We start from the raw sequence: 52,974 nt of genomic DNA on the forward strand, positions 1-52,974 counted from the left end.
AAAATCAACAAGAAGACGCCAGAATGCTATATAAATATCTATCACCATAATATTGATTTTTTTTTTGGAGTGTACATGCAGCCCATTGTTTGACTAATTCCCTTTCAAAAGACAGTGCCTCAGGCTTAAAAAAGTGCAGCAGTAAATAAACTTATAATTAAGCAGTTATTTACAGTCACTATTTGTATAAAATAATATAACTTTTTTATTAGTTATCTAAATGGAAACTGATATGAATTTCCACAATAAGTTTTTACAGGTGAAATATGAATCTTGTTAGAATAAAGTTAGAATAAAACTCACCTTCTGTGTGCTGATGTTGAGTGGAGACCTTTTTAAATCCCAGATGAGCAGCTCGTTTTGAGCCTCAGCCTGCGTTTAATGCACCTGTTGTCAACTAAAGAGAGGAATTCCTGTGTCCGGTGCTTCTTTTTCTGCTCCTCTGTGGAGGTCTTTGTACCGGGACTCAGCGGGCTGCAGGATCCGTCTGGGAGGCAGTTTAATACCTGGAGCAGGAGGTTTGTCCAGCAACCATAGAAACGGTACACCCCCTCCTTGTAAACAGCTTCAGCAGCCTCTATTGGCCTGCTGGTTTCTATAGCGCTTCATTTTTAATCACTCTCAAGTCAACTGAGGCTGCTGCCGTGCAGGTTCTCAAGCTGAGGTCCGGGGACCCAACAGAGGACCCCACAGGGGCCCTTTTTACTTGAGGATTACTCTAATTATAAGGTAATTAAACTCCAGGTATTTCATTAATTTCAGAACATAAAAGAGAGACTGACTGTATAAGTGTGCTAAATATGAAGCTACACTGTTAAAAATTTCCCAGTAAAATAACAGTAAAGAACTGGCAGCAGGGTTGCCTTTATGTTACTGTAAAATTAACATTATTATACTGTCGCTGAAATTTACAGCTTTGTACTGTTAATGAAAAATACAGTTTGACCTATTTTTTTATTAATTTCACAGTATTTTACAGTTAATTTACTGTTTAAAGATACATTATATAGCTGCTTTTCCACCTTTCTTTTACATTATCTTACTAATTTGTTTTAATGCACTATTTAGGTTGTATTTTTTACATACATTTTAATAAACATTATTTTGTGCCTAGATGAATAGACTTAGCAGGTTACAGACAGAGGAATAGTCACACTAAATACAATTAAAAACACTTGTTAGGAAAAGGCTATAATAGACTTGTTGACACTTTTCCCAAAATGTCTGTCTATATCTGGCTACAAGCACAGAATGCAAACCATAACAACATGTGAGTGAAGAACAGAGCTAATTCACTGATTTTACAATCATGTACAATGTACAATCCTCACATGTGCAGATCAGGTCCCAGAATTAAAAAAAATACTGCATAAAACTGATGCTTTAGACAGTTGATCAGCAGTAAAGGGCTGTTTTTTAAGAATGCATTATAGTTCAGTTAAAAATGTTAACAGGTTTTCTTTTGTATGAACAGTAAAGCACTGTTTTTAGCAATAACAGGTTAATACTGTTGTTCATTTCAATAACGAATGATTCATATTTCACTACAAATTCAATATTAGATAGACGTCCATAAAGTGAAAACAGATTATTGTATCAGAACTTCTTCTTCTCTCCCATTAATCATCTGACGACCCCTCAGATTGATCTGGTGATACTTTGGAGGAGCCCGACCCCTAGGTTGGGACCCACTGGACTAAACTATAACTGTATATAAAGTAGTTAAAGTTGCTCCACCTGCTCCAACATGCTGCTCTAACACTGATGCCTCACTATAGAATCAGATATCAGTCACATGTACTTTTACCACATGAGGCTGAGAATACTGCTGTACCTTTACTACATCAGGCTGAGAATTGCTGCTGTACTTTTACAAGGCTGAGAATACTGCTGTACTTTTACCATATGAGGCTGAGATGACTGTTGTACTTTTACTGCATGACGCTGAGAATATTGCTGTACTCTTACTACATGGAGCTGAGAATACTACTGTACTTTCACTGCAGGGAGCTGAGAATACTACTGTACTTTTACCACATGAGGCTGAGAATACTACTGTACTTTTACTGCATGACGCTGAGAATACTGATGTGTGTGTGTGTGTGTGTGTGTGGGTGTGTGTGCGTGTGTGTTATGTAATGTTATATATACAGTATATAATACTATACAAAATATAATCAAATGCATGACTTTTACTTGTAACGGAGTACTAATACATTGTGGTATGAGTACTTTTACTCATGTGAATACTTTTTCCACCTCTGGTCTCATTCTGCACACATGACGACAGTATAAGAAGAACATTTCTGGCTTCATCTCTGAATATATTTAATCAGTAACAAACTAAAAGTTGGACCCAGAGGTTGGACCTGGTGTGTGTGTGTGTGTGTGTGTGTGTATGTGTGTGTGTGTGTGTGCAGGAATGTACTTTTGTTCATACGACAGAAAGGGAGAGAAAGGCGAAACAAAAAGGTTTGGCCCCTTGAACGTTGTATTAGTGTGGCTGAGTGGTTTCCTGAGGCCCCTCACAAAGACAACTGTAAAGCAATAAAAAGGCTTCCTCATCTCTGGCGTCCTGACGTCTCTTCAAAGCTGGACGTGTTGAGAGCACCACGTGCTGCTTCTAACAGGTCACAGTGTCTCATCTCCACCGCTGCTCACTCATTTGAAAGAGATGAAACTGATTTAAATGTATTAAAAACACAGGTGTGTTTCATCCACTATAAGTTCTGGAGGTCTACTTCAAAATAAAGGTTCATGGACGTCCTGTCTATTCAAATTCAAACATTTGCTAAAATAAAGAGAGAAAGTGAAATTATGTTTTTTCCATTTGATATAATTTCAGTCCCTTTTGAAAGTTAAAAATAAAGAAATCTGTACACATTCACTGACATTTTCCAGTTCTCCAGTTCTTGTTTTTCAAACATCTCAAACCGGCAAACAGGAGACAGATAGTGTGCAGAGAAAATAGTGTATAAAACAACATTAATCAAGGTAAAGTGATGTGACAACACTCATGTAAAGAAGTCTTAAATATACAGTATATTTCATAAAAGGAGGGTGTTAGTTTAGATGAGAAACCAAGATCCATCATTTGCTGACAATAAATCATATTAAATAATAATATAACAGTGTTTAATTTGTAATGTAAATCAGCTTCATGAAGTCTTTATTATATTTAGTTTACATTTTGTCAGTTGTGGAAGAAGTATTCAGATTTGTTACTTTGATACAGCAACATACAAAATATTCCATTACTAGAAGTCAGAATCCTACTTCAGTAAAAAGTGTTGTCAACAAAATGTACTTAAAGTATCAAAAGTAAAAGTAGTCTTAATGCAGTAAAATAGCCTGTGAATGTTATATTATTTTCTATTATATTTTACTATATTACTGATACATCAATGATAGAGCAGCATGTTACTGTTGTAGCAGCTTGTAACTACTTTATGAGTTTATAAGATAATAGAAAATCTTTATCTGTAAAGTAACTAAAGCTGTCTAATAAATGTAGCGGAGTTGAAGTAAAAAAGTAACTACAAATGGAAATACTCAAGTATAAGTACTTCCAACTTGTACTTAAGTACAGTACTTCAGTAAATGTATTTACCTACTTTCCACCACTAAAGAAGGCAAAGATTGAAACAAGAAAGAAAGTCAAGTAAGGTCCAGATTAGAAGACTGGGGGTTCTTCATATACAGTAGTACTATACTATGCTATTCTATACTATACTATACACTATAATATACAATACACTATACCATACTCCTAATAAACTATACAATACTATAATATACAATGCTATAATATACTATATAACACTATATACTATAATATACTATATACACTATACTGACCTATACTATACCATACCATGCTATACTACAGTATACTAAATCATACTATACTGACCTATACTATACCATACCACACAATACTGTCCTATATTATAGTATTCCATACTATACCATACTACTGGCTGATAGAAAACAAAGCAACACAATCCAACCAGTAGAACCAGTCAGCTGGAGGGAGCAGGAAACAGGTCCTGGTCTTTGTTTCACCCCTGACATCATTGTTTTTGATCACAACATCCGTCTGTAGTCCCGTCTCATTGTTCAAACCCTGTAGGGTCGAGACAGTCTTCAGACGCCCTCGTCCCCCCTCAGCCCAATGATCAAATCACATTAAACTCCAGCAGAGGTCAGAGGTCAAAGGTGAGAGAGGGAGCAGCCAACCACAGTAACCTCACAGAGAGGGTCAGGGAGTCAACTCAGAGGGATTATAGAGGAACATGTAGCTGAAGTCTGATGGTGGACTTGACTCAGACAGACAGACACAGCGGAGGACACACACATACAAACACACACGGTCAGATAACCAAATGTAGATTAAAACTATACAGAAATATGACTCATTATACCCAGACACATGCATGAAATGTAAATTGCATGGGGGCTCTTGCTTTGTCCAAAGATAAATTGAATTAACAGTCAAAATGTTTCTCTTGAACCTCAAACTAGGTCTGAACTTTTATCTTGAGAGCTGGTGACCTCAGAGTAAAAGTTTATTGATTCATATTTTCCTATATTAATTTAATATGATGTACAGTCTGTTTATGGAAAAAAGAAGAATAGTGTAAATGTCCTTGTGGCTGAAAGAGATGACTGTGTTAGAAAAGAGAAGTTACACAAAAAATAAGCTTGATGATTTTTGGCTCTCTTTCTGTGATGATTTACTTAATTTATAAAGAGTAGCTGACACTGCAGAAGGAACATGAGCGTTATGCATAAAAAATCCTTCATTTAATTTATTCTAACTCTTTGAAATCTGAATGTAGTAAATGTTTTCTGCTTTGAGGGGTTTTGTGTTCAGAAGTAGTGCTAGCTGTTGGACAGATGAGGGCGTCAGACACCATTTAATGATGAACAAACCGATTTACTGTGACAGAAGCTGAGTATCAGTGGATGAATGCTTCTAATATGCAGGGTCAGGGTTTTAATCAAGTTTAGAAAGGAAATGTTAGGCTTATATAAGTATAAACTATAATATTACAATATTATTATAGATAATATAACTATTTTATTTGTGCATATAAGACATTATTTGGTATCATGACTACACCATAACCATCAATCAGTCGATTAATGGAGAAAATAATCAGCAGATTACTGTAAAAGGAGTATTTTTTACAGAGTGGCATTAGTACTTTTACTGTAACAGGGTATATTTACAGTGTAGTATTAATCCTTTAACTGTAACAGATTGTTTTTTACAGAGTGATATTAGTACTTTTACTGTAACAGGGTGTTTTTACAGTGTGGTAATAGTACTTTTACCGTAAAAGGGTATTTTTACAGTTTGCTATTAGTACTTTTACTGCAGTAAAGCCACATGCAAGTGCAGAAATCAGAAACTGTTTTATTGCCAAGTAGTTTTGCAGATAAAAGGATTTTTCTTGGTGATTTGGTGCATAACAATAAACAGTGCAGATGTCAAGAGACAAAATTGAAAATTGAAAAATTGACAATAGAAAAAATAAGAAAAATATAAGGGGATGAGCTCAACAGACCTGTACTTGTGTGTTAACTGACCCTGAATCAGTATCCAACCTCTGTCTCATGATAATAATAATAACACCTGGGTGGAGGTGGAGTCACGTTGATGGACTCCAGCATGTGTTTTAGAAAACAAACAGGACTCTCTGTGACAAAGTCCAGTTTGCTGAGACAGACTGGTGTTAATCATTCACTCCAGAGCTTTAACGTGAAGCATCTGTTTTGGTGGAGAAACATCCTTTAACCAATCAGAGAGCTGATCCACAGACAGATGCCTGAACAACAACTGTTATAGTAAAAGTACTAATACTGCACTGTAAAAAATACTATGTTACAGTAAAACTACTAATACCCACAGTAAAAAGACTCTGTTGCAGAGTATCACGCATTGTGACCAGATCTCGGCCAGGTCAGATGTAAACATTTCGACCAGTGGTTCCAGATCACATGTTAATACCAGGTGTGAATGGGGCCTTTAGCCTGTTTCCATCTGATGGAAATCTTGAATATTTCGCTCTTTGTAAACAAGCTGAATATATAGTATATGATACTGTCAGACAGACAGAGTGGAATAAGATGATTTTAATGTTAAAGATTTAAGGGGAAACTGAGGTTAAATATATACTAAAAACTGTCAGGCGTTGTTCAGGAGGTTTCTGTCGTCCAGCACCAAACACCCTTCAGGTAATAACACCCTCCAACAATACATAATAGATAGACTTCCTCTGTCACATGTGCTTTCACCTGCACCACCGCTGAATTATTCACAGACAGCCGACAGCCTGCAGGACTCACATGATAAGAAGATTAGTGTTGTTCTATCAGGAGAACCGTTCTGGTCCAGTTCTGGTCCAGTGCATCAGGATGTTCTGATCAGGAGGCAGACTGCTGCACGATGCCAACATTAAAATGATGATGGTGAAATACATCACTTGTTCTTCACAATTCTAATTAAATAAAAACGTGATGAAACAAGGCTGATCAATTACTTTTTTTATATGAATCCTGCAGCTCCCCAAGAGGTTTTCTTCATTTACTGAGGTGTAATAGAAAATATATTTTAGATAAAAAGATTTACCTTTCAAACATTTTGCAAAACAAACCTCGTGTTACCTAATTCATATTGCACATACCTATGTTAAGTAATTATGAAAGCCATACTTTCAGGTATGAACATATCAAAATAACACATCACAACAACATATATTAGAAATACATGCATAAATATTGTGTACAAAACTAGTTTGTTGCATATTAGCACCCAGTTTATATATAAACATATGTGAATATATGTGTCCATATATGTAAACATACTTACTATAGTCCATTATTTTTATACATATATATATATATATATATATATATATACACACACATACACACACACACATATACTATACATTTTCAGTAGCTCTTTTCAGTAGCTCTTTCTCATAAGATAAGATAAATAGGGAAGTAAAAATAAATAATAAGATGTATATACAAGGAGTATAAGAATAGAAGTAAAAATAAAAACTATACCCGAGAAAAGTTAGGAGGTAAAATGACAGTGGTGTGGTTAATAGCAGCGAGTCAGCAAGTCTGGTACACCAAAATATTATATAATATCATCAAGTAATGATACTCAGTGTTGTCTGTATTAATATAGCAACATAATAGAAATATAATATAGTATAATGTAGTAAGACAGTACAACAGATTAACATAATATAGTATGATATAGTACAGCAAAATATAGTATGGGATATATGATTTAGGATAATGTTCAATGTAATAATATAGTATAGCAGTATAACATAGAAAATCAAATGTAATATATGGTATAGTAAAATAGTAATGTATAATATATGATACTAATACTGCTATTTTTATGTATTAGTTTATTTGACAGGGACAATACAAAGGCATTGTTACACTTAAGTAAAGTGCAACCGATGCAAGGTATATAGGACTTCTAGCCAAAGCTAATTTGCAGACCTTGAGGCTTTTAAGAAAAAAAATATATATATATTTTTTTAAAACAGAATAGATACAATAATACAACATCGTACATTACAATCAATTAACATATGTACTGTATGTTCCCAATCAATAATCAGTGATCACAGATTTGGTTTAGTTTCAGCCAGTGTTTTCACCTTTTACTACTACTACTAATAATAATAATAATAATTCCTACCTATAGGATCTATTAAAAATAAATATATAAGAAAACATATATAAGTACATATTAAATATGTAGGGTGTTTATGTGTGTGTTTAGTTCACATACCTGCCAAAGGAAGCAGCCAATCAGCTCTGCAGATTCACCAAATAGCCAGTCAAACGCATGACGTCAGTGTAACAGGACATGAATAAAATTACGTGGACAAACCGGCAGAGTAACCACAGATGGGCGGGGTGGTTGTTATTGCCTGAGAATCTGCTCGACCTCACCCATCGGCGGTGTCTCTGTATAATAAAACAAGCGCACTGGTAAGTTTAAAAGGCTTCAGCCAATCAGCGCTCGTCTAGTACCGTAGCCGTCCAATCAGGAGCGAGCTCCTCTTTGTTGTTGGTGATGACATGAAAATATTGTTGTTGCTGCTGCTGGAGGCTGCGGAGACTCACAGTGAGAGACAGACAGGCAGAGAGAGGAGGATTGAAGGGTTTCAAGGCTTCAGAGGACTTATTTAGTGTTATTTTCGACTTTAAAGCAGCTGCGTGTTTTGGGTGAAGCGGTCATGTCGGTGAATATGGAGGAACTGAGACATCAAGTGATGATCAACCAGTTTGTTTTGACGGCTGGATGCGCCTCGGATCAGGCGAAGCAGCTCCTACAAGCGGCCCACTGGCAGTTCGAGGTGAGACCGCCCGCTCTATCTACTCTGCTCAACTGTTTCTCCGGTTATTTAACCTTCAGGCTGTACGTGAGCTCTTCACACAGTTAGATCAACTCCTCCTGGTAGTTATTCAGCGTGTTTAGTGTAATGCCTTTACCACCATGCGCTCCTGTGAGCTAACAGCAGCTACAGCTAACAGCTCTGAGGACGTGGTGGTCTGTTGTTTACATTCTGCTCAGGAATCCACGGAGTCACTGCGGAGCTAATGTTGTTAGCCGAGCTGCTAGCCGCCTCTGTAGAGAATAATACGGAGCTCAAGCTAGGTTGTTGTTCTGGGAGCTTATGTTTCCAGGGTTCTACATGTTCCCAGGGTTCTACATGTTCCCAGGGTTCTGTATGTTCCCAGGGTTCTACATGTTCCCAGGGTTCTGTATGTTCCCAGGGTTCTGTAGTTCAAGCTAGGTTACTGTTTTGGGAGCTTATGTTTCCAGGGTTCTACATGTTCCCAGGGTTCTATATGTTCCCAGGGTTCTATGTGTTCCCAGCGTTCTGTAGTTCAAGCTAGGTTACCGTTTTGGGAGCGCATGTTCCCAAGGTTCTGTAGTTCACGCTAGGTTACTGTTTTGGGAGCGTATGTCCCCAGGGTTCTGTATGTTCCCAGGGTTCTGTATGTTCCCAGGGTTCTGTATGTTCCCAGGGTTCTATATGTTCCCAGGGTTCTACAAGTTCCCAGGGTTCTGCATGTTCCCAGTGTTCTGTAGTTCAAGCTAAATTACTGTTTCGGGAGCGTATGTTCCCAGGGTTCTGCATGTTCCCAGGGTTCTGTAGTTCAAGCTAGGTTACTGTTTTGGGAGCGTATGTTCCCAGGGTTCTACATGTTCCTAGGGTTCTACAAGTTCCCAGGGTTCTGTGTGTTCCCAGTGTTCTGTAGTTCAAGCTAGGTTACTGTTTTGGGAGCGTATGTTCCCAGGGTTCTACATGTTCCTAGGGTTCTACATGTTCCCAGGGTTCTATATGTTCCCAGGGTTCTATGTGTTCCCAGCGTTCTGTAGTTCAAGCTAGGTTACCGTTTTGGGAGCGCATGTTCCCAAGGTTCTACATATTCCCAGGGTTCTGTAGTTCAAGCTAGGTTACTGTTTTGGGAGCGTATGTTCCCAGGGTTCTGTATGTTCCCAGGGTTCTGTATGTCCCCAGGGTTCTACATGTTCCCAGGGTTCTGTGTGTTCCCAGTGTTCTGTAGTTCAAGCTAGGTTTCTGTTTTGGGAGCGTATGTTACCAAGGTTCTACATATTCCCAGGGTTCTGTATGTTCCCAGGGTTCTGTAGTTCAAGCTAGGTTACTGTTTTGGGAGCGTATGTTCCCAGGGTTCTGTATGTTCCCAGGGTTCTGTATGTCCCCAGGGTTCTATATGTTCCCAGGGTTCTGTGTGTTCCCAGGGTTCTACATGTTCCCAGGGTTCTGTGTGTTCCCAGTGTTCTGTAGTTCAAGCTAGGTTTCTGTTTTGGGAGCGTATGTTCCCAGGGCTCTATATGTCCCCAGGGTTCTGTATGTTCCCAGGGTTCTGCATGTTCCCAGGGTTCTGTAGTTCAAGCTAGGTTACTGTTTTGGGAGCTTATGTTTCCATGGTTCTACATGTTCCCAGGATTCTGTATGTTCCCAGGGTTCTACATGTTACCAGGGTTCTGTAGTTCAAGCTAGGTTACTGTTTTGGGAGCTTATGTTTCCAGGGTTCTACATGTTCCCAGGGTTCTACATGTTCCCAGGGTTCTACATGTTCCCAGGGTTCTACATGTTCCCAGGGTTCTACATGTTCCCAGGGTTCTACATATTCCCAGGGTTCTGTATGTTCCCAGGGTTCTGTAGTTCAAGCTAGGTTACTGTTTTGGGAGCGTATGTTCCCAGGGTTCTGTATGTTCCCAGGGTTCTGTATGTCCCCAGGGTTCTACATGTTCCCAGGGTTCTGTGTGTTCCCAGTGTTCTGTAGTTCAAGCTAGGTTTCTGTTTTGGGAGCGTATGTTACCAAGGTTCTACATATTCCCAGGGTTCTGTATGTTCCCAGGGTTCTGTAGTTCAAGCTAGGTTACTGTTTTGGGAGCGTATGTTCCCAGGGTTCTGTATGTTCCCAGGGTTCTGTATGTCCCCAGGGTTCTATATGTTCCCAGGGTTCTGTGTGTTCCCAGGGTTCTACATGTTCCCAGGGTTCTGTGTGTTCCCAGTGTTCTGTAGTTCAAGCTAGGTTTCTGTTTTGGGAGCGTATGTTCCCAGGGTTCTATATGTCCCCAGGGTTCTGTATGTTCCCAGGGTTCTGCATGTTCCCAGGGTTCTGTAGTTCAAGCTAGGTTACTGTTTTGGGAGCTTATGTTTCCATGGTTCTACATGTTCCCAGGATTCTGTATGTTCCCAGGGTTCTACATGTTACCAGGGTTCTGTAGTTCAAGCTAGGTTACTGTTTTGGGAGCTTATGTTTCCAGGGTTCTACATGTTCCCAGGGTTCTACATGTTCCCAGGGTTCTACATGTTCCCAGGGTTCTACATATTCCCAGGGTTCTGTATGTTCCCAGGGTTCTGTAGTTCAAGCTAGGTTACTGTTTTGGGAGCGTATGTTCCCAGGGTTCTATATGTCCCCAGGGTTCTGTATGTCCCCAGGGTTCTACATGTTCCCAGGGTTCTACATGTTCCCAGTGTTCTGTAGTTCAAGCTAGGTTACTGTTTTGGGAGCGTATGTTCCCAGGGTTCTACATGTTCCCAGGGTTCTATATGTTCCCAGAAGATCCCTGGAAATAACTACTTAGTATTTCAAAATGATGACATAGTATGTTATTATTTTGAGAAAGTATATCATTATTTTGCGATACCAAGTCATTTCGAGAAACTTTGTCATAATGACATCTTTTTTTCATCATCAGTATTTTTTTTTTCTTACTTTTACTGGCAGGAATGTGGGTCACATGTTCAATGTATGTTTCCCTGGGTCAATATGATGAACTGCATTGGAAACGCCCATCTCTCTTCGTTCTGAACTGTGAAGATATCCCTCACCAAACTCTTACAATAAGAACCCTGGGAACATACTGTAGGAATGATTCTACTGTTTTATGGTTTAATGGCTGTCATTGAAAACAAACCACTTTCTGTTAACATGGAGAGCCCAAATCAGTGATATCATCTCAACAGACTGTACGGCCCGTCTGATAACATGTTCTCATCCAGTATCACTGATTATAAACTACAGGTTTGGCTTGTTCGTTTAGATCAGATCTCACAGGATGATAAACTGAACCCTCCCTACTAAACAGGTCAAAAGCAATCCCTTATTCACAATTAATATTTTATGTTATTTAACTATTAAAGTTATTAACTGTTATTAAACAACAGCAATATGTTTGTAAACCATTTTACTTTTTGGTAACTTTACAAGAGCAGATTCAGCAGACTCACTGTACTTGGAGCTAAGTGTTCTGACAGTCTTGTTCAGTTATATATAGACTGATTAAATGCATTATCCTTTCAGCTTTTCTCATATACACAAGCATTCCTGTGCTATTAACACTTACTAAAAGCTGGAATAATTATCGATTAATCTATTCTCTGCTTCCAGCTTCTCCAGTGTGAGGAGTCTGAGTGTAAACTGACTAGATTTGGGTTTTGAACTGTTGGTCAGACACCAGGGGAAACTGATGTGACATATTTCACTAGTTTTCACACCGGGCATTTTATACACAAAGTGATTGATCTATAAAATAATGACAGTAAACATTAGTTGCAGCCCTGCAGTTATTATTCTCAACACTGGCTGACTGGGGTTCATATGAAAACATCACTAGAAGTCCTCTGGCTGCTGGTGTGTGATATATTTGAGGCCTGTTGAACAGCTGACAGACACCTGACGGATGTTCTGAGCCTCCAGATGTTCTGAGCCTCCAGATGGTTCTGCTCAGACCACTCCTCCATCTGTTGGGGCTCAGTGTCGGGCTGCAGCCGGGCCAGGTGGTTCACCAGAGGGGTGGGAGGAGGAGGAGGCTCAGCTCCTCTCAGGTGTTTGTTGTGATTGACTTAACTTGCTCATGAGCTCAGTGTTAGATTTACTGCAGTGAGTTGGTTTCAGTTGTAGAGTAGAGCTGAAACAAGTCGATATCGATAATAAGTCAACAGAAAGTTAATCTGCGGCTATTTTGATAATTGATTTATCTTTTAAGTAATTTTTTCTTGCTTAACATTTGACTGTTAATGAACGGAAACAGGCGTGTCAGCTGAGAATATGTTTGGTAATTGACTAGTATTTAGAGACTATTGTTCTGTCACTGCAGTGAGTCACTAAACTGTATGTTACCTGGACAGCAAAACACTAGGGCTGGGACGATACACCCATCTCCTGATTACATACTATCACGATACTTGGGTGCAGAGTCGATAGGTGTTGCGATTTTTAAGTATTGTGATTTGATATTACAATTTATTACAGTTTTTGCTAACGTTTTTAACACTAGACCATGGGGGAAAAGATGAATCATACACTTCTAGGGACTTTTAATTTGGAAATATTTAAATTAATACGGTAAAGATGTTTGATTTTCAACATGTATGTTGTCAGAGTCACCCTTTGGTGAGAAAATTGGCCGATACCGATGCTCTCATGAGAGACTGGAGGATACCAGGTGGTATTGTGTGTCAGTGTGAGAACGTAGTAAACAGACTATTGTTTGTGTCAGTGTGACAGCAGTGGCCTGATTATTCTCTGTGTTCTGGTTCTGGCTGGGAGCCGAAGGCGTCTTCTGTCCTCAGCGCCCTCGAAGCCCGTCGCTCCACAACCACATTAATGCAGCATATCATATCAGAGAAAGAGATGAAAAACAGTTCATTACCTTTGACGTTGTTTGAGTGGACATCACCAGGAAGGATTTCACTGTAGGAAAGATTAGAGGATGATGTATTAATAATTGTACATCATATTTTTGTGATCACAGGTCCTTAAAAAGCGATGACAGGATGAATTTTGTGTTGTATAAAGAGAATAAAACAAACTGTATTGTAACTAAATGCTGGGATACAAGCCATTAAGCTGTTGCTGACACAAACGTCTGATATTGTGACAATGATTGCAGCATTATGTCCCTTTTTAAATGCCCACAATAGACTTTTATTTGATTTAGTTATTTTCAAAGTAACGCTAGAAATGCATCTTCTCTGTATTTACACAAACTGTTTTCATGTTTGTGGTGGCACGTCCTCCCTGAGAGGTTCTGCCATATTACAAATGTGGAGTTGGATAAAAGCTTACAGGCAGGTGGGTTCAGATACAGGTAGGTCCAGGTCCAGGTAAAGGTGCAGTCGACAACTTTGACAGTCTGGCAGAGAATGAATGGACGTGGGTATATGAACCTGTATATGAACTGAGAGGCTGATGAGCTAATGAGATGCAGGTGAGCTGATGAGGGAAGTGGGAACAGGTGAGCAGTCGGGTGATGGGAAGGAGGGGAAGTCAGAGGGAACCTGGTGGATGGATGGAAGATGACAATGAAGGGAGAGAGAGACAGTTAGGTCAAAGAGCATAGAAGCAAAGAGATACAACTGGGGCTTTTTTGACAACAGCGCTGCTGCCATTCTGGACACCAATGAGTCTGTGGCCATGAATGTATAAAGAAACGTCTGTAAATCAGAGGATCCGATTTTTTTTAGGTAAATCAACCTCGTGCATCAGACCCACGGGACTGCACCGCCCTGCACGCTCATATGACATATCTGGTTCTGCCAGCTTCCTGCTAGCTGTATGCGGCTGTAATAATGGACATATTGACTGTAATGCATCACTTTTATTATCTTATAATAAACCCATGGGCTGTATGCTGTAAGCCTGTACCGTGTTGGATGTATTAACGTCTCTGTTCCCAAACAACCGGCTATAGGCCAGTAGCTAGTAGTGATGGTAGCATGACATAAACAGAATTGAATGTAGTTATAGGCTATTTACTAAAACGCAAGGCAAAAGCATGGGACACCCTCTTATACATCCATAGTCTGAGGTCTATTGTACATCTATTTTGGATCCTTGACATGAAAAAGTTTGAGATTGCTTTCAAAATCTGTGTGCTGGATTTTTCTAACTTCCATTTATGTCCATCGCTCACTTTATGCTCCTCTGGGAAGCAGCCGGGCAGAATAGTTTAATACATAAATAAGTACGTGAGTAAATAGTTAAAATAGTATGCATAATATTTTCATTGTTCAACACAGGCCATTTCGGTAGAGACATTAAATATATGACAATAGAATAGAAATAATTTAGTTTTACTTTTGTACGGGACTTTGTAGGCGAACGTTTAACTGGTGTCCGGTAGTCGCTTTCAGTCCAAAATGGCAGAAACGTAGCTCTGCTGCTGGAAGCCAATGATGCAATGGAACAAATAATTGACTTTCACCTCTCAGCAACCTCTTCTTTGCCGTTAGCTACGAGCTGCCGGCTCAGCTGTAATGCAATGTTGAGAGCCGTGTGGAGCCAATAGAAATGCTCCCAATCTCTTATTTACTTAATGTTTTGTCATTGCAGTAGGCACAACGTCCACTTTTTACAAAGATACTTTTGCAGTATATTTTCTACCCTTTAATCAGTGACAACATTCAACACTTAAAGATTATTTTTGGCATTTCCAAGCCTTTATTGAGAGGACAGTAGACAGTTTTAGAAAGGGGGAGAGAGAGGCGGGGGGTCATGCGGAAATGGCCGTCGAAGGTCAGATTCGAACCCGGGCTGCCGCGGTTAGGACTTATAAGGGGCGCCTGCTCTACTAGCTGAGCTGTCGGGGCGCCCAACAGTCAACACTTAAACAAACAACATACTGAATTAAAAGAAGAATTTAAATCTACATTACATAAACCACACCTTTACCCACTGTAATGGTTTTGTAATCACTGGTGAAACATAATGTCCAGTAAAGGAGCCGTTATAGAAACCTTGGTGGTAAACTGTGTTCCTCCTGTGAGCGTTTGTGTTTACAGCAGCAGGAAATGTGAATGGACACTGAGACATTAGTGACCGGACCAGGTTCCTGAGAAATGAACCAAGACGAGACAAAGAGCGGCGTGGACTCAGTGGCCCAACACACAAAAGCAGCAGAGCACTTTCACACTTTGAGATGTGTGTCACGTTGTACGGCAGACATTCCTGCACCGCCGCTGCTGTTGTCAAACAACCAGACCGCCGTATGAGGGGGTGGGGAGGTGGGAGGGGTGTGAAGTGTTGGTGAGAAAGAAAGAGGCCTCACTCCAGTGAAGGGAAATGGAGGCTACGCTGAGCAGTAAAACAAGCTCACACTGTCTCATAGAAACACGGTGCAGCCTCTCATGTGTCACCGTCACGTTTCATTCACAGGCTTGTTTAACAAAAAAGTTTTCCCAACAGCTACTTCACCTCCAGTACTAGCATCTATCAGCACTCTTAAAGTAAAATAGACTCAACATATTTGAGTTTACATCACCCTCTAAACTAGATTCTAAACTACACCCCTTGATTACATCACCCTCCGTGTTTCCCATCATCCACTGCATGAATCACATTCAGAGGAATCGTCTGCGGCTTGTTTCTGTTTTTTCTCTGAGGTCATGAAAGTGTGTTTGTTCTTGCTGGCCTTGTTCACAACAAAGAGGAACAATACAAGAAGCCAACTCATTTCCTTGTTTGTGCAGGGTGTCGGCCATGACGGCTGCTGTTAACATTTTATTATAGTGTCTCTGTGCTCCACCTCCAGCAGGACTCTGGTTGTTGTTGTAGGACTCCAACTAATCAGTAGGAGACGTCTTCAAATGTCTAGAGTTGTTCCGATACCAGTATCGGAAATGCGTCTGATACTGCCCAGAATTCAGGATTGGGTATTAAAATTATCATTCAAGTACATATTCAGGCAAACATTAATTTTTTCAGCTTCTCAAATGTGAATATTTGCTGTTTTCTATGATATTAAACTAAATATATTTGGGTTTTGGACAGTTGGACGGGTGAAACAACTATTTGAATATGTCAACTTGGGGAACCAATCGATTAATAGAAAATAAATCATTAGTTGTATCCCTAGGTTAATCACTTCAGCTCTGCTTTGTTGGACCTGAGAGACATTTATCTCAGTTTTATTATTATAACAAAATGAGTGTTTGTTTTTACGTTTTTAGACAGAAACTTCAGAAGTCCCGCCTTAATTCGGTGTCAGTATTCCTGTTAAGCTTCACACTGTGTATCAGTCAGTTAACTTGTAGCTAATCTGAAAACAGCTCTCTGTGGTCTACAAACCCTGTTTCAGATCCCAGCGTGGAGATAATAGTTTTAACCCTGAGGTCACGTGACCAGTTGTGTTAACTGACCCGCGGGCTGATGGTGAAGAAGGGGGGATGGGTCGTTTCTTCCTCTCTGTGGTCGGAGGGGCGAAGAAGGCAAATGTTTGACTTCTATACGTCTACATGTTGTTGGTTTTTAATCTAAATCAATTCATCTCCTCTCTCTCTGTCCCTCTGCAGACGGCCTTAAGCTCCTTCTTCCAGGAGGCCAACATCCCCAGTCACCACCACCAGATGGTAAGTCCATTTAGTTCCGCTAAATAAAAAAATATTAAGGCATGTGTGGCTAAACGGAGGCTGAATCACTCGTTCTGGACGGTGGGAAGGATGAACCCACTGACCAGCAGCCGGGCTTTAACAGACAGAGCAAGTCTCACCATACTGGACCTGAAAACAATCACATAAAGAACACTTTCATTGCAACAGGAAACTCTGGTCTCTCTTCATTTCATTTGGACAGAGACACGTCACAGAATGGCTATAAGGAGGGTGTGTGCAGCCATATTAGCTGTTTAATCTTTAACTGCAGCCCTGCAACAGTAACAATACTGAAGAAGATTCACTGGACAAAACTCTGAAGTGTGAATGAATGAAATAACGACTGTGTGTCTGAGCAGACTTGCGTCACCGTGCCCTCTCTGCTGCTTATGCAACCCTGTTTCTTAACTGTGTGCATGTCTGAGTCTTCTCTCTCGGGTTGGTCTGGTCCCGATCATGCAGGAAGAGCGTGCCCACATCTGCAGCCCTGTTTTGTTTTCAGTCTGTTTTTCTTTCTCCTCCTCCTCTCGTGTCGGTGTACGTGCCGGTCGGTTGCTCTGGGCGGAGCGTGTTGTTGCTTGAAAGGGTGAGGAAGGAGGAAGTGTGTGTGTGAGAGCCGTCAGCCGGATTTGTTATTATTTTGGGTGCAGTGCGGTGACATCATCTCGCCCGAGGCTCCGGTGTGTATGTGGACGAGTGTAGGGCTGTACAGCTGCAGATGTGTGAGAGGAAGAGTGAGGACACTCAGGGGGAGCATCAGCTGCAAGACCTCCTCCTATTCCTCCTATTCCTATTCCTCCTATTCCTCCTATTCCTCTTCCTCTTCCTCTTCCTCTTCCTCTTCCTCTTCCTCTTCCTCTTCCTCCTCCTCCTCCTCCTCCTTTTTTTAATGCCAGAATCGATATATTTGCTTGATTTGAGTCTACGTGGAGGTAGAAGGAAGTTACCGCTTCTATTGTTGTAGTCTGAGTAACGTCATATCCGTTCTGTATCCGACAAACCAAAACAAACCGCAGCGAGCTGAAACGACAAAGCAGAAACCAGCAGAGGGTCCGCGTGAATACGACCTGCACCCTCACTTATTAAATCCAAAGTGGTAAACACTACACATACAATAAAGTATGGAAACACTTTGGGTTTCACACATTGCAGGAAAAGCAGAGCAAAAAAGAAAATATATACATATCGAATCGGCACTCAAGTACCGTGATAGTATCGAATCAGGAGATAGGTGTATCGTCCCAGCCCTAGAGTCAAGCTGCTTTATTTCATGACATCAAAAAACACATTGATTCACAATAAAAACTAAATAAAACAGATGTGAAGACATAACTGATATATAACAGATAATATGAAGAATAAAATATAAAAAAACAAACAGTAACCAGCTTCATAAATGGAGCAACAGAGCGGCTCATTGTGAGTTCAGGCTGTAATGACGTTAAAGGTCACCAGTGTGATCGTGAACACACATCGAGATGCAGCCTGAACACAGGCACTCCCTGAGGAGCCGAGCAAGAACGTTTCTGTTTACTTTTTAACCTCAATGAGTCACACATTCATGTGTTAATATATCAGACAGGATGTGAGTTTATTAGTTAGAACACATAGTGAAGATACTGGTATATGAGATTAGAACCTAAGGAACCGATTGGTACCAACCATGTCATACTAGTTTGTCGGGAAGAATGCTAAATAACCCTACAAACTTAAAGTGAGGAGAAGAGGAAGTTGCAATAAAAACATAAATTGCACTTTGGGTAATGGACTCTGGTGGAGAGGAAAGTGTCTTCTAGTGTTGGCAGCATGAAATAATTATTACACTTGTAGCAGCAAAACTGAAGTATCTCACACAGTTGTGCAGGAGACAAACAGCTGAGTAGTTTTGGTGAAGTATAGCTGTTTTTGTCAGAAACATCTTAACGTGTGTGTGTGTGTGTGTGTGTTTGCTCTGAATATTTCCTCCTCCCTCCTGCTGCACAGCTGAGACGACCCTTCCTCTATTTCTGGATGCTATATGATCTGATCCGTGTGTGTGTGTGTATAAATTACACTTTAATTGATGTTCCCACGGAGGACGTTTGGCATTTAGCAGCGTGTCGCACACAGATCACACATCCACAGTGTGATTTTACAGTTAAAAACATATTTTAAATGCTGTAATCAGCCTACATGCTGTCAAAGTTGACGCAATAATAACGGTTCTATGGGTACCCACGAGTCTCCCCTTTACAGACATGCTCACTTTATGATAATCACATGCAGTTTTTGGCAGGTCATAGTCAAGTCAGCACACTGACAGCTGTTGTTGCCTGTTGGGCTTGAGTTTGCCATGTTATGATTTGAGCATATTTCTTATGCTAAATGCAGTACCTGTGAGGGTTTCTGGACAATATTCATCATTGTTTTGTGTTTTAATTGATTTCCAATAATAAATATATACATACATTTGCATAAAGCAGCATATTTGCCCACTCCCATGTTGATAAGAGTATTAAATACTTGACAAATCTCCCTTTTAAGGTACATTTTGAACAGATAAAAAATGCGCGAATACTTGCGATTAAATATTTGAATCGATTGACAGCCTACAAATATATTAAAACAACCTGAAAATCGCAAGTTGCATTAATGCGTTAAAGAAATTAGTGGCGTTAAAACTAATTTGCGTTAACTCGTTTTCAACTTTGCCAGCTAATTAAAACATAAATGATGTTTACATTATCACCTTTCTATGTTCAGTAACATTGAAGAAACGACTTCCTGTTAACTTCCGTCCTCTTGTGTTTGTCTCACAGATGTGTACTCCCAGAAACACTCCCGCCACGCCGCCCAACTTCCCGGACGCCATCACCATGTTCTCTAAGCTGCGGGCGTCCGATTGCGGCTCCAGCGCCGGCAGCGGTCCCTCCCAGGCATCCATGGCCTGCTCCCCGCCCCCCTCCACAACAGGCTTTGGCTCCTTCTGGGCCTCCTCGCCGCCCAGCCACCAGCCGGCCTGGCTGCCCCCGTCGTCGCCCACGGGCCACCACATGCACCACCACCACTACCACCACATGCAACAGACTCCCATGTGGCCCCCCAGCGTCTCTAAGCCCAGCGGCTCCCAGCAGCCCCATGTCGTGTCGGCGCTCCATGGCCCGAGATGAGACTGAGCGGCGGGTTGCGAGGGGGAGGCTGGTTCAAGTGTAGCCAAATGAGTCTGGGTGGGGGGTGTCGGGGTGGGAGGGGGGTGGGGGGTGGGGTGGGGTTCATGTGTGGAATGAGAGGAAATGGAAAAAGACAAAAATACTGTTTTCCTCTCGTTTTTCTAAACTGAAGACGTTTCCTCTTGTCTTCATCACAAGTCATCCATGCCGAGGAAGAACCGGAGGGTCTCAGGACCCAGCAGAGCACTCTCTGAGGATAGGAGCCATGTGATCTGTTTTTTTTACAAACTCTTCTTCTTTCAGCGGGTTCAGAAATAATGTGGCAGGAAGTTGGCGATAACCAGCAGATAAACAAAGGAAGCGTTGTGGATGAAGCAGCCTCCGACGTACAGAGCATGTGGATCATAGATGAGCTGACTTTCATCTACAGCCATGAAACTGCTTCACAGTGAAACTGAACTCTTGTCTGGATGCACGCCGACGCATCGGAGAGACACAACAGTTAGTGCATCTCATGTATCACCTTTAACACAGAAATAAGAAACACATTTACCAGCTCAGAGACCAACCTGGGTGACAAAATATTATTTCTGCTGCACATTAAGATGTTTAATTAGTTTATCTCGTTCCATCGCCGCCGCTTCCTGATCCAGACAAAGATGGCAGCGTCTGTGCTGAATTTGTCCGACGTGAAAACCGAAAAAGTTTTATCATCAGTTTGATAGCGAATCATGGCATCACTTCCTGTCTATGGAAGACAGAACCTGCCAAAATAATAAATAAATGACTCCATGAATAAATATGTCATTAAATGTAGCAAAAATAATATAAAAAATAAATGTAGCCATTAATTGAAAAAAATTAACATAAATTGATATTTCTGTTTTAATTTGCTTTTTTATTTATTTACCTTTGTATTAATTTACCCCCTCATTTGCATAATGAAGCAGAAATGCATGAAGAAATGTATAAACAAATTTATGAATATATGTGTAAAGAAAAGAATACAGAGATAAATAAGTTTGGGGAAAATAAATAAGGGGCTAAATGCTTAGGGCAAATCATAAATAAATAAATGCTTAAATACATAAATAAATACATACATTTAAAAATAAATATAAAAAATAAATGCATAAATTAAAAGAAAATAAATAAATAAATACATACATTAAAATAAATGCAAAAATAAATCAATACATTTAAAAATTCATAAAAATAAATACATAAATAAATAAAAGTGGAAATTAAACAAGGGAATTAATACATATCAATTAATTAATGGCTACATTGCTTTTTTTATATTATTTTGCTACTTTTAAGGGGATATTTATTTATTTATCGAGTCATTTATTTATCTAATTTTGATTTGGGCAGTTTCTGTCGAATACACCATACCTGTCTAGCTCCTCTAACTATAATGTCATTTCTAATTCATCTGAAATAATTTGGTGAGTTCACTTTCCGTATTCAGCTCCTGCTGCAAAGTTTATATTACAAACAAAGTAAAACAACAACTACTGTTGTGAGCAGCAAAAAAACTACAGCTCTCATGAAAATGTACCAGTGCGGTCTGTGGGCTTCTGGGAAATGGTGTCCATCAAAGGCAGCTAAAAACAGAAATATTGAAAAAACGACGATATCAGGTAATTTTGTCATTATCTAAACTACAGAAGTGAATCACACTCTGTACTGCTGAGTAAGGTCATGTTTAGAGCTGCAATGATTAATCGATTAGTTGTCAGCTATTAAATTAATTGCCAACTCTTTTGATAATCAATTAATCAGTTTGAGTCATTTTTGAAGAGAAAAAAAGTCTTAATTTTCTGATTACAGCTTCTGAAATGTGAATATTTTCTGGATTATTTACTCCTTTATGACAGTAAACTTAGACTTAGGTTTTAGTAAACACTGATCCACATTTTTCAATTGATGGACTTCTTGTTTCACGTCGGCTCTCTATTTGAATATATCGACATTATTTTATATTTTTATACAAAACCTACATGTTTCTTATGTCGTAAAAAAAAGAGCACAGACATATTTCTGACTACCTGGATTAAAATACCGTCACAAGTTTGGGAAAAAATATTTTTGTGTGTTGCAGCAGACAGAATATTATTTCATCCAGATGGACAGAAACGTGTTTGAGGATTCTGTGAATCCCTTCAGAACAGCAGGATGTGTTGATATAATGATGGTAAAACACGAGAGGCACAAACTGTCATGTTGGATCAATGTGTGAAAAAAACAAAACACACATGGTGAATGAAGATGATCTGTAGAAATATGATGGATGGGTTTGGTAGAACGGCAATAATTAGATTATCTGAAGAGCTGTTTTTTGTTATGAATCATTACAGGCCGACTGTCAGACTTAGTTTTAATTCTCCTCATTAAGAGTCGGGTCAGATTGATTTTTCTGTTTATTGATGATGAGGCAGTTTTGTAAATAAAGCCAAAAGATTTCAGTCACGCTGATGATGAACTCACAAAAACGCACATTTTAATCTGATTTAAGAATATTTTGGCAGTGAGCTGCCGGTACCTCTGCCATGTTTCTGTCTGCGGGGGGGGTTTAGAGGCCAACTCAGTGATTTTCCACACAACCTTTCAGACGCTCAACCACTCCTACCTCTGTCTGTGTGGACGGGAGAGGCCCCACATGTGCTCTGAATGTATTCTCTGCTGCAGACACAGACAGGATCAGAGGGTTTAAACAAACTGCTGCTGAAGAATTCACAGCAGAGCTCGACAGACAGACGGGTCAAAGAGTCCTGAATGAAAAACCTCAACAAGACTCTTTATGTTCGCTGTCCTCTTCACACACACACAAAAATCACCAGTAGATTAAAGTTTAGTGAAGAACAGAAAGTCACCTTCGCATCCCGACAAAGAGGAAGCAGTTATTGTCGACATCAGGAAGCGTCGGGATGCGGAGAGAAAGATTTTGTTGTTCACAGCTTCACACAGACAATCAACTATTTCCTCTGTTTCTCTTTTATTTGTTTTCACAGCGGCTCAAAGCTGTTATTTTCACTTCATTACATCACTAAATGAATACTGTCCAAATTCAACAAACCTGATGAGATTCTATTTAAACATCTGATATGTGATAAATGAATGAACGTAAAGGAAAACTCCCTCCTGAAACACTCGGAGAAACAGATGTTTTACACCTCTGGACTTGTGTTGTTCTGTGAATCTTTCACATTCTTGTGTTATAGTTTGACACAGTCTTCATACAGATATGTTTACCTTTCTCTGGGTAATTCACCTTCTTTAAAAGGAGCTTTTGCTGCTTCAATAATGTGTACATCTTTTGTTGACCATTCTGAATGCAACCAAGACCATTTTACATTTTCAGATTATTGTTGGTCAGTTGCAGGCAGTCAAGGTTTCTGCAGACTTTTCAAAGCTTATGGAAGACGGAACCTGAACAATTTAAATGAAAAATAAAATAAATTAAAATTAATAAATTACTCAATTAATAAATAAATATGCTGTTAAATGTAGCAAAAATAGAAAAATAAGTGTAGCCATTAATTGATAAAATGTGGCATTTCTGTTTGAGTTTGCTTCATTTTTTTTGTATTCATTCCCTTATTTATTTATGCCTCTGTTTAATTTCCCCTTTCATTTCTTTATTTATGCATTATTATTATTAATTTAAAAAAAAAAGTATTCATTTTATTTTCAAATATATGTATTTATGCATTTATTTCTTTTTTTCTTTTCTTATTTGCACAATGATGCAGAAATATATAAAGAAAAGAATACAAAAATATATAAGGGGTGAAATGCGAAGGGAAAATTGTGCAGAAATAAAGAAAGAAAGAAATGCATTAATAAATACATACATTTAAAAGTTAATTTAAAATAAATGCAGAAATAAATAAATACATTTAAGAATTAATAAAAATAAATACATGAATAAATAAAAGGGAAAATTAAACAGAAGAGTAAATAAATAAGGGAATTAATGCAAAGATAAATTAATAAAAAAGCAAATTAAAATACATTTTTACATTTTATCAATTAATTTATGGTTACATTTATTTTTAACAGTTTTTGCTACATTTAATACTTTTTATTTATTTATTTTGGCAGATTCCGTCCTCCATAGAAGCTTCCTTTAGTTAAATAATCCATCACGGTGAACATTAATGTTACAGTATCACACAGTGCTGATTGAATTGAAAAGGCTAGATTCTTTTCATTATCAATTAACCTGCCCATTTCTCGATTCATCAACTAATAGTGTGTTCTGTAAAACATCTGAAAACAATGAAACATGTCATGAAATGTATTGTTTTGTCTGAGCAGCAATCCAAAAACTTAAAAACATTGTTTACCAACATTTAAGACTAATAAAATTATAATTTAATTAAAACTAACAATATATAAAGTTAGAATTAGCTGCAACATGAACAGAAAATAATCCAATAATATAAAATGATTTTTTCTGCATGATGAGTACTTTCACTTTTGATAGTTTAAGTACATTTTGTTTCTAATACTTAAATATAAATGAATGCAGACTTTATGCTCACTGTGATGGATTACACGACTCCAGAGAGTCTCTAAGTAGATTTTTAGTCCATGGTAGAAATAATACATAAACATGCCTAAAACACAGCAACATGTTTGTGATTAAAAGTGAAACCTAATTTGTAGTAAACAGGCCTTGGTGCTTTAAATCAGGCAGGTTGAGGTGTGTTCAGTGACTTGAGGGTGGATTTTTCCTTTAAATCAGACGAGTTGAGGTGAATGTTTAATGTGTGAAATGTGCTGAACTCCTGATTGATAAGTTTTGATGACGGAAAGCGTCGCCTGCTGTTGTGTTTAATGAAAGAGCTGCAGGTTTTGGAGGTTTTTTGGGCCGACGGGGGAGTCTTCCTGCAGGGTGGGTTACTGGTTTAGCTCCATGTAACCAGTAAAATACAGCTGATGTGTCCCAGCCACCCTGAAGATTTTCTTTTACCTCCTGTTAAACTTTTATTTTTCTCTTACCACATGGATTCACTCTGTTCTAATCCGTGACTATTTTATAGAGATTTATCTCAAGTACTTTATGTTCATTTCCTCTGTTGAAATTTGTATTTATATGATTAATAAAACAAGATATCTGCTTTCCGTGGTTTCATCTCTCACTGCTGACTGTGTTTTTACTGTAAGAGCTAAAAAACTTGGGGTTCCCAAAAAAAAACATTAACTCGTCTTTGCATATAAGTGAGACTGAAGATAGGAGGAAGGATGTGGTCGCAGCTGAGCTGCTGTTTCTCATCAGTCGATGTGTGATCGACCCCAAGTGTCCTAACTTGACACGAGTGCTGTTAAAGAGGAAGTGTGGAGTTATGTTCAATGACTCAAAAAGAGGATTCAAGAGCTGCTGCTAAAAAGGTTGTAAGAACAAACCACATTTTGTCAAAAAAAGTGAATCATGGAGCCTTAAAGGTACTGTTTGTAACTTCGTAGAGCGAGCACAAGCGTGAGCGCGAGCAACAGGACGCTGACTTTCATTGACTTAACGGCCACAGGTGTCGCTGTTAACAAGCAATTTCTGATTCTTATTTAGAGTCCCTTTAAAGAGCCACTGAAGACAATATTATATTACAAGAGTGAGTCAATCAAGTGAACCCAAATCAGACCTTTTACTGAAGTAAAAGTACCACTACATTAATGTACAAATACTCCTCAACATGTCCTGCATTCAAAATCTTATTCAGGTACAATACAGAAATATTATCAGGAAAATGTTCTTTATGCTTTCCAGTGTTATATGTCTTAATAAGTGCAGCATTTTGGTTATAGTTGCATACTTTACAAAAAGGTTGGAAACCACTAGTTTAATGTATTTTTATTTATTTTATACAATTTATTATGTTTTTTTATATGAAATCTTAATCCTAAAAGTAACTAAAGCTGTCAATTAGATGTTATTTAGTAGAAGCAAAGAACTTATATTGCCAAGAAGTGAAAGTCAATTGTTCGTTCCATTGCAACATCAGCGCCCGGCAGCAGAGCTACGCAACAAAGTGCCGTACAAAAGTAAAACTAAATTATTTCTATTTTATTGTCATATTCTACCGAAATGGCCTGTGTTGAACAATGAAATATTATAAATATAATAAGCGTTTTATGGCAGCTGTCGTCAAAAAAACTGAAGTTTTGTCTCTTTGCTTCTATACTCGTTGGTAAAAGTATAAAGTGGCATAAAAAGGAAATACTCAAGTAAAGTACCCCAAAATTGTACTTAAGCAGAGTGCTTGAGTAAAAGTACTTTCCGTGTTCAAAATAAAATACTCTGCTAACAAGTTAACCGCAAACTTAAAGAGTAAAACCAAATTCTTCAATGACAGGAAATAATGCAGAGCACTTCAAAGTAAAGTTCACCCCTCCCTCCCTCTGTAACAAACTTTCATTTTTACTTGTCAGCGTGTCCTTCCTGCTCTCAGCCTGATGTTTCTGTGAACAGGATGTACTAGTGATGTGTGTTTCCCCCTCATGATGCAACACCCGGGTTCTTGACCTCCTGCCACCTGCCACACAACACTGACAGTTGAAGGGAACAACACATGGGAGAGTTTTTTTATTACTCTGGCTGCCTGAATATACAGTGTATATATATATATATATATATATATATATATATATATATACACAGTATATGTGTGTGTGTGTGTGTGTGTGTTGTTTGGTGTTGAGGGGAAAAGCCAAGTGAGTCTCCTCTGCAGCATGTGGCTCTACACGGTGTTGATGACATGTTAATGATAAATAGAAAAGAACTACACTAGTACAATTACACAGTACAAGTCTGGTGATATTCCAGATATTCTAGTATAGTGTGTGTATCACAGCCTGATATCTCTTCGTCCTCTGAGCCATAGAACTCCATTAAAACTCATCAATGAGCCTCACTGTGTCACTGGGTGACATGTTCCTTCATCACCATGTACACACACACTGTAGTTTATTCTGACTCAATCCCACATACACCATCCTGCTGCCACTAATACTCTCTAGAGCACCACATGTGGATTAATACGCCACTGAAAATAGTCCCCATCAAAGTCACCATTTCCACCTGTTTGTTTGATAAATCCTCCAGTGACTTGAAAAATTATCTTTTAAGATGACAAACATCATACATGTGATTCATGGCGCAATTCAAACAGGATCAAAAAAATAGTTCTCACTCGCCGTTGATTACCGTTCATATTTTTTCTGAAATAAGGTCCCATGGGGTCCACCGGAAGGGGTGGGAATTCACCTTTCTATTTAGAAACAGACTAACGCGTTGGTTTGAGTCAAGTTCCCAGGAAGAGCGCTGGACTTTGAAGCAAATTTTCAAAGTGGCCAAAAGGCGGTATTACAACTTCCGCGTACATGAAGTGATGTCATTGAGCCCAAAAAGACTTTTCCCATAGACTTACAACAGGAAAGAGAAGTCTGTAACTGATCAGTTTTTTAGTGGTAAATCAACTTTCCAGTATGAACACTTGAATAGCCCTTATTTAAATCATTAGGTCATAAAAGTTGTAAAATGCACTAATAGCCAAATCCAGAGTTCTTTTCCTTCCTCCGTTCATGTGAATGAGACCCAGACCGAGACTGGAGCAAGGGCTGGGAGGCAGTGTTAAAGAAAACGCTGCTGCACCTGCTCTATGGGTCCTATGGATGTGGAATGACGGCGGTCGAGCCATTTTGGCTTCATGTGCCACTGAGCAGCTCTCATAGGAATGAACGGGTGCACGCCTATAACGCTGTATCCAGTTCTCTTTATACATCCGTGGTTTGAGTCTGAGATTTGTTTAACAAAAATGTTGAATAATATCCGACTCTATCCTTTATAAAGGGTTTAGAAGTTGTATTAAAGTTTACTGGAATATAATACTGCAATACTGGAACTGAAAGGTTTTATGTTTGCTGTTAAGTTATATCATAAGTTAATATCATTTTTATTATTATTAATAATAACAATATTTAAAGTGGCTGATCACAGAAACTCAAAATTAACAAATAAAAAGTGTCACAGCACTGAACTGGAGTGTTTGACAGCTGATTTATGGGACATGTAGTGCAAAAAACCGTTACAACAATGAGCAGCAAATCAATAACATTTAAATGTAAAAAAAAAAGGATTAAAGCAGGTTACCTTCTCTCTGCAGGATTTATTGACATATGAAAAACAGTACAGGGCTGAGTGTCACCCCCTACAGGTTGAGCGTCTCGTCAGCATGAGACTCTGTGTTGCTCTCTGCCGCAGGTGAAGTCGGAATGATGGAGCTCCGAGACGTGCAGCTGAGAGCCGACGCGGGCCAGTCCCGCCCGGAGGAGATGGAGGCTACAGAACGAGAGGGGGGAACATAAAAGGCTTTAAAATGTAAACTTACAACCTACCTGTTCAACCAGGCTTTTGATTAACAATGGTTTATAGACATTATTTATATTATTTGATTCACTTACTTTATTGTATTTAAGTTGTAAAATTGTATTCTATTTTATTGTTATTATAGTAATCAATTACTGATCTCGTCTACTTTCCAGGCAAGGCGCAGTTCATCTGGAACGAGCCTAGTCCTCGTGGAGAGCAAAAGAGGCGGAATACATTGGCTGAAATGCAACCTGGGAACCCACCGGCTATCGTCTGACGATGATTGGGTTTTTTATTGGTTTAAAATTAGCTTGTAAACTGGCTACTGGTGAAAGAAGCTGGTCGTACACGTCATCTCTCAACTCCAACTGCAGTCGCAACTAAAAGTATGACTTTTAAAGGGTTAGTTTGGATTCCATAAAATTCAATTAAACATAATAACACAAACAAACTAACCAATCAAGGCAACGGTAGACCAGCGACTCCCGATGTACATTGCTTAGCCTCCGTGCTGGTACTCCTGTCTGTTTCTCTAAACTCCATCTACAGATTATAAAATGACTATGGAGAAGTAGCTCATACAACCACACTGAGAAACACAGCAACTACCGGTATCCCTTTAAGCTCAGTGAAAATGAAAAGAGGCAGACTGAGTTTAACTCGGCCCTCAGCGTGTCGTTTTGAAAATGCAGCGATCAGTAGGACTTGTTCAGACAGGAATCACAACACACTGAGCTGAGCGCTACATGGACGTCGTTAGATTGTGGGAGGAGACCCAGAGAGGCATGGGGAGAACTGTCACACTTTTACCTTTGTGTGTGTGTGTGTGTGTGTGTGTGTGTGTGTGTGTGTGTGTGTGTGCGTGTGTGTGCGTGCGTGTGTACGACTCACCTGAGCGGCTGCTCTGGGAACTCTTGGCACTGTGGGGTTGATGAACCCCTAGAGAAACAGCAGGTTTGTGGGACAGGGAGCGCTTGACCATGTCTTTAGTTTTGTACACGCCTGCAGCCATCAGAGGAACAGAGCAGCAACATGTGACCAGGGTTAACAACAACCGCCCCAAACCCCACCAGCTATGTCTTACCTTGACATTTTCAGCTCACAGCCAAAGTACACTGAATGACATTTCACTTCTTCATGTTTCACATGAACCAGCCAGGCTTTTGTTTTTAGTTTTTAGTAAAGCTAAAGCTGCGGACAGCTCATATAATAACATGATAATAACATATCATAATAATAACAATAATAATAATAATAATATAGAAACACCTTCATAATTGTTATGAATATTGTTATAAATTTACCGTCTTTGGTAGTGATTGTAGGTAGTTTAGTTTCTATATTTCTGATGGCAGGTGAGTACAGGCGACCTTTGTAAATATTCCCATCCTGTCCGAGGACATCAACCTCCGACTAACCAGTCAACACACACACACACACACACACACACACACACAAAAAGAGAGAGCAGTTAATGGTTAGCAGAGAGCAGCCGGTAACATTTGATAGAGTATTTTTTCATACTGTACATTCCTCTGGGATGAATTTGTACTCTTATACTTTACTTAAGTAAAAGTAGCACAGTGCAACAGTGTACAAATATCTCATTACAAGTAAAAGTCCTGCATTCACAATCTTATTTAAAGTTGCAGTTCAACCCAAAATCAAAAATACATATTTTTCCTCTTACTTCTAGTGTTATTTATCACACTGGCGGGATAGCAAAGTTAACGTGATAATAACATGTCGACGCAAATTCGTTTCAACGCCACTAATGTCTTTAACATGTTAACGCAATCAATTTTTCTGAGGTTGTAGTGTAGTGAGCTAGTATGAAGATAGCGAAGATGAAGATACCTAGTGAAGATACCAGTGTCATATGAAACTAAAAAACCTACGGAATCCATTGGTACCAACCATGTCATACAAGCTTGTTGTAAAGAAGGCTAAAAGACAAAAACGGGTCTATTGTGGGTCTCAGAGGGTTAAAGCTTTAGATAAATAGCGTCACTCTGATTCTTGCTGTGATGTATACTGGAACTTTACATCAGAATATAAAGGTGGATAAACTTATGTGTCACACCTGAAGGACTCCAGGCATGTCAGTCTGGGTGTGGGGATCCATGTACAGGCCGCTGCGTCGCTGGCTGGCCGAGCTGACCGTGTGACTCCCCCCGCTGTTCCGCGACGAAGGCAGGTGAGTGTAGTCCGACAGCTTATAGATCTGCTTGCTGCTCGCTCAAACAGAAACATCACAAAACGAGAACATAGAAACTGTGAGTCTGCAGCATCTCTTTTTTAAAGACAAGATCAATAGGAGGGAAAATAACTGCTGTTTACATTCCTGCAATTAAAATGCAAATATGTATTTCTAGTCAGTACTTCTATTGTTGTAGATGCTGTTTCTCATGCTCTTATTATAATAATTCAATAATAATGCACTTTATTTATAGAGCACAAAACAAAGTACAAAGAGCTTTACAGAGAGAAAATGAAATAAAATACTTTCACATGTCCTAATTCATTTCCTGTGTCTTATTTGCTGTTGAAACAACACAGTTTCCCCCACAGCTATTATTAAAGTGTCATCTTGTCTTAAACCTAATTTCAGAAAAGATTAATATTACAGCTTAATATTACAGGCAGGTGGGTAATAAAATATTTCCCCATAAAATGTGTCATCCTGCATTTAAACCACGGGCAAATTACAGTAACACACACTGATATGCTGCAGGAATAGCATCACTACTGACGGACTGGGAATTATTTTAATATCAGTGTTATTTAGTGGTACTTATTAAGCTGTAATTTAATTATTAACACACATTTAACTACTTAAATGTCTCTCTCAGTGTCATTAGGCCACTTTTACAGTAAGATATTTACTGGTATCTGCAGGAGTGTTAAATCCCAGAGCTCCAGACAGGATTAAGATAACTGATCAGTGCAGGTAATAGTGAAATCACTCCACCTCCTCTACAGAGCTTTAGACTCCAACATCTAACACTCTGCCTCAGGTACTGAGAAACCAACAGATGCACTGATGAAACTTTGTACAGAGTTTCAAGATTCACCTATATGACATAGAATTGATGTTTATGGTCCTATTTATTTGAGTGAATTACTTCAGGACTCTTGTGCCCCCTGTTGGTGAACAGAGGACACAGCATATAAAGTGAGAGGAGGTAAACTCACGGCTTGATGGACTTGCGTGAGGGAAATCCAGAAGTCGGCTGTTTCACCAGACGCCTTTTATTGCCACAAACATACAAGAGCAGATTAGTTTAGAGAGCAGATGAGTGATATTTAAGGGTATAAAGTCAATTTATTTTGTAATCTGAGGAATAATACAAAAATAAAAGACAAAGGAATATAAATAGTAAGGCTGTCAATCGATTAAAATATTCAATCGTGATTAATCGCATGATTTTCCATAGTTAATCGCGCTTAATTGCAAATTAATAGCACTTTTTTTTTATCTGTACAAGATGTATCGTAAAGGGAGATTTGTCTAGTATTTAATACTCTTATCAACATGGGAGCGGACAAATCAGCTTGCTATATGCAAATATCGGTATATATTTATTATTGAAAATCAATTAACTACACAAAACAATGACAAATATTGTCCAGAAACCCTCACAGGTACTGCATTTAGTATAAAAAATATTCAAATCATAACATGGCAAACTGCAGCCCAACAGGCAACAACAGCTGTCAGTGTGTCAGTGTGCTGACTTGACTATGACTTGCCCCAAACTGCATGTGATTATCATAAAGTGGGCTGGTCTGTAAAGGGGAGACTCGTGGGTACCCATAGAACCCATTTTCATTCACATATCTTGAGGTCAGAGGTCTTTGAAAATGGCCATGCCAGTGTTTCTTCACCAAAATTTAGCGCAAGTTTGGAGCGTTATTTAGCATACTTTGTCACAAGCCAGTATGACATGGTTGGTATCGATGGATTCCTAGTTTACCTTGGGTTTTATAGTTTCATACAATGCCAGTATCTTCACTCTAACTTTAAAACTGAGCCTGCTACAACCTAAAAATCGCAAATTGCGTTAAAGCATTATTATCGCGTTAACTTTGACAGCACTAATTAATAGCAAATATCTTTAACTCTGGATAAATACCCGGTGTTTTCTTAGCAGAAGCAATATAAATAATTTTTAAATAAATAAAATCATTTTTAAATAAATAAAATCATTTTTAAATAATTATTTTGATACATTATTATATATTTTGAACCTCTTCAAGGTGATGCAGGACCCCGACATGAAGGAATAACACAATAATGAGCTGCTCGCTGTACATAATCTGTGAAATGTTATCAGTATTGACTCACTGTCCGAAGGTGTGCATGATAACAGGTCGGTCACAGGAGAGGCAGTGAAATCCGTCCACGAGTTGTCTGGAAATAAAAAACAAAGACAGCTGACTTTAGTATGTAACACCCATGAGGAGGTATGAGATGTGATACGCCCGGACTGACTGCTTAATAGACTATAATTAATAACACATATCAGGCAAATGCTTTTATTAAAGTGTGATACAAGATTGAGTAAAAATGGCATCGGAGTGGAAAAGTCACAACAAAGGAGCGTTCAAGATGCTGTTAACTTTGGAGGTTTTGGTGGTATATGATATTGAAGTAGTCAGTAGACCTCAGTAGACTACTGCGGGAATATTACCATATAGTATAGGAGGTGTAGCTTTGCTCCTGGGTGCTGATGATGCAATGGAACGAACACTTGACTTTCACTTCTTTGCAATATACAGTTCATTCTTTGATATTATTATGTACTACAAGTTCTACTTCAATCCATGAAGAAAAACTTGAGACACCAGCAGCGTCAGCAAAAGATTCATGTAACATTAAACTGAAACAGGTTGCACCAAACAAACTAGTACTCATGTAGAGATTAGTGGTTACTAACTATTCACACCAAGTAACTGACAGGTGGAACTGTGACATAGCTGACTGACAAAGCTAACGTAAGCTTGCTAATATATTACCTGTTGAGAGTGAAGAGTAAAAAGAGGAAATATGGAATACGGTTGACTTATAATGCCTGACACTTGATTGCAATACTGTCTGATAATGATGTCAATTTTAAATTCACAGAAATAACATAATATGCCTCAAGTTACAAAACACCATGCCAATAATACAGTATTTGACTAAATTATCAAATAATAATAAAAAAGAATAATAAAGATTTCTCCATGTATGCAGACAGAAATAAAACAAACTTTTACAAAGGATTGGCTATATTAATGTCGAAATGTTCCTTTGAATAAATGCCTGTTGAATCACTGAAGGAGGTAACACAATGGGGATAGAACCCACTAATGAAAGTACTGCAATATTTATATATTTGCAGTATTATGAACTGGGTGTCTGTGGTGACATTCATGGAAGTAAATGCTTTTATGCTGCATTAAGGCATGGTCACACATGCGCTAATGCAGGCGAATGACCATCGCCTGCCGATGCAATATTCGTGCTGAAAGTTCAGATGTGAATTTGCTTCGCAACCGGAAAGCAAACGTTTTTTCGCCCCTTCGCTCGCATAGAATGGGAGTGAATTACATGCATGTGTGACGGTGCCTTTACAGTTTTTCTCCGTTGTATACACACAAAAAATTTAACTATCCACACAATTCTGAAAACTTTAATCTCATGTATCAACAAAAATACTCCAGACTGCTAAACTCTGAGCACAATTCCATTGTTTTCACTGAAATAGAAATTCTAATTCAACCTTTAAGTTTGATGTGTTGATTGTTATGTTACAGCTTGTGATGCTTCTGTTTACATACATAATTAATTGCTTTTAATTGAATTCAAGAGTCAAAGTCTGTCTCTCCAGCTGAGACATTTTTTAAAGTTTTAATGGTACAACCTGATTTAGTAAATCATTGGTTTGAAACTAGCAGGTAGTTACTGAGAACTTAGGATTTAACACAGATACTTATGTGGCATTCACACCAAGAGCAAAGCGAATTTTCTCCTCGCACCCTCACGAGTTGGACCGCCGGTATAATTTGTGTTCATTTGCGTCACTCGTGCCGGAGAAGAGAAGGGGCTTGTCTCCATAGATACCAACAACTCTTCTTTCCGGCATTTCCTCCATCAACCATGGAAGAAATAACCACTGTTGCTGCTTTATACACTGTCGTGTCTGGGTGCATAACATCACCCAGCAGCGAGCTGTATTCACATACAGTACCATTGCACTGACTGTATCTAGCAATCCACATGTCGCTACTACGGTATGAACCCAAAATAAACAGTTATTGCTGTGATTTAGGTGCAATAAACAGATCAAAAGGATGCTGAAATAACTACATAATGATGCCGATTTATAAAAAGTCTGAATTCATGTTTTGTCAGGTCTGTCCGCAAGACGACAAGCAAACAACTTTTAAAATGATTGTTTTCTGAATGGAGTTCAGATCGATCAGTGCCAGGCTATGCAGCTGCTCCATCAACACTCAAGATAAAGTCATCTAGTCATAAATACAAATATGATACACTATCGTAGCTCTGGGTGACCACAGACAGCTAAAATATGTTTTTCCTCCATTTCTGATTCAACAACGTCAGGACGTCACTGACGACTGGATGAGAATCTCACCGCTGATGGGCTTTTTGCGAATTTGCCTCTTTGCATTGACTTTGTAAGTTATCACGCCGTGCGAAAAGTTCGCTTCGCTCTTGGTGTGAATACACCATTAGTGATGGAGTTATGAGTAGCTGGAGCAACACAATCAAAAGCAGTGTGATGTCAACACTTACTTTCTGATACCAGCAGCGCCCTCGTGCTGTGGAGCTTCCTGAGCCCTCAGTTTCTGTTGGATGCTCTTCCAGCGACCCTCCAGCTGCTTCTTCACAGATTCCAACTCAATCCTGTTCAACTGCAGAGAGATCAGAGGTCAAAAATCACGTCACAGATGACCTAAGACCAAACTCTCACATCTATCACTGGGATGTTACTGACCTTATTCTCCATCTCTGTGGAGATTCTGTCAATGATTTTGTGCCAGTCCTGCTCCTGTTCGGTCACCTTGTTCAGCACCTCGTGGAACATGGCATAGAGCTGCTCTATCGCAGAGTCAAACTGCATACAGGTCACTTTATCACTTTTATCTGCATTCTTCTGGTGTCAGGAGACAACAAGAATTAGTTCAGAATAAGCAGGATATAAAGACACTAAAATTAAATATCGGAAACTTCCCAGATGGAGTACACACATTAATATAGTCAACTTCATTTCATTGATACAAGTAGCCTGTGAATCCAAGACTTGGCGTGCAGATTACATTTTTCATTTATTCATTTAGCAGATGTTGCACCAAGGACGTCTTTTTCTACAGCAGCAACAACAAAACTGAAGGAGGCCACTGTTTATCATGTGTGGATAACTTATCAATTACATCCATAGTCTCATTGTGCAACACAGCTTCTTTTATAACCTTCTGTTACTCTGGTAGCCCTTAGATACAAACCTAAAACAGATTTATATGGGCGCTTTCACAAGCCAACATTTATTCCGTTTTAATCAAACTCTGGTGCAGATCGTTTACGAAGTTCGCAGTAATCGTACTCTGGTGCAGACAAAAACAACCAAGCAAACCAAAAACGCAGGCTGCCTGTGTGGGCATTTTTTGAGATGGACACAGGTAAACGAAGAGGTTAACATGAGTGGGGGAGGACGGACTGATGCTTGCTTGACTTCTGGGCCAAAGAGAACATACAGAATACTAGAAGTGCACTCGGAGAGCGCAGACCTCCGCCAAGGCAGGTTTCGTGAACACGGGATCAGTTACACTGCGCATGTCTTAAAGCCTGTGGTGTTAATGCACAGGCTGAGCGGAATTATTAAAAAAAAATCCTGAAGCCGGATCATGATCCGGATCGCCACCAAAATCTAATGGATTGTTCAATGTGCCACACCCCACCCCAAGGGAAGGGATTCGTGGTCACAGTAGATCAGAGACGAGTCAAAGTGCAACAAGACTCAGTCAAAACCGAGTATATGGCTAGACCGTGTATGGTCAGTCTGTGAATTTGTGGCTAGATTGTGACACAAACAGTCAGTGGTCATGTCTATAATGTTAAATCCAGCGGTACATCTCCACCAGGTCCGGCAATGACACTAGGGGGACGTGCTGCTCCACTCAACTGGCCAATCAAGCGGTGACGTACCCTATCGTTGAAAGTACCTGATTGGTCCCTGGTTTTGTGCTTGCCGTTTCAAACAGGAAACGACATGGCGGTCTGCTCGTACACTTTCTGTTATTCCGTCTCGAAACAATCCACCAAAATCTACTCATTTTCATTTTAGAACTAGATCGCCTAATTTCACAGCTGTGTCCAAGTTTTGTGTGCTGCAGGTGTCTCACTGGATGGGCTCATTTGCATAAAGGACCGTTCCCGCCTTTTCATTTTGAAAGAGCAGCGGCCAATGAGGAAACTCCAACACTCGGGCGACCAATCGCATAACTTCAGTCACTCGGTGACAGACTTTTGCGTTTGTAGGGCAGGCCCTCTCCAGTCCAGCCAAAAACTTTGACAGCAACATTTCAAAGTCCAGGATTCCCTGCATAGAGATGGCAGCTCTCAAGACGGAAAACATAAATGTACTCCTTCTTACACGCCCCTCAGCAAATAAATCTTTATTTGGCCCACTTTAATTTGTGCACTGTGAAACCAAACCAGACTAAATAGAAAAATAACCAAAAGTATCAATTGGACTATGGCTTGTGAAAGCGCCCAAAATCTACTTTATTATCAAATGAATAAAAAGAAATAAACATCTGTACAGATTGTAAAGCCTCCTGAGGCAAATTTGTGATATTGGGCTATACAAATAAAATTGACTTGACATATTGCAGATATACAGTATAGGCCTATGTCTCCACCATACCTGTAAAACTAATCTAATCCAATCACTAACATGATCCTCCCTCCTCTCAGCACATATTACACATAGTACAGACCTGTCTGACTCTTTCTTGTTCTATCCACAGAAAGTTTTCTTGCAGCTCTTCCGTCGTCTTGTACAGCTCCTGTGGAAACCAGAGCAGCCATATTAAGCAATAATTAACAGGAGAGGACAGCAGAAATACATAATTCTGGTACACAAAGTTAAACTTATTTTTCAGACTTTCCTTTTGTCTTCTTGTAAATTACTGGCTACTTTTACTTCTTCAGGACGTAAACAAGTCAATATTGTTTAGTTTTAACGGGTCAAAAGCCTGTGAACCACTAATATTCTGTCATGAGTGGATGGATGATTAGAGTTTGTGCATATTTTCAGTATCAGTATCATTATTACAACAAACACCTTGTTTAAAGTAATACAAGTATGTGATGATTGATTATTATTACACTGTCAAGCCAATTAGTTGGACGTTTTAACTAGGGCTGTCAAAGTTAAAGCGGTAACGCGTTAATGCAATTGATCTTCCGGAGGATGTAGCAGGCTCAGTTTTAAAAGCCAGAGTGAAGATACTGGCATCATATTACATTAGAAAACCTAAGGAATCCATTGGTACCAACCATGTCATACTAGCTTGTCGCGAAGGAGGCTAAATAACGCTCCAAACTTATGCTAAATTTTGGCGAGGAAAAACTGGCATGGCAATTTTCAAAGAGGTTCCTTGACCTCTGACCTCAAGGTATGTGAGTGAAAATGGGTTCTATTGGGTACCAACAAGTCTCCCCTTTACAGACATGCCCACTTTATGATAATCACATGCAGTTTGGGGTAAGTCATAGTCAAGTCAGCACACTGACACACTGACAGCTGTTGTTGCCTGTTGGGCTGCAGTTCCATGTTATGATTTGAGCATATTCTTTTAAGCTAAATGCAGTACCTGTGAGGGTCTCTCAACAATATTTGTCATTGTTCTGTGTTGTTAATTGATTTCCAATAATAAATATATACTTACATTTGCATAAAGCAGCATATTTTGCCCACTCCCACAAAATGTGCGATTAATTTGCGATTAATCACCATCTATTGACAGCCCTAGTTTTAACATTTTGAAAAGTTAGTACATCATCTGACAGTAATCATGAGTCAAAATGGAAATATATATAGTTAAGAAAATACAGAGACAAAGCAAGTTGTTTGTTTGTTTACCTCTATGTGGCTCTGTTTCTGTCTGTTGTCGTCTTGTAGACATCTGGTGGTTTCTTGCAGCTTTTCACAGTCGACTTGAAGCTGCAGGATCTCCTCCTTCACATCGCTCCCCAGCTCCACATTCTGAGACACAAACACCTATATACACAATTAAACACACACAGTCATGTCAAATACATAGTCGTCACAGCTCACGATCAGTTTTCTGAGAGTGAATGCATCAGTAAATAAATATGCACACATGAATTTACACACACACACACACACACACACACACACACACACACACACAGTTATACATTACAAACACAAATTTTTGGGTCTCATGTATAAACTGTAGTATTTCAGGGGAAACTAGTAAATACGTGGGAATGCTGACAGCTGAAATTAATTGTAAAGCATTGATGAAAAAACAGAACTGAAAACATTTGTAAAAAATGCAGAGTGGGTTAGTATCTCCAGAGGAAGCGGTGTGAAGTCTGCTAAATGTGATGTCACTTTAGTCAGTGTCAGTTAGACTACAAGTTAAAATGAGAAAAAAATCTGGAGGTGTGGAGTTAGAAAGAAATGATCTGCCCACTTGGTGTGAAGCCTGCTGCTCATCTCTGCTGCAGGGTACGTTAGCCACTACTAGCATACTAACTGTCCGCGGCCGAGTTGCATTTTGAGTAATGTAGATGCAAGGTTTTGATAAGGAAGAAGAATGTGTGAAAAAGATGACATCTCTGGTTCTCTGCATCGATTTAGATCCTTTTTTTTTTATTATTTTAAACTGTCTATCATGAGTGTGATAGTGTTACATGAGTGTGATGCTGAATCAGTGGGGTACCCTTTTATAGTGCTCATGACAACTGGGCAGAGGAAGATCATGTGATATTATCAAAAGCTCAAGAACAACTACTGACTGGACCTTTAGGTGAGACTGTTTTTGTCCTCTATTTCCTCCCACACTCCAAAGACACACAGGTGACGTATTTTTGTAGGCCAACCAGGAAGTTAGCATCGCCCTGGTTCCCTCAACAAAAAGCCAATGGGATTGTTCCATTGTTTCTTTTTTATTATTGCAGAAAATAAGCTCTGTGGCAAACAAACATTTATGATACTTACACGTTTTGTTCAGCAAGATAATCTTCACAAATGAACACCACTGTTATGATTTTTGAATTGTGAATGCAATCGCCAGAAGTAAAAAGCTAACGTTAGGCTATATACGAGCTACAGCACAGTCGCATGAGCGCGAGTATACACACAACGAGGCTGTGAAGGAGGACAAGTCGGCGTGATGACGTTTAGTAGTCTCATTTAGCCACTTGTTAGCAACCGCCTTTTTTAAGACACAAACGCTTCGAAATTCCCCAGTGGGGTATTTACTGACGTATTTTATAATGTAAAACGAAACTTTAAAATCTTGTAATCTTGTGTTAACCACAGATCTTATTTCAGACATTTAACTTAAAACCCATTCAAAAAACCCATTAACGTCCAGACAAGGGAACAGGAAGTGCTAAAATGCTAACTAATTTCCGTGTTTTAGGACTCATTCCTGTAGCACTCTATAGTGGTAATGTGTATCACGTTTGGACACTAACAGAGTTCACAGTATTTGTCTACAGTGCAGCGCTCCTTATGGAGGTTTTAGTGGACCTGTTCTTGGCAGTAAATGGGGTGAATCAGCTCTGAGTTTACACACATCTGACTGTCTTGTGCTGCAGATTTAACTTGCCTCTCTGTCCTTCAGTGGCCCTGTTGTGGCTCCAGTCTGCTGCTGGAGAAGGCTGTTCACTGAGTCCTGCAGCTCCTCATAGTGCTGGAACAGAATGCTGAACCGCCTGCCAGTGTCCACTATGCTGTGTCTGGAAGCTGACCTCTCTTTCCTCTGAGAGAGGCCCTGGATATCATCGCTCTCATCCTGCCCAGCCTCGGAGAGGTTGAGAGTCAGTTGAGAGGTCAAGGACTGCATCACGTCGTCCAACATGCCTCGCAGGTTGTCCAGCTGAGGTCAGAGAGCAAAGAACTGAGATTAGACTGATGGATGTCAGGCTCATACTGGGCTTTTATTAAAAACTAGACACTCTTTGGTCTATTCTACAGTTTTCACTGCTGATATGATGGCTTGTGATTCAAACTAATTTAGGTTTAGCACACGGGGAGGGCTGTTTTGTCATTGTCAGGCCACTTTCTTACAAAACCGCTGTTGGACCACATTTCTGAAAATAAAGTAACATATGGAAGCTGCCACCTGCAGCCAATAAGTGTTACAACTCAGCTTTTGGCACTAAAACTTAAAATGCTACATTTTATAAATTAGTTTGAATAAAATATATTTTTTCATTTATTTCTTATTCTAAAATATCTAAAAAGCGGGCCCAACATTAAACCTGAAATAACAGATTTTTGGGGCCATTTGAGTGCAGTGGAAACAAGCTTTAAACACAAGATTCAAATCTTGTTCACAGTTGACATTATGAATGTAAGTCTCTAGTTTGACTTTTTTTTGGTCTCCACCAACTCCTGAGGGAAATATTGTTCTCTTTAGCTGCTAAATGCTCCACTATGTTCACCACCTAGTCTCTAACTGTGTCCGTCTGCTGTTTGCTGCTGAGCAGGTAGTGAAACGTGTACCTGAGCAGGTAGTGAACAGTGGCTTTTACAGCATTTTCTCTGAAAACAGCGCTATGAGAGCAGTGCGATTGAACCACAACAGTAAAGTTGTGCTCCGATCAGATAAACGAATGTAAACTATAAAACCATAAATACACACAAATAACAGCAGTTATTTAAAGCTTCTGTTGTTAGTGTTTACAGGTTTGACAGGTAACGAGTTACAGGCCTGACAGTAATGCAGCAGGATAACAGTAGCTGTGTGTCGTTGTTTGTTGACTGTCCCCCTAACTGTCCCTCAGCAGCATGTCCTCCTGTCTGACCTGATCTTGTAGGTCTCGGTCTGTTGCTCTCCCCACAGTTAAAGCCTGTTTATCCTTCAGCTGAGTCACGTCCTCCTCCAGCTTCTGTATGGTAATCCTGCACATGATGGTACAAACATGAACACAGACCTACGCCTGACCCGATCTGAACGCTCACAAAGGGCTAAAATACAACACAACGTGATTATATACATGTGGAGAGGCACCCAATATTCAAATGATGCTCACATAACAAACATCTCAACGTGTTCAGTTTTTATATTCTGAAGAATCTGTCAAATAACTGCACTGGTGATAGGGCTATTTTTTTCATTTTCTCCACTATTCCACTGGAGCACAGAGTATATTATTAGTTGAAACTAAGCATGGGACGATATGAAAATTTCATGTCACGATTATCCTGTGCAAAATAAATATGATTCACAATATTATTCCGATTATCAACATATGCTTCAAATTCCACTAAAACATACTAGAATCACTTTACCTTACATTTTGTTAAGAAACGAATATTTTATTGCATCACAAATCAGGACACATCTTTTTGTAGTGAACATCTTTTTAGTGAAAAACAAACAAGTAAGTCTTAAGTAAGGTAATCATAAATCATAAGGTACCCCTTGCATAAATAAATGATAAATAAAAGCAGTAGCAAGTTAGCAAAACTGTATGAGTCTGTTCTTTCCTACATGACAACTCCTGTATTTTTAATTATATTTTTCACTTGTCTACCATGATAGTGAGCTGGACAGTCACACAGATTAATTCATACATATAAAAGTAAATATACACACACACTCACATTTACCAATTAATTAATGGCTACATTTATTTTTAATTGTAATAAAATATTTATAAATTTATCAAGTAATATATTTATTTATTTGTTCTTATTTTGGCAGGTTCCTTTCTCCATACAAAACATCTGTCAGACGATCAACATGTTTATCAGCAACTGTGAACAACCATTTACAGTGTTCTTCTAAACTCTGCCGCATCTTTCCTGCCTGCTTCAGTTTTTAAGGACGTTATGAAACAAACCGATAACGTGTTTTTGATAAATGTGGTTTGGATGATATTGTAAAAACTCAAACTGTTTGTCTGTTGCTGTAGAGACTGATCCCTCTCCCTGTGTGTTTCCACCTGTCTTTACCTGAGGTCGGACTTTGGCTGTCTGAGCTCCTTGCTTCCTGAAGCTGCCTCTGAGGTGGCTTTCATGTCTGGGCTCGTTAGGTTCATAAATTTGTCCTTGGACAGACACATTATATAATCAGAACCAGAACCAGAAAAGACAGAATGTGATACTGAGGAGTTTGTGCTGATAGTTTAAGAAAGTAGGAATGTCCTCTGGATAGTAAAAAAAGAGTTTGGTTTTTTCTCACCCACCTTTTCCCGGTCACTCATCAGGTTGTCAACTAAAGCTTTCAGCTGGTTCAGTTGATCCGTCAGGTTATTCGACTCATCAAATGAATCTAAATGAACAACATGACATCATTAGTCATCGGCTCTTATATATAAATCCCTCTTTGGACTGTTTCCTTCTTATCTGTGTAAATACATGTGTAAAGACAAAAATCAATATGGCCTGTGCTCTCACAATGTTCTACAGATGTTGGTTAGAACAGAATTAGGCAATAAAGTGTTTATATACACTGGAATAATGTACAGAAGGTCCTGAAAGTGTCAGAGCCGGTTACCATGGGGAAATTTAAGTCCATTTTAGAGGATCAAGAAAATGAAATAGCACTCTTGGTCAATGTGATTGCTCTTCAATTTTTTACTGAAATCGTTTTAAAATTGTTTTATGCATTACAACTGTTTTTTGTGTTGCATATTAACTGGATATTGTGCTCATTCACTTGTAGTGTGTGAAAGTTGTATTTGTCTGCTTGTATTGTTTGATTATTGTTGTAACAATGTTTGTGATGCCCTCTTGGCCAGTTCACTTTTGAAAAAGAGATTTTAATCTCAATGAGACTTTTACCTGGTTAAATAAAGGGGATATATATATATATATATATATATATATATATATATATATATATATATATATATATATATATATATATATATGTATGTGGCTGCCGTCTACAGTGTTCTCCATGGTGTACAGCGTACAACATGAGAAAATAGGGTCCAGGTTGAAACATTTTAGTTACCCTTTAAGTCAGTCAACACTCTATAGATGACTAAAGAGGCACAATCAGGGGATATAAACTTACCCTTGTTAGTGATGAGCTGTTTCAGTTGTGACTTGTCCACCTTTCCTTCCTCCACCGCCTCAACACAAACTTCCAGCTTGCTGAACCTCTCCTTCAGTTTGCCAATGTCCCTCAGGGCCTCCACCGTCTCCGAGTAGATCTCTGTGCTTCTGGCCTTGTGAGTCAGGGGCCTGCCGGCAGCCGTCAGGCGTGTGTTAGTCTGTCCTGTTGGCCCAGACAGCACTGAGGGAGCCCCTGTTGGCCCTGACAGCACTGAGGGTGAGGGAGCCCCTGTTGGCCCTGACAGCACTGAGGGTAAGGGAGTCCCTGTTGGCCCTGACAGCACTGAGGGTGAGGGAGCCCCTGTTGGCCCTGACAGCACTGAGGGTGAGGGAGCCCCTGTTGGCCCTGACAGCACTGAGGGTGAGGGAGCCCCTGTTGGCCCTGACAGCACTGAGGGTGAGGGAGCCCCTGTTGGCCCTGACAGCACTGAGGATGAGGGAGCCCCTGTTGGCCCTGACAGCACTGAGGGTGAGGGAGCCCCTGTTGGCCCTGTAAGCACTGAGGGTGAGGGAGCCCCTGTTGGCCCTGACAGCACTGAGGGTGAGGGAGCCCCTGTTGGCCCTGTAAGCACTGAGGGTGAGGGAGCCCCTGTTGGCCCTGTAAGCACTGAGGGTGAGGGAACCCCTGTTGGCCCTGACAGCACTGAGGGTGAGGGAGCCCCTGTTGGCCCTGACAGCACTGAGGGTGAGGGAGCCCCTGTTGGCCCTGTAAGCACTGAGGGTGAGGGAGCCCCTGTTGGCCCTGACAGCACTGAGGGTGAGGGAGCCCCTGTTGGCCCTGTAAGCACTGAGGGTGAGGGAGCCCCTGTTGGCCCTGACAGCACTGAGGGTGAGGGAGCCCCTGTTGGCCCTGTAAGCACTGAGGGTGAGGGAGCCCCTGTTGGCCCTGACAGCACTGAGGGTGAGGGAGCCCCTGTTGGCCCTGACAGCACTGAGGGTGAGGGAGCCCCTGTTGGCCCTGACAGCACTGAGGTTGTGGGAGCCCCTGTTGGCCCTGACAGCACTGAGGGAGCCTCTGTTGGCCCTGACAGCACTGAGGGAGCCTCTGTTGGCCCTGACAGCACTGAGGGAGCCCCTGTTGGCCCTGACAGCACTGAGGGTGAGGGAGCCCCTGTTGGCCCTGACAGCACTGAGGGTGAGGGAGCCCCTGTTGGCCCTGACAGCACTGAGGGAGCCCCTGTTGGACCTGACAGCACTGGGGGAGCCCCTGTTGGCCCTGACAGCACTGAGGGAGCCCCTGTTGGACCTGACAGCACTGGGGGAGCCCCTGTTGGCCCTGACAGCACTGAGGGAGCCTCTGTGGCTGTCCGGGCGTCCACCGAAATCTGTCCAGAAATGCTTGGAGCAGGAGGAGCTGCTGGCCTGACGGTATCGTCGACAGGGTGGGGGGAAGAGGGCGTGCTGCTATGAGAAGGTGCAGCGTTTAGAGCAGGGATGTTGCCTTTGAGAGATGACTTTTTTGGACCAGCTTTGACCGCTGTGACCGCTGCGACTGGATCAACAACCCCTGAACTTACAAGCTCCTGTAAAAAAGTAGAGACATAGTAAAGGACACAATCCACAGATTTCATTTTAGTTTACTGTTACCTTAATAGATTTTAATCCAAGTGTGTTTTTATCAGTCCGTTGGTTAAAAACAGATCACAAAATCTAAATTTATGTACAGCGATAAAATGATGAATCATGATTTGACTTCTACGTATTTATCTGAATGCTTGTCAGCTTTTCCACATAAACATGAAGTGTGATATATTTGAGTTCACGATTCACAACAACTATGGATACCTACATGATTTGTCTAAATCATAGACTATATAAGAAGTGGACGTGACCTCAACCATTGGTTTGTGGACTGAAGTCACAGAAGTGACACGAGAGGGTGGAGCTAAGTACAACTGAACGCTAAATAAGACATCTTTAGGAGATCAAAAAAGTTATAATTAACTTTCATGAACAGAAAACACACTGTGAAAGGGTTAGAGTTCTAAGACGAAAACACGGACAACTACCAGACCGGACAGCGACCTGTCAATTACAAGGTAGCCATGCCCTAAAGAAAACCCTGCTTAATGGTCTATTTGACTCTAAATAGGACCATCATTTACTAAATGTACATCACATTTAAGAAGAAACTAGCGATCGAGTCCATAAACTCATGTTTAAAATGTTTACTGTGGTAATAAATCAAGAGAGAAGTAGGATAATTTCCTCATAGACTTCTATACAATCAGACTTCTTTTTGCAACCAGAGGAGTCTACTCCTGCTGGCTATTAGAAAGAATGCAAGTTTAAGGCACTTCAGCATTGGCTTCACTTTTCAGACACGGAGGTAGCCCAAATGCCTGAAGGTGCCTTTGTACTGTGTTACAACAACCATTGTGTACATTTATTGCATGTCACACTGTGAGATGAGTCTAATAAAATTGTAGTTGCAGTCTGTGTCCGACACTGTGATATCAAAACGAGGCTGTTATATTGTGAGATAAATGTGTGGCGTGGCGCTTCGTGTTGTATTCTGATTGGATGGTTTGTAGACCTGGGTCGTAGCGGCAATCACATGGTGAGAATCAAGTTTCTGATGCTGTCTTTGGTCACCAAAGCTCGGAACCGACAGAGACTGTTTCTCTCACGACTGTCAACTTTTATCTCAAGACTTATACAAACCTATCCTTTAATGTCTGCAGTTTACCTCACCTGCATGTCTTTGGACTGTGAGAGGAAACCCGAGCAAACACAGGGGGATCATTAAAATACACCCAGAAAGGATCAGGGCTGAGATCTGAACCTTTATCTGTAAAGCTGTGTTCACACTACGAGCGACACCGCAACATCCTAGTAATTTTCAATAGAAGCTGGTGACATGTATGGAGGACGGAACCTGCCAAAATAAAAAACAAATTAAAAAATTATTTGATAAATAAATAAATGTCATTAAATGCAGCAAAAATAATATTCAAATTAAATATAGCCATTGGTTAATTGATAAAATGTGACATAAATTGATATTTCTGTTTTAGATTGCTAATTTAATTATTTATCTTTGTATTAAATCCCTTATTTATTTACTCTTCTGTTTAATGTTCCCTTTTGTTTATTTATGTATGTATTTATTTTTATGAATTTATTTATTTATTTTTGCATTTATTTCTTAATATTTTATATTTATTTTTAAATGTATTTATTTATGTATTTATGCATTTCTATCTGCACAATTTCTCCTTTGCATTCACCCCTCATTTATTTCTCCAAACTTATTTAGCAACGTTACTACGTCAACGAGCGCTTGAGGAACACTTAAATGGCAACTCAGCGATAACGTAGCTGGCCATGCTGGCCGTTTTGTTGCTTTTGTCGATGTAGGGGTGAACATAGCTGTAAGGCACGAGCTTCAACTACTGAACCAACAGTCCTGGTGGTGGATATGGAGGCTCAGAGGCAGCTGGCCTGTGAAAAAATGAGGCATTGTGGGTGTGGATTTCTGATTTATCACCACTAGGATCACCTTTAACCATGTGAGAAATATTTGTAATGCATAAACAAACTCAGTGCAGGTCAGGGGTTTCCCATCCCAGTCTGACACTGAAAGCAGGCTGGATTACAGCCTCTTAAAAACCATGTTTGGATCTCACCTGCTGCGGGTCTTCTCTCCCGCCTAGCAGCAGTGACTGCATTTCGTCCCAGGTCACACATTGACTCAGCTCCTCTGCGTCTGGATACTTTTGAAATGTGTCCATCATAGATCTCTGTCACGGTGACAACAGATGAGATCACACTTTAATCAGCATTTGGGGAAAAAACAGGTCATTGCAACAACTTTTGAAAATGTGGAAAAGAAAACAAAGAGGTTATTGTGTGACCAGATGCAGCCAGCAGTTTAAACAGTATGACAGAACAGACTCACCACAGCTTCCTCCAGAACGTCCATACGGTGGCAGCACTTGTCAACATCGGACTCCTTTCCTGCTTGAACCTTCAGGACACAACAGAGAGGGAATACCCTACTGCAAGAGTGTAATCTACACCTTGGGCGGTGTGTGGGGGGGGGGAGGGGGGGAGGCATGCCCCCCTTAAATCCTGTTATTTCCTTCCAATCAATATTACTGATAATGAATCATTAAAATCTCTCCACACTGTGTCCTCTGACTCTCTAGCCGCCATAGATTGATATGTTCATCTGAGTCAAATTCAGGCTATACACAGTACAGGGTGATAGCCAACCCTGTGATTGGTGGAAACTGTACCTGCAGCCTGAGAGGAAGACTTGTCTCCTCTGCATGTTTTACTTAATCTATATTTTTAGCTGCAGTCAATATTATTCTAAAAATATGCAAAATTTGAACATAAATAAAATATCAAATATGAGATAAGGCACTAAAGGGGAATGCTCTTTTTAGTGAGGAGACAGCAGTACATTGCTTTGCTCCCATGTTGGTACTCCTGTCTGTTTCTCCAAACTCCATCTACTGTAGGTAGTACACTGACTATGGAGAAGTAGCTCATACAACCACACTGAGAAACACCACAATTATCCCTTTTAGTAGGTCTGATGTATCAGTAATACAGCGATTCACACAGCATTTCTAGTTTTTTATTAGACTCTAATTAATTTGAAAAGCATGATAACTAAATTCACAATAATGTGTTCAACAGTATTTCAACAGGTTGCTGTTTCCTCAGAGGATGGAGAAGCAATGACTCAGGGAAACCAGGGCTACAACTAACAATTATTTTCTTCATATATAATATATACAATAATCTGCAGATTGTTTCCGCAATTAATCGATTCATCATTTGATCTGTAGAACGTCAGAAAATGGTGGGAAAAGCCCGGATGCCCAAGGTGACTCTTGTTTTGTCCAAAACCCAAAGATATATAATTTACCGTCACATAAGACAAAGAAAAGCAGAAAGCTGGAGCAGAGGATGATTGGCATTTGTGCTTGAAAAATAACTTAAACAATTAAACTGATTAGAAAAATAGTTGCAGGTTAATTTTGTGAAATCGACTAATATATCTCAGCTCTTAAATCTCAAAGTAGATCCCAAGATAAGTGTCTCTTTTTCATCCACAAACTAACTATATTAAAAACTTAAACTTATGTTAAAAATATTTGACTGTTATTATGTTACGGTTGCTACCAGTTCACAAAATAATTATTTAATCAGTAATTATCCCATACTGTCGGTTTGTGGCGGGGCTCCTTCAGATTGTCTTTTTGTTTGAGAGCTCCTTCAACTCTTTGTTCAGGTTGTCTTTTTGGTTGTGGAGCTCCTCAATGAGCTTCATGGCCTACAATTACAACAGACAGACACTTTAAGAAATCAATCATTGGACATAAAGTTTACTTGTTTTCTTCAACATGTATAATATCTAAAAAAAGTTTTTTATCACATAGATTTATGGCTCAAAAGACTCCCTGATCTCCCTGAGGGGTCTGAGGACAGCTTAAATTAAAGAAATGTCTCAGGAATCTGACCTTTGACCCGAATGAAAACAGACAGGACTTCAACAGATGCTGACAAAGAGCGTGAAGCCCAACCCAGGGGCTTCAGATGAGACAAATCAAGCTGTTACACTGGTTCCTCATCTACTATCTCCGGCTGATGATCCGATCTTTAACCAGGATAATTAGATTTCCTTTGAGGCTGTCAGGGTTTGTCAGCAGAGTAAACGTGTGAGTGAGTTTGTGTGTGTGTGTGTGTGTGTGTGTGTGTGTGTGTGTGTGTGTGTGTGTGTGTTTGTGTGTTTGTGTGTCACAACTGAAACAAAGGACATTCCTGAGCTGCATGTGTGTCGGTGTTTAACTTGTGTCAAATGTGCCCGGACATGAACAGATGCATGGCAACTCTTCATCAGCAGCGTGAATGACTAACAGCTTGTTAATAAGTGTCGTCACACTGCATGACACATGATGTGACCTGTTACTGGCCGCGACTATTTTAATTTATTTGACATTTCTACTCAGTAAACTACACTTTTATGCCAACTAATGCTTCAAGCATGATGAGACCTAAATCAACAGCATTTTGAACAGATAAAAAATGTGTGACAATAATGCCATTAATCAGGATTAAATATTTTAATCGATTGACAGCCCTGGTTTCCACCGTTTTCACATATACAGTATGGGCTGATATGCAGAGTGAGCCGAGGCTATTATGTATAGTCCCATAATGTGAGCAGTAGTAGAGCTATCGATTGATTGATCTGCCAATTATTTTTCTCAATAAAAGGGACTGTTTGTAAGAATCAGAAATTGGTTGTAACAGCGACACCTGTGGCCGTTAAGTCAACAAAAGTCAGCGTCCTGTTGATCGCACTCGCCCGTGTGCACGCACTACCTGAATGTGAGCGAGCATCCGTCAAAAAAGTGATAGTGTTGGCTTTTCCTGCTTCAGCCTCCCGACCGCGGCCGGAGGGAACAGGGGAGACACCTGCACCCGGTCGGAGACGATAAAGTAACTCGCTGCGGAGCCCCGTCACTTCACAAGTAAACAGGAAACCTCTGTTGGTCTGGAGGAGCTACAGCATTTATTTCTGCACAACCGTCCACTAGATATTCTCAGAGCTAAACTAACTCTTCTGCAGTGTGTAGTGTGCGCGCATGCACGTGTAGAGGTGGAGCGAGCTGAGCGAGAGAACGAGCGCGCTGTGTGAGTGAAGGCAATCAGGCAGGCAGAGGAGCAGAGAACCGCAGAGGCTCCGGTCCTGGAGACCAAAGCTACGGTCTCCCCCGCGTCCTCCGACTGCGGCCAACACTGTTTTGCAAGACGGGCTTCGCTAGATATAACTTTGCGGTTTTGGTGCTTCCGTGTAGTTTGTGTTGGAGTCTGAGTCTGAACAGCGTAGCCACGCGTGAACGCGCATGGCACACCGACCCGGATTGATTTATACGTGTAAGAAGGTACAAACAGTCCCTTTAATAGATTCATCCTTTGAACATTTAATGTCACAACAGTGTCCTAAAGCTCAAATTTAAGAAGAAAACCATCAAATATTACATTTCAGAAGCTGAACCAGTAAATATTTGCTATTTTTCCTTTTAAAAAATGACTTCAATGATTAATTTAATATTAAAATAGCTGATTCTTATCTGTCGATTGACTAAAGGATTAATCAACTACGCATTTCAGCTCTTAACATTAGCATACATCATATTGAGTGATGGCTATTGAAACCGTTTTAAATAGAGTTGCAACAATTAAACAATTAGTTGCCAACTATTTTGATAATCGATTATTTGGTATGAGTTATTTTTTTAAGAATATAAATGTCAAACTTCTCTGATTCTAGCTTCCTTAATGTGAATATTTTCTGCTTTCTTTACTCCTCTATGACAGTAAACTGAATATCTTTGGGTTGTGGACAAAACAAGACATTTGAGGACGTCATCTTGGGCTTTGGGAAACACTGAGCGTCATTTTTCACCATTTTCTGACATTTTATCAACCAGACAACTATTCGGTTAATCAAGAAAATAATCAACAGATTAATCTAGTGACAATAATCATTAGTTGCAGCCCTAGTTCAAAACTACCCTGAAGAAATCCTTTATAAAACTCCTGGATCTGACCCCAAATTGTGTTTCCAAGCTTTTGAGATATTCTGCTTACTAACAAACAAACAAACAAACAGGGCCAGAAAAATGACCTCCTGGGCAGCAGTCATAATTCAGTGGAGTAGCCTTGAGCCTCTCTTCGTTACTCTTTAAGCTGTTGAGCAGTCAGCCATTAACTGTTGGTGCACGTTGATCACCAAACGTCACTCAGCTGAGTCCCATCAGGCGGGGGTGGGGGGGTGGGGGGTGAACCATGGCATACGGCCTGACCCCCTGACATGTGGCATATACTGTAGTTATGCTGCAGACAGGGGCTGCAGACAGAGGCTGAAGACAGCGGTGGATGAGGGCACGCTGGGTCACCTCATCACAGTTACATCAGTGGATACGGCAGCTGACCCGGACGATGCCCACACAGGACATGAATGATTCAGAGGGGCTTCTGAGCGACGCAGCTTCACCTGCCTGATGTCCTGCTTTTCACCTGAGAGCTATTCATCCCCTGACAACCAGAGTCATCTCTGCAGGGGACTAATTACCCCCTATCACACAAGGGGGGGAAGGTGACGCCAGGTCTGGACGATGTCACAAAAACCCCCTCCATCTTTAACACAAACTCTTGTCATTCCTTCCTACTGCAATTCTATGTCTTTTTTAAATTAACTACGTCAGTTTGCGTAACGCTGAAGATCCTGACCTCTTTTAGTGCTTGTTTGGAAGAGGCCTGACAGAAACCTGAACAGTGACACGAAGAGGTCATTTGAGATGTCAGGGTGGCGCCCATCTCCTATTGTCCTCTGCTCTGTCATCAGCAGCCTAATACTACGCTGAAATGTTCACTGCAGCCCGCCAGATACACAAGAGAACAGTAAGAGTGGACTGCTGCCTCAGACTCAGAGGTCTTTAAAGAAAATGTTATTTAACCAAACAGCCAGGGGAGCAGGATCAGGATCAGAGAAACTGCTGCCGTGTTGTTCCATCCTCGTTGACATTTACATGCATGTTGCACCTCCCTGATCACTGATGTCACAGCAGGTGTTTTTCACCATCTGACAGATGTAAAACACCTGTTGTGACATCACTGATTGAGGTGTGGCCACTAGTGCAACACATCCAGTAGGGCTGGGCGATGAGAAAATCAAATATCACAATATTTTTGACCAAATACCTAAATATCAATATTGAGACAATATTGTAAGGTTGAATATATATTATATATATTATATATATATATATATATAATATACAAATTAAAATTAGCCCCACATTTACCAACTACAATATTAAAGTGATGAACACATTAATGCATCAATAATAATAATCCAATAACGTTTTTCTGAATGGGACCATTCTGCAAAATGAGTGTGAATGTTTTATTTCTGTACTTTAAGTATGTTTTGATGCTAATACTTTTATAATTTGATTTAAGTCGAATTTTAAATGTATGACTTTTACTTGTAATAAAAGTGCAGTATTTCTGCACTACGGTATTATGCGTACTTTTACATATATATAAGATCTGAGTACTTCTTCCAGTTCTTTAGACAACTGAACATTTCAACACAAGAAAAACAGTGAAACACAAAC

General features: G+C 39.9%; 3 protein-coding genes and 1 long non-coding RNA gene across 5 annotated transcripts in view; 1 reads left to right on the plus strand and 3 right to left on the minus strand.

The window, feature by feature from the left end:
* The window catches only part of foxj1a (forkhead box J1a), a 5,704-nt gene extending 5,196 nt beyond the window's left edge, over positions 1-508 (minus strand). Inside the window, exon 1 of the mRNA XM_074655756.1 lies at positions 304-508. The gene's annotated coding sequence lies outside the window, so the exon portion shown is untranslated. The remainder of the gene's footprint in view (positions 1-303) is intronic.
* Positions 509-8,126: 7,618 nt separating this feature from the next.
* ubald2 (UBA-like domain containing 2) lies at positions 8,127-21,239 on the plus strand. Its single transcript, XM_074655759.1, has 3 exons — positions 8,127-8,402; positions 16,884-16,940; positions 19,760-21,239. Exons 1-3 carry the CDS (start codon positions 8,283-8,285, stop codon positions 20,108-20,110), a joined length of 528 nt encoding a protein of 175 aa, XP_074511860.1. The 5' UTR covers positions 8,127-8,282; the 3' UTR covers positions 20,111-21,239.
* LOC141780496 (uncharacterized) lies at positions 12,364-13,792 on the minus strand. Its single transcript, XR_012596674.1, has 3 exons — positions 13,660-13,792; positions 13,244-13,284; positions 12,364-12,499 (listed from the first exon to the last, which is right to left on the minus strand). It is a non-coding gene; the product is annotated as an uncharacterized LOC141780496 (long non-coding RNA).
* Positions 21,240-37,493: 16,254 nt separating the features above from the next.
* LOC141780494 (uncharacterized) lies at positions 37,494-49,118 on the minus strand. 2 transcript variants are annotated; one of them, XM_074655758.1, is made up of 10 exons: positions 49,009-49,118; positions 47,730-47,798; positions 47,458-47,571; positions 45,075-45,351; positions 43,788-45,014; positions 42,952-43,037; positions 42,719-42,813; positions 41,566-41,662; positions 38,642-40,634; positions 37,494-37,562 (listed from the first exon to the last, which is right to left on the minus strand). In XM_074655758.1, exons 2-9 carry the CDS (start codon positions 47,751-47,753, stop codon positions 40,356-40,358), a joined length of 2,199 nt encoding a protein of 732 aa, XP_074511859.1. In that variant the 5' UTR covers positions 47,754-47,798; positions 49,009-49,118; the 3' UTR covers positions 37,494-37,562; positions 38,642-40,355. The 2 variants fall into 2 exon arrangements, with proteins under 2 accessions (XP_074511859.1, XP_074511858.1); XM_074655757.1 differs by having other exon boundaries at positions 43,788-45,351.
* Positions 49,119-52,974: the final 3,856 nt, after the last annotated feature.

Source organism: Sebastes fasciatus, chromosome 13 (genome assembly GCF_043250625.1).
Source record: "Sebastes fasciatus isolate fSebFas1 chromosome 13, fSebFas1.pri, whole genome shotgun sequence".
Classification (NCBI taxonomy): Eukaryota; Metazoa; Chordata; class Actinopteri; order Perciformes; family Sebastidae; genus Sebastes; species Sebastes fasciatus.

What these genes read in the sequence shown, in the direction of transcription:
- ubald2 (XM_074655759.1), top strand. Translation starts at nt 8,283, where the DNA reads ATGTCGGTGAATATGGAGGAACTGAGACATCAAGTGATGATCAACCAG. An exon ending in CGGCCCACTGGCAGTTCGAG is followed by an intron (nt 8,403 to 16,883) that starts GTGAGACCGCCC and finishes GTCCCTCTGCAG; the next exon opens with ACGGCCTTAAGCTCCTTCTT. An exon ending in CCAGTCACCACCACCAGATG is followed by an intron (nt 16,941 to 19,759) that starts GTAAGTCCATTT and finishes TTTGTCTCACAG; the next exon opens with ATGTGTACTCCCAGAAACAC.
- LOC141780494 (XM_074655757.1), bottom strand. Translation starts at nt 47,753, where the DNA reads ATGGACGTTCTGGAGGAAGCTGTG. An exon ending in GGAGAGAAGACCCGCAGCAG is followed by an intron (nt 45,352 to 47,457) that starts GTGAGATCCAAA and finishes ACTTTTTTACAG; the next exon opens with GAGCTTGTAAGTTCAGGGGT. An exon ending in TGATGAGTGACCGGGAAAAG is followed by an intron (nt 42,814 to 42,951) that starts GTGGGTGAGAAA and finishes TGTCTGTCCAAG; the next exon opens with GACAAATTTATGAACCTAAC.